Source organism: Nomascus leucogenys, chromosome 14, assembly GCF_006542625.1.
Source record: "Nomascus leucogenys isolate Asia chromosome 14, Asia_NLE_v1, whole genome shotgun sequence".
NCBI lineage: Eukaryota > Metazoa > Chordata > Mammalia > Primates > Hylobatidae > Nomascus > Nomascus leucogenys.
Genome location: NC_044394.1, coordinates 82,542,114 through 82,613,556, shown reverse-complemented (window position 1 = coordinate 82,613,556; position 71,443 = coordinate 82,542,114). Strand labels below are relative to the sequence as shown.

Below are 71,443 nucleotides of genomic sequence, written 5' to 3'. Positions count from 1 at the left end.
GTCCAGTGTCATAAGCAGTCCCATGCTCAGCACAGGACATATTGGTAGCTTTAGTACCTGGAGCCAGCTGAGAAAATTGGCCAACCCTCTAGGCAACCATAATCCAGAGCCAAGCCTGAGATAGCCTGGAAAACTCGTCAGGGTCCTTGACCAATGGAGTGGACTTGACTCAGTACCATCTTTTCTTGAAGAAGGCAATGGTTTTCAACAGAGTTGGGTGTTATTCTTCTTAGCCCCAGGAGTCCACTGGGGCCTAGAAAGGGGACATTGAAAATAAGGAGTTAAGGTTTGTAGTTCAGCTGATAGAAGTTGCTGCAACATGCTTCACTGGAAATCAGCTATGTTGGTGGATTCCAGTGAGCAAAGGTTACAAGTCAGGAAAAATGAGCTGGCTGTTAAGGTATTTAGCTGCAGTATCAGCAACCAGACATGCTTAGCATTGTTTGGACTCACACTCTGAACTGATGTGGCTCCAGTCCCTTTAAGTGGCTGGCTTTTATATCATATTACATATATCTCACAAAGCCCTCTCACAGCGTGGGAGAAAATATTTATAGTACCTATATCTGAAAGAGGAGTTATCCCTAGAATATATAAAGAATTCCTACAAATCAGTAAGAAAGCAAATACAAAAATGGGCAAGAGACTTCAGTGGGAACAAAAGAGAATACCAAATGTCCAATAACATGAAAAAGTGCTCAACTTCATTAGTTATTAGAGAAGTAAAAATTAGAAGCACAATGCTATACCACTACACACCAACCAGAATGCTTAAAAAGTATTAATAGTTAGTGTCTATGTGAATCAATCCATATTCTTATGCACTGCCAGGAGTGGAGAGGAGTATAAGTTGGTACAACCATTTGGGAAAGTCTTTGCCAGTACTTACTTAAGCTGAACATGCAAGTATCCTATGACCTAGCAATTCTACACCCAGCAAGAAAAATGCTTATGTCTACAAAAAAGAGCTTTACTTGAATATTCATAGCTCCTCTATTCATTAGAGCCCCAAATTGAAAATTATCTAAATACCTGTCAATAATAACATGGGTAGAGAAATTCTTGTAGACTCACTCACACAATGGACTACTGAATCTGTTGTGCCACGAACTGGGTGGCTTTAAAAAAAAAATATACTCTCCCACACTTCTGGAGGCTAGAAGTTTGAAATTAAGATGTAGTCAGTGTTGTGCTCTAGGCCTCTAGGGGAAGATCCTTCCTTGCCTTTTCCAGCTTCTTGTAACCCAGGTGTTCCCTGGCTTGTGGCAGCATCACTTCAGTCCCAGCCTCCAACATCATGTGGAGTGTGTAACTTTTGGATATGAGCTGTCTGTTTAGTTGCTTCCTCCTCCTCCTTCTTTTTTTCCTTCCTTCCTTTTTTCTTTCTTTCTTTGGCTTAAGCAAGAGAAATGTATTGTCTCACAGTTCTGGAGGCTGGGAGTCCAAGATCAAGGTGTTGGTAGGGTTGGTTTCTCCTGAGGCCTCTCTCCTTGGCTTGCAGGCCGCCTTCTCACTGTGTCCTCACATGGTCTTCCTTCTGTGCATGCATGACCCTGATGTCTCTCTGTGTGTTCTAATCTGCTCTTCTTATAAGGACACCAGTCAGATAAGAATAGGGCCCACCTCCACCAATGGCCTCATTTTAACTGAAATACCTCTTTGGGTATTTAAGTTGAAGGCCTTATCTTCAAAAACAGTCACATTCAGTGGTATAGGGGGTGAGGGTTCCAATTATAAATGTTGGCAGGGGACATAATTCAGTCCATGACTCTCCATTCTCTAAATCCCCAAAATTCACGTCCTTCTCACATGCAAAGTACATTTACCCCCATCCCAATGCCCCAAAAATCTTAACCTATTCCAGCATCAATTTCAAGTTCAAAGTCTCACCTAAACATAATCTAAATCAGGTATGAGTGAGACTCGAGGTTCAATTGTCTTTTTTACTTTCATTTTGAGCTTCCCAGGATCCTTGCAGCCAATTGAAGGGACAATGAAACACTTCCTTGCCTCATACCAAAGTTATTGCTTAAATATCAAGCTACCTTTGAAAGCGGAATCCCTTGTTAGTAACGGCGAGGAAAGAGAATGTTAGAAGAAAAGCATGAGAATTTCTACAAAACAGTGAAAGCAGAATAACGAAGCAAACATCAGGCAAGATTATAGCTTAGGTACTGAAGTGGTTACGCTGTTTGGGATATATACCCTGGAGTTTGTTGTCACGTGCCAGGAAAATTTAGGACACAAACACACAAACCGAGTTTAGGAGTGGAGGCTTAATAGGTAGAAGAAAAGAGAAAGAGAAACAGCTTCCTCTGTAGAGGAAGGGGTCTTGAAGTGGATAAGACCTGCTGGTAGTGAATGCACTGAGTTTTATTGTCCAGTTTGATGAGGTGGTGTCTGATTTACATAGGGTTCATAGATTGGTTCAATCAGGTATGACATTTACATAGTATGTGGGGAAGGCTGGTCGCCCCACCCTAATCTTCTTATGCAAATGGGCTTTCCAGTTGATCAGTGTCTTGTCTGCCCCTTTACAGTACATGTGGCTGGAAGAGAATGGAAGATGGAGCTGCCATCTTGAAAATATCTAGTCCTGGGCCAGTGCAGTGGTTCATGCCTGTAACCCCACCACTTTGGGAGGCCGAGGCAGGCAGATCACGAGGTCAAGAGATTGAGATCATCCTGGCCAACATGGTGAAACCCTGTCTCTACAAAAAATACAAAAAATTAGCTGGGCATGGTTGCACGTGCCTGTAGTCCCAGCTACTTGGGAAGCTGAGGCAGGAGAATCGCTTGAACCCGGGAGGCGGAGGTTGCAGTGAGCCAACATCATGCCACTGCACTCCTTCTCAAAAGAGAAAAAAAAAAGAGAGAAAAAATGTCTAGTCTTTAGTTCCTGCTGGCATTCGCCTGTGGAAGCTCCCAGCTTGCAGGCTGCTCTTTGTTAGAAAATGATTTGGGACTGCTTGGCCGGGTGTGGTGGCTCATGCCTGTAATCCCAGCACTTTGGGAGGCCGAGGCAGGCAGATCACCTGAGGTTGGGAGTTCAAGACCAGCCTGACCAACATGGTGAAACCCCATCTCTACTAAAATACAAAACATTAGCTGGGCATGGCGGTGCACACCTGTAATCTCAACTACTCTGGAGGCTGAGGTAGGAGAATCACTTGAACCTGGGAGGCGGAGGTTGCAGTCAGCTGACATTGCACCACTGCACTCCAAAAAAGTCTCACTGAGAACTCCCATACCCTTGCTATCTGCCTAAGTGATTTATTCTTAACTCCTATATCAGTACAAACGCCAAATATCCAGTAACCTCAGCTACCTGCAACTCAGGAAGGGATCAACAAATGAGAAGGAAAGTTTCTCAAGCAGCCAAAGGAGTGTCACAAAATTAAGTTTCTATCAACCATGAGTCTTTTCTGACTTCATCACTCTCGTCTGAACAATATCCTAAAAAGTAAGATGCGCAGCCCTCTCAGCTTTGAAGAGCAAACTGCGAGGTTTGCAACAACCTAACAGGAATGAAAGACCTAGAAAAACTATAAAAGGTAGACATAAGAATTCAAAAGGCATAGCAATCCAGAGGTCACTTTTCTATAGCAAAGCTCTCTGTGCTTTACTGGCTTCATTTGTAGCAGGATAAGCCGTGGGCAAAACCCCTCAGACACCGGGTTAAAGAAGGAAGTGGCTTTATTTGGCCAGGAGTGTTGGCAGACTTGCGTCTCAAGAACCAAGCTCCCTGAGGAAGAGTTCCTGGCCCTTTTAAGGGCTTACAACTCTAAGGGGTCCACAAGACAGGGTCGTGATAGACTGAGCAAGCATGGGGTACATGACTAGGTGGGGGTAAGCAAGGCAAGTATTTCTCCATACCATTGTCTGTGATCTATAGATAGCACAAGTGATTAGGGTGGGGGTTAATCTTTAGCCTACAGGCCTGGCCAGTGGCCCCGATCAGTCTGTTATTTTTCAGTTCTTACTTCCTCCTTTTCTTTGGAGACAGGAGACAGTAAGAGAAATGGCCTCTCTCCTCACATTTAGTGGGAGAATAGCATCTCTAAACCATCAAATTAATATCTATCTCCTAAACAGCTTTCAAAAAGCACATGACTTTGCCAGTTGCAGTGTCTGATGTCTGTAATCCTGGCTCTTTGGGCGGCCTAGGCGAGAAGATCACTTGGGCACAGGAGTTGGAAACCAGCCTGGGTAATGTCAGAGGTGTTCAAACCAGAGTGACCCCATCTTGAATAAAGTCTGGGTAAAATGAACCTGACACCTATTGGACTCCATTCCCAGGAGGTTAAGGCATTCTAAGCCACAGGATGAAATAGGTCAGCACAAGATACAGGTCACAAAGACCTTGCTGATAAAACAACATGTGGTAAAGAAGCTGGCCAAAACCCAGCAAAACCAAGAATGAGAGTGACCTCTGATCGTCCTCACTACTCATTTTGAGAGGTGAAGCCAGCTGGACTTATAGCTTTTCTATCAAAAATCCTTAACCCAGCAGGTTTCCTAACAGGGGATCTAAATCTTAATTAATTACCATAAAAAGGTCCGACCAGATCTAGGAGGAATTCCCTTCAGGACGGGACGATAGATGGTTCCTCCCAGGTGATTAAGGGAAAAAGACACAATGAGTATTCAGTAAGTGATAAGGAAATTCTTGTAGAAGCAGCGTTAGGAAAATTGCCTAATAATTGGTGTGCTCAAATGTGCGAGCTGTTTGCACTCAGCTGAACCTTCCAGTATTTACAGAATCATGAAGGAGCCATCTATACCAATTCTAAGTTAATATGGACTGAACGAGGTCTTATAAATAGCAAAGAATAATTGAAATCCCAAACTTACAAGGTTTTCAACAAAAGTAAAGTTTGCTAAAAGTTAACAGTGTAACATGTATTATCCTGACTTCTAATCTTGTGGAAATAAGACCCTATCCATGCCACTTGAAGCTCAAGTACGTCAGCGCAGGGCCATACAACTAATACCCCTACTTATAGGGTTAGGAATGGCTACTGCTAGAGAAACCAGAATAGCAGGTTTATCTATTTCATTATCCTACTACCACACACTCTCAAAGGATTTCTCAGACAGTTTACAAGAAATAACAAAATCTATCCTCACTCTACAATCCCAAGTAGACTCTTTGGCAGCAGTGACTCTCCAAAACTGCCAAGGCCTAGACCTCCTCACTACTGAGAAAGGAGGACTTTGTACCTTCTTAGGGGAGGAGTGTTGCTTTTACACTAACCAGTAAGGGATAGTACGAGATGCTGCCTGGAATTTACAGGAAAAGGCTTCTGAAATCAGACAACACCTTTCAAACTCTTATACCAACCTCTGGAGTTGGGCAACATGGCTTCTCCCCTTTCTAAGTCCCAAAACAGCCATCTTGCTATTACTTGCCTTTGGGCCCTGTGTTTTTAACCTCTTTGTCAAATTTGTTTCCTCCAGGATCAATGCCATCAAGCTACAGATGGTCTTACAAATGGAACCCTAAATGAGCTCAACTAACAACTTCTACTGAGGACCCCTGGACCAACCCACTGACCCTTTGGCTGGCCTAGAGAGTTCCCCTCTGGAGGACACTAGCACTGCAGGGTCCCTTCTTTGCCCCTATCCAGCAGGAAGTAGCTAGAGTGGTCATCACCCAATTCCCAACAGGAGTTGGGGGTGTCCTGTTTAGAGAGGGGATTGAGAGGTGAAGCCAGCTGGACTTCTGGGTTGGGTGGGGACTTGGAGAACTTTTCTGTCTTATAAGAGGATTGTAAAATGCACCAATCAGCACTCTGTAGCTAGGATTGTAAAAAGCACCAATCAGTGCTCTGTGGCTACCTAGAGGTTTGTAAAATGGACCAATCAGCACTCCGTAAAATGGACCAATCAGCAGGACATGGGCAGGGACAAATAAGGGAATAAAAGCTGGCCACCCCAGCCAGCAACAGCAACCTGCTTAGGTTCCCTTCCACGCTGTGGAAGCTTTGTTCTTTCACTCTTCATAATAAATCTTGCTGCTGCTCACTCTTTGGGTCTGTGCAATTTTTAAGAGCTGTAACACTCACCGTGAAGGTCCATGGCTCCATTCTTGGTGTCAGTGAGACCATGAACCCACTGGAAGGAACCAACTCCAGACACAATTATATGCTAATTATAATGTATTAGCATGCTAAAAGACACTTCCACCAGTGCCATGACAGTTTACAGATGCCATGGCAACATCAGGAAGTTACCCTATATGGTCTAAAAAGGGGAGGAACCCTCACTTCTAAGAATTGTCCACCTGTTTTCCTGGAAAACACATGAATAATCCACCCTTTGTTTAGCATATAATCAAGAAATAACCATAAAAATAGTACACCAGCAGCCCTCAGGGCTGATCTGCCTATGGAGTAGCCATTCTTTATCCCTTTACTTTCCTAATAAACTTGCTTTCACTTTATGAATTTGCCTCAAATTCTTTCTTGCAAGAGACTCAAGAACCCTCTTGAGGGGTCTGGATGAGGAAGCCTTTCCAGTAACAGTAACATGGTGAAACCCTGTCTCAACACAAAAGTACAAAAATTAGCCAGTGTGGTGATGCATGTCTATAGTCCCAGGTACTCAGGAGGCAAAGGTGGGAGGATTGCTTGAGCCCAGGAGGTCGAGGCTACAGTGAGCCAAGATTGTGCCACCGTACTCCAGCCTGGGGTGACAAGTAAGACCCTGTCTCAGATTTTAAAAAGGTAGAAATAGGAAAAAGAAGAAGGAAGAAGGAAGGAGAAAGGAGGAAGGAGAAGGAGAAGAAGGAGGGGAAGAAAAATATTTATAAGCCTCCCCCCCGGGCATGCTGGCTCATGCCTATAATCCAAGCACTTTAGGAGGCCAAGGTGGACAGACTGCTTGAGCCTAGGAGTTTGAGAGCAGCCTGGGCAACATGGTGAAACCTCATCTCTATACAAATATATAGATGGGTATAGATATAGACATAGATATAGATATAGATATATAGATTTAGATATATTAGCCAGGCATGGTGGTATGTGCCTGTAGTCTCAGCTATCTGGGAGGCTGAGGTGGGAGTATTGCCTGAGCCTGGGAGATTGAGGCTACAGTGAGCCGTGATTACACTACTGCACTCCAGCTTGGGCGACAGCGGGATACCCTGTCGCACAAATAAATAATAAAAAAGCTGTTTCAGGCCAGGCACACTAGCTCACACCTGTAGTCCCAGTTTGCGAGGTTGAGGTGAGCAGATCACCTGAGATCAGGAGTTCAAGACCAGCCTGGCCAACATGGTGAAACCCTGTCTCTACTAAAAATACAAAAATTAGTTTGGCATGTGGAAGGAGACCCCCTGAAACTATTGCTATGGAATAAAAGATGAAATGCTCCTGATTATTGTAAATACAAAATTGCAGGCAGGATTGTGTAAAGACAATGCCAGGTTGGACTGCCAGAATGAGCCAACAGTGCATGATGTGCTTCCCCCTGCAGAGAGCCTATAAACGGACATGCAGTCAGGGAGGTTTCACATCACCAAGATTCCTATCCCAGAAAAGCAGATGTTCATAGCTCTGGGAATGGAATGCGACCCTTGTGGAGAGACTATAAACGGACGCATAAGGGGCGCCTGTTCATATGGATAAGATAGTGCTATAAATACCTTCATCTTGCCACGGCTCTTCTAGGCCTCTTTAGTGTTAAGACATGCTACCTTCTGAGAATTTCTGGTCTAACCGGTTGTCTAGCTTCACGTCCTGTTTCTATGGATTGTGTGAAATCAGCTTTTACTACAACTGTTACTGCTGATTAATATCTTGCTAGTCACAGGTTATGGAAAGACTGTGTTTCTGTTTTAAGCCTCTGTTAGAAATTACTGATGCACACACTATATTGTAAATTCTTATCTCTGTATACTGTACTTCTACAAACAGATGTTATATTAAAGAATTACTTCATTCCCACGTGACCATCTTACCTCATAATCAAACGACACTAAATCCCTCACTAACCTACCCCTGCCCTCACTAAACTTAATAATAAATGCTGGTATACCCAGTGCATTGGCGGCATCGCAGGACCAGAAGGCAGTGACCCCCCTGGACCCAGCTTTCACTATCTTGTGTGTGTCTATTATTTCTTGACCTGCCAATCCACCTGGGAACAAACAGAGAGCACCACTGCATTGCAAGCTGCTGGCCAGACCCCACAATATCTGACGCCCAATGTGGCTTTCTTTGTTCCTCGACTAAGTGCACTCCAAGTGCGGGATCGTGACGAGTAGTCTTCAGACTCGATAGTAAGGTCTCTGGGCACGCTTTTTTAACTCTCCCCTCTTTTCAGGTTTGTCAACCGGTATTATTCCAGCGTTATTATGGGACAATCGCAGTCTAAACACCAGGCTTATCTGTCTTTTATTAAACTTCTTCTTAAACAGGGTGGAATCAAGGCTGATTACAATAACCTTATTCTCTTATTTCAGACTATTGAAAAATATTGTCCTTGGTTCCCTGACAAAGGTTCTATGGACCTGTTAGACTGGGATAGTGTTGGTGCCACTCTCCGCCAACTCATGAGAGATGGTGTTTTACTTCTTATTTCTGTTTGGGCTGACTAGGTTCTTATTCATGTTGCTTTACTTCCTTTTCAGTCTGGTGATCTTCTTCAACTGCCACAAGTTAACATGGATGGTGAGCTGCTCCCTTTACCTTGGGCAGCTGACCCCCCTACTAGTCTTCCTTCTGATGATGAGGAGGAATTCGATCTCTCCTTGTTTTATCCCCAAGAGGAGGAACCTGGTGATGATCCCCTCCCTCCATCTCCTATCTTGGAACCTGTATATGTTAACTCTTCTTCTACCAAGCCGTTGCCCCCTCTGCCAGAGGAGGATGTGTGGCATTCATCTGAATGGCCTGTTTCTCATTCCTCTCATCCTTTCAGACCTCTCCCCTCTTGTAAGCGTACTGTTTCTTTTGACGCTCTGGGACCCCTTCTTTCAGAGGTTTGGAATCCTGCTTCCTCCCGGTCCATGTCTCAGCACCCTCACTCTCCTTCTCTTCCTCTGCCCATGCACAATGGATGTGTGAGTCACCTGTTTGGGTAGAGCAGTGGCTGATTTCCAAACACAAGTTGGAGGCTTTAATTGAAATTGTTAATGATTTACTACAAGCAAACCCTGTTGAGCCCTCCTTGTCTCCATGGAACTCGCCTGTGTTTGTTGTACAAAAAAAAGTCAGGAAAATGGAGGATGGTAACAGACTTAAGAGTTATTAATGCAGTTATTAAACCTATGGGGGCATTACAACCCGGTATGCCCTCCCCACCGTGATTGCTGAGGAATGGCCTTTAATTATCATTGACCTTAAGGACTGTTTTTTTCATATTCCTTTAGACAAGTCAGACTGTGAAAAATTTGCTTTCACTACACCTTCCATTAACAATTCAGCTTCTGCAGCTAGATATCAATGGAAAGTTTTACCTCAAAGAATAATTAACAGTCCTACTTTTTGTCAGTTGTTTGTCAGTACTATGTTACAACCTATCCGACAGACTTTTAAAAATAATTACATTCTTCATTATATGGATGATATACTGATTGCTGCTCCCACTAAAGATGAATTAATTCAGTGTTTTACCTCTTTAAAATTAGCTGTTGCCAATGCAGGACTCCACATCGCTCCTGATAAAATTCAATAAGCCACTCCTTTTCTGTACTTAGGAATGCAGCTAGAAGCTCCATTAAGCCCCAAAAAGTCCAACTTCATACTGACAATTTAAACACCTTAAATGATTTTCGAAAATTACCAGGTGACATCAATTATCTCAGACTAACCCTAAGCATCCCTACTTATGCATTATCTCACCTATTTGCTACTTTATCGGGAGATACAGATTTAAAGAGTCCTCGCTCCCTATCTGAACCAGCGAAACAAGAGTTGTCTTTTGTAGAACAAAGAGTGACAGAAGTACAAGTCTCTCGTATTGACCTAAATTTGTCTTCACAATTTTTAGTTTTTCCTTCCATCCAGTTTCCTACAGGACTTATAGTACAAAATGATTCTCTAGTTGAATGGGCATTTCTTCCTAATTCAGCCTCTAAAACTCTTTCAATATATCTTGATCAAATGGCCACTTTAATTGGGTTACGACGTCAACATATCACTAAAATTTCCGGCTTCAATCCAAACATTATTGTGGTCCCTTTGTCAAAAAATGAAGTTAAAAATGCCTTTTCTACATCCTTGTGCTGGCAGACTAATCTGGCTGACTTCATTGGCACTATTGATAATCATTTGCCTAAGTCAAAATTCTTTCAATTTCTACTAAATACTTCCTGGAGTCTACCAAAACTTACTCATTCATCACCACTAGAGGCAGCTGTTACCATTTTTACGGATGGATCTAGTAATGGAAAGGCAGGGTATGCAGGATGAAAACATAAAGTCATTTCTACTCCATACACTTCTGCTCAAAAAGCCGAGTTGTTCGCTGTTATCTCTGCATTACAAGATTTTGATCAGCCTCTTAATATTGTCTCTGACTCAGCTTATGTAGTCCATGTCACCAAGGCAATAGAAAGAGCTACCATCAAAAATATTGCTGACACTAATCTGTTTTCCTCGTTCTCTTTGTTTCAAAAAACTGTCAGAAATCAAAAGCACCCTTTTTTCATCACTCACATTCCATCTCATACTAATTTGCCTGGACCTTTATCCAGTGGTAATCATAAAGTTGATACTCTAGTTTCTCTAGCCATTACAGATGCAGAACAATTTCATCAACTCACTCATACTAATGCTTCAGGTCTTAAACACAAATATTCTCTCAGTTGGAAACAAGCTAAACAAATTGTACAACACTGTTCTCAATGTCAGGTTCTTGTCTTACCCACACAATCTCCTGGAGTTAATCCCCGAGGCCTTTCTCCTAGTGCTATCTGGCAAATGGATGTTACTCATGTTCCTTCTTTTGGAAAATTAGCTTATGTGCATGTCATAGTTGACACCTTTTCCAATTTCATCTGGGCTACCTGTAAAAACGGAGAAGCCACTTCTCATGTTAAAAAAAATATCTTTTCGGCCAGGCACGGTGGCTCACGCTTGTAATCCCAGCACTTTGGGAGGCCGAGGCGGGCGGATCACGAGGTCAGGAGATCGAGACCACGGTGAAACCCCATCTCTACTAAAAATACAAAAAATTAGCCAGGCGTGGTGGCGGGCGCCTGTAGTCCCAGCTACTCGGACAGGCTGAGGCAGGAGAATGGCGTGAACCCGGGAGGCGGAGCTTGCAGTGAGCCGAGATCACGCCACTGCACTCCAGCCTGGGCGACAAAGCGAGACTCCGTCTCAAAAAAAAAAAATATCTTTTCATGTTTTGTGGTTATGGGAATTCCCAGTGAGCTCAAAACAGACAATGGTCCAGCCTATTGCAGTAAAGCTTTTAAAAATTTTCTTGATCAGTGGCATATGAAACATATTACTGGTATTCCTTATAACCCACGAGGCCATGCTATTGTAGAAAGAAGTAACAGAACTTTAAAATTACAATTACTTAAACAAAAAGAGGGGGATAAAGAGATGTCTACCCCTCACCTACAACTAAACTTGGAATTGTTCACGTTAAATTTTCTTAATATTCCTAAATCTAGTTATGTTACTGCTGCTGAAAAACATTTCTCTGGTAACTGTCCCATGGTAAACCAAGAAGGGAAGTGTGGTGGAAAGACGTTCAATCTAATATATGGTCAAAAGGTTCTATTTTAACATGGGGAAGAGGCTATGCTTGTGTTTCCCCAGGTGAACATCAATCTCCTGTTTGGATTCCTGCTACACACCTGAAATTGTGTCCTGAAGATGCATGCGACGAGACGGAGAAATTTGCTGAAAAAATGCCACAGCAAAAAACAACTAACACATCCAACTGTCAAAAAGAAAAAAAAAGAAAAGAAAAGAAAATAATCATGCTAACTCCTTTACAACAGACAACCCAGTCAGCCATCCTGAACAACTTGTCTCCAGTGATCCAGGTCTGGCTCAACCTCTGCCTCCTCCTGATGACACTGATCCTTCTACCCTCTGTCACTCCACAGACTGTTAAAAACTATACATATTGGGCCTATATTCCTTTTCCCCCTCTTATTCGAGCCATGACATGGAGGGAATAGGATTCCCTGTTATTTAGCCAATGATCTATTATATTACCCTTTTCCTATAGGTGTGAGTGTTGGTCCAAATGGAGAAGTTCAATAGTTCTGATTGCAGATCCTATGCAGGAGAGATAATAAGTAAAATAATCTTTGTCTCCTGGGTTAAGCTGAGGCTGGCAAAGAGAGAAATGTCCCAAGCCTTCTAACAACCAACGGCATAGTTTATGTTGTCCTGGATGCTGGTCTGGTTGCCAAATATGGGGAAGGAAATGAGGGGCTGTAGGAGGCAAGCCAGAGGCTTATATCCTACGTGGAAATGGTCATGAAGGGAAGAGAAAAAAGCAGCAAAAAGCAGCCCAAGAAATCACTTCTTTTCTAACAAAGAGCAGCCTGAAAGATCGAACTGCAAACATAAATAAGAAAGCTGGAAGCTTGCACAGGGTGATACCAGCAGCCACACAGACAGAGCAACCTGGGGCCATGCATGTCCACCATGGGGATTCCACCTTCCCTTTTTTGTTAGCATGTGCACAGTAGGAAAGAGATCAGTCACAAGAATAGCTACCTGCTTGCATAATAAAAGACTGGGGTGGGGGCTGCCAGAGGTTCACACTCTATGCAGATGGCACACCTAGTCCTAACCAGTTTTCTTTTTGAGACAGAGTCTCTCACTCTATCACCCAGGCTGGAGTGCAGCAGCGCGATCTCGGCTCACTGCAACCTCTGCCTCCAGGGTTTAAGTGATTCTCCTGTCTCAGCCTCCCAATTAGCTGGGATTACAGGCACCCACCACCACGCCTGGCTAATTTTGTATTTTTAGTACAGACGGGGTTTCTCCATGTTGGTTAGTCTGGTCTTGAACCCCCAACCTCGATGATCCACCCGCCTAGGCTTCCCATTTTTTTTTTTAAGATAAAATATAATGGTCAAATATTTTTGAAACATCTTGGAAAAAACCCACACAGTATTAGTATTACTACATTAATAACTGGCAATTGGTATAATTACTACTATTAAATAGTATTAGAACTGCAGGAAAATTACAATAACAAATAGACCCATAGACCACCCAATGTAAAATGGCTTGCACAAAATACAGTTTATTATAATAAAAAAAAATTTTTTTTTTTTTTGAGACAGTCTCGCTCCGTCGCCCAGGCTGGAGTGCAGTGGTGAGATCTCGGCTCACTGCAACCTCCACCTCCCAGGTTCAAGCCATTCTTCTGCCTCATCCTCCCAAGTAGCTGGGATTACAGGCACAAGCCGCCATGCCCAGCCAATTTATATATTTTTAGTAGAGACGGGATTTCACCATGGCCAGGCTGGTCTCAAACTCCTGGCCTCAAGTGATCCACCCACCTCGGTCTCCTAAAGTGCCAGGATTACAGGCGTAAGCCACCGTGCCCAGGCCCTATAATAAAAAATTTATGAGAGTACTTTTGAGCTAATTTGAATCAGTTCCCCGAGTTACCACATTATATCTGCTGCAGTTAGGAACGTTAATTGGCAACATCTTTCTGAAGTGCAATTTAGCAGTAAATTGAAGAAGCCTTTAAAATTCAGTAGGTATCACACCTGTTGACCCAGCAATTTCTCTTCCTTAAATTTTTCTTAAGAATTGAGGTAGCAAACCAAATATTACACTTCTCACTTATAAGTGGGAGCTAAGTTATGAGGATGCAAAGATATAAGAATGATATAACGGACTTTGAGGACTCAGGGGCGGGAGGGGGTATACGTGGGACAGGAGTGAGGGATAAAAGACTATATTTTGGGTACTGTCACACGCGTCTGTGTGAAGAGACCACCAAACAGGCTCTGCGTGAGCAATAAGGCTTTTTAGTCACCTGGGTGCAGGCGGGCTGAGTCTGAAAAGAGTCAGCGAAGGGAGATAGGGGTGTGGCCGTTTTATAGGATTTGGGTGGGTAGTGGAAAATTACAAAGGGGGTTGTTCTCTGGCAGGCCGGGGTGGGGGTCATAAGGTGCTCAGTGGGCGAGCTTCTGAGCCAGGAGAAGGGATTTCACAAGGTAATGTCATCAGTTAAGGCAGGAACCAGCCATTTTCACTTCTTTTGTTATCCTTCAGTTACTTCAGGCCATGTGGATGTATATGTGCAGGCTTGGGCTCAGAGGCCTGACAGGTACAGTGTACACTGCTCTGGTGATGGGTGCACCAAAGTCTCAGAAATCACCACTAAAAACTTATCCATGTGACCAAAAACCAACCACCTGTACCTCCAAAACTACTGAAATACAAGTTTTAAAAAGATGAAAAAAATTTTTTTACCTAAAATATCTTTCTCCCCTCAAAACACATAAAAAATAAAAATATATTTTAAAAAAGAATTGAGGTGGCTCTTAACTAGATAATTAAGAATCGCTGGTGGTAATCACTGGCGAAATACGCGTACGTTTCTGTAGGTTTAGGGACCAGGCAAGTCTGGGAAATGCCACCTGGTGGTTCTCAGCCCAGACTACACCTCAGACTCACCTGAAGAGGTGGGGTTTATTAATATCTCAATCAGCATCTCTGAGGGAGGGATCAGGTATTTGTAACGTCTCCCTGTGAGTTTCTAATGCACAGCTAAGTGCCCAGGATAAGCGCCCTAGGGCAGTCTAAGTAAAACGTGGCACAGCAAACAATTTTGTAAATGAATATTAACTGGAAACATGTTCTCGAAATCGTGTTAAGAGAAAAAACCATGTACAAAAAAGCTCATAGTGCAGTATGATTCCATTTCTGCAATAAGAGTGTAAGACTAGAAATTAACCATGGTTATGAGAAATGCGTGGTATCTTTATTTGCATTTACTATATTAAAAAAAAATGTTTCTGAGACAGAGCGCCTGGGCTGCAGTGCAGTGGTGATCACAGCTCACTGCAGCCTGGGACTCCCGGGCTCAAGCGACCCTCCCGCCTAGGACTCTCAAAGCGCTGGGATTACAGGCAGGCGCCACCACGACCGTCCGGCATTTACAATACTTTTTACGACGAATACTTACGGATGTTATATTAAGAAAATAGTTAATATCTGAGGTGCATTTTTCCAAATAATAACGTAGACAGCATTTACTGGGACCGTCTGGCACCAAGAACTGTCCTGGGAACCGCCAAAGGGCGGCATAAGCTCGCAGCTGCGCAAACGCATGCGAACCCCAGGCTCTCCTGCAGCAAGACCTCCGCAGCCCTAACCCTGAAGGCCGCCGGCCCGACCCCTCCCCTCCCCTCCCCTCCCCTCCCCTCCCGGGCCACGCCCCCGCTTCCTGCCAATTCGCCCCGCCTACCCCGCGTCTCCGCATCCTCTTCCTGGCTTCGCTCCACCAGCCTCCGTTTCGCTGGGCGCTGTCCCTCTCCGCGGCGATCTGGTTTCCCCGACGTGTTTTGTTTGCGACGCTGTCGTGTAACAGCGCGCTTTACGGCCGCGGGGACGGAGCGAGCCGGCGCCAGGGCCCCTCGGGCCGGGAAGAGAGGAAGGGGAGCGACGTTGATGCCCGGCGGAGGGGCGAGCGCGGCGTCTGGCCGGCTTCTCACCGCCGCGGAGCAAAGAGGGTCCCGGGAAGCGGCAGGGTCGGCGTCCAGGAGCGGCTTCGGGGGCTCCGGCGGCGGCAGAGGCGGAGCAAGCGGCCCCGGGTCCGGGAGCAGAGGCCCGGGCGGCCCCGCGGGCAGGATGAGCTTGACCCCGAAGGAGCTCTCGAGCCTGCTGAGTATCATATCGGAGGAAGCGGGCGGCGGCAGCACCTTCGAGGGCCTGTCCACCGCTTTCCACCACTACTTCAGCAAGGCCGACCACTTCCGCCTGGGCTCGGTGCTCGTCATGCTGCTCCAGCAGCCCGACCTGCTGCCCAGCGCGGCGCAGCGCCTCACGGCGCTCTACCTGCTCTGGGAGATGTACCGCACCGAGCCGCTGGCCGCCAACCCCTTCGCCGCCAGCTTCGCGCACCTGCTCAACCCCGCGCCGCCCGCCCGCGGCGGCCAGGAGCCCGACCGCCCTCCGCTCTCAGGTACCTCCTGAAGCCAGCTGTGCCGTGTGGATAGCGTTAGATTCCGCAGCTTTCCACCTGCGCTGCTGGGAACTCACCTGAAAGGGAAATTATTCCTGTGAAATGATCATCCTCTTTTTCCGCCTCCCTCTGCGTTCCCACGCCCCTCACTCCCTCCCCGCCTTAACTCTAAAGAATGGAGAGGTGGTAGCTTAATTGCAAGTTCCTGACGCCGAAAATGATTTCTCTGTACACCCCATCACATCATACAGCTCAGTGTAGGTCTTGACATGTTTAGTGTCTCAAATACGGTTCGTTATTCGAAAACCCGTCTGTGGTGTGTGAAGTTAAAACCAATGATGAGACTGGATCTGTCCCCGGTTTTTAGTCTCAAAGGAGTACATGGAAATCAGTATTAAGAAGCTGAAGAAGTTGGTGGGCGGAAATACACATGAAACACCATTAAAGACTTTGCAGCCGCCTTCCTTAGCCTGTTTGGGATGGGGACAGAGGATAGAAAGTCTCAAATTGATGATCTCGCGGTTAGAAACACATGACTTACTGGACATTATGTAAAGTGCATGCGTGGTATACATTATGTAAAATGTATTTACCATTGTGTGGCATTGCTGAGATCAAACGAGTAGGTTAGGTGCGAGGCTGCATTTTTTGTTTGTTTGTTTTTAAGCTCAAGCAGAGGACGCTTTATGTGGATTTGCTTTGGAAGAAGACTTGCAGTCAGAAAACAAGAAAAATGGCATGGTGACAAGGGGACCTGAAGGATTTAGGGACCAGTGTAGTGGAGGAAGCACATAGAGATAGGAAACAGCTTGATCTTACATTCCTTAACCAGTATAGGTAGGGCCTGCTATACAGTGAGTCAAGGCTAAGGCAGTAGATTTTGAAGTAACACCAGGAGTTTGTTTTTATGGTACAGGAGGGCCGCATTTCTAGTTAGTGTTCCTGCCGGGCACCCCATCAGGATCTTCTGATAGGTATCCTGTAGTGCCGTTATCTAAGAAGGGCAACCCTTTGTATTGGCCTGAGATGCCTTTAGGGTACAGGTACTTAACCTGCTTCTAAGAAGCTTGTGACTGCCCAGAAAGTGAATGTAACACAGGTTTGTGGTCAAAACTCACCACCTAGGCCTGGCTAGGTGGCTCACGCCTATGATCCCAGCACTTTTGGAGGCCGAAGTGGTGGAGTTGGGGGGTGGGCATTGCTTGAGGCCAGGAGTTTGAAACCATCCTGGGCAACGTAGTAAGACCCTGTTTTTACAAAAAATTAAATAAATTGCTGGGCATGGGGTGGCTCACACCTGTAGTCCCAGCTGCTCAGGAGGTTGAGGCAGGAGGATCACTTGAGCCTAGGAGTTTGAGGCTGCAGTGAGTTAGGGTGACAGCTGCTAAACACACACACACATACACAGACAACCACCCTAGGGTGCTTGTATTAGAGGATTGGGACACTGTGGGATTTAGGTCAGAGGGCCCTTTGAATTCTGAAGAACAAGTGAGGCAAAGGAACCGTGACTTATATAATGTCATTTTCAGGTACAGTGAATCTAAACCCACACCTAGTCCATAGACCGCATTGTACACACAGATTTGCCATGGGTGGGATGGCAGTCGCCAGAGAAGGAATCCCTGGATGGATTATATTTAACTGTTTTGTGCCTCAGATTCCTCATCTGTAAAATGCAAATAGTAACAATTCCCAGCTGGTAGAGTTGTTCCAAAGAATAAGAGTACCTGTGAGTGTTATCCACTATTATACCATTATTAAAGTAGGGATGGTGTGTAGATAACATAGAAGAGAAAATACCAGTGTCAACACTCCACTCCCAGAGCTGCTGATACTGTATGTTTAGGGTAAGACATTTAGTGGGTATGTCTTCAGAATGCTTTTCAGATGACTCTGAACAGAGGCAGGGCTGCGATTGTGTAATGCTGGGTAGTTCAGAGGAAGGAACGACCACCTGTGGAGCCGGAGAAATTCTCAGGAGTGGTATTTTTTGCTGGATATTGACTACGGATGCAGGTGGGAGGGCAGGAGTGGCTCTGCCAGGTATTATTAAAAAACTGGGTGTAAGGCCAGGTGCGGTAGCTCATGCCTGCAATCCCAGCACTTTGGGAGGCCAGGTCAGGCAGATCACTTGAGGCCAGGAGTTCGAAGCCAGCCTGGCCAACATGACCAAACCCCATCTCTACCCAAAATACAAAAATTAGTCCGGCATGATGGTGCACTCCTGTAATCCCAGCACTCAGGAGTCTGAGGCAGGAGAATTGCTTGAACCTGGGAGGCGGAGGCTGTAGTGAGCTGAGATCGTGCCACTGCATTCCAGCCTGGGCAACAGAGTAAGACTGCCTCAAAAAAAAAGGGGGGGAGGTGTAGAAGTTGAGGGATTTTGTGCAACTGGGGTGTAGGGTACATGGATGAGAGAGAAGGTCAAGAAGTGAGATTAGGAAGGTGCGGTGGGAGCAGATTATGAAGGGTCTTGTCATGGTGTAGAAATCTGGGTTTAATTCTGTGTAAACAGGTTAAGTAATGTGATCAGATTTGTACTCTAGAGATATAACTAAATGGTAAGAGGAAGTGTGGACTATGGGTGGTGGGTGAGCAGGGGTCAAAACTGGGAGCTGGGGAAGTCAGTAGAGGGGGCAAGAGTAGTCCCAGCAAGAGAGGAGTGGGGACTAGAGCTGAGGGAATGCAGCCTGGTGACATTGCTGCAGTGGGAGAGATGAGGCTTCATGAGCAATTGGACATGGGACAAAAGGGAAGGAACATTCAGCCTTGTGGGAATTTGTAGCTGCATCATGTGTTGAATCAGGATTGCTGCTGGTTGCTCTTCTATTTATTCAATTTCTACACAGTGGAAACAGAGAAGAAAGAAAAGCATTTCCGAGCACTATAGTGTTGTCTGTTTTTGCTTGCATATATAAGCTTTAGCCTTTGCAGGAATTGAGGCACTTTAGAAAATGAAGTTATTGGGCCAGGCGCGGTGACTCACACCTGTAATCCCAGCACTTTGGGAGGCCGAGGCGGGTGGATCACAAGGTCAGGAGATCGAGACCATCCTGTCTAACACGGTGAAACCCCGTCTCTACTAAAAAGTACAAAAAATTAGCTGGGCGTGGTGGCAGGCGCCTGTAGTCCCAGCTACTCGGGAGCCAGAGGCAGGAGAATGGCGTGAACCCAGAAGGCACAGCTTGCAGTGAGCGGAGATTGCACCACTGCACTCCAGCCTGGGCAACAGAGTGAGATTCCATCTCAAAAGAAAAAAAAAAAAAAGAAAATGAAGTTACTAATGTAAGAGTTAAAGAGGAAACAAACACCAGGTGGGGCACGGTGGCTCACGCCTATAATCCCAGCACTTTGGGAGGCTGAGGCGAGCGGATCACCTGAGGTCAGGAGTTCAAGACCAGCCTGGCCAACATGGTGAAACCCTGACTCTACTAAAAATACAAACATTAGCTGGGCATGGTGGCAGGTGCCTGTAATCCCAGATACTTGGGAGGCTGAGGCAGGAGAATCTCTTGAGCCTGGGAGGCGGAGGTTGCAGTGAGCCAAGATCATGCCATCATACTCCAGCCTGGGAGACAAGAGTGAGACTTAATCTCAAAAACAAACAAACAAAAAACCACAAAACGCAGCTTGGCAGTCAAAGACAGATTTTCTTTAATTAAAACCTGAGAGGCACTCCTGGCCGATGTTTTAACTAAAGAAAACCTGTCTTTGACTGCCAGGCTGTGTTTTGTGTTTCTTTCCTCTTTCTTTAACTCTTACAATTAACAGGTACAAAAACCTTAAGTTTCATTGATAGGGCCACAGATCATAGAATTTCAAATGACATATTTAATTACATAGTTTGTAAATGTATATATTTGGTTGACTGAAACTTAATCATAATTTAGTTCTTAAAACTATGTGGCTTGAAGTGGCAAGTAGCAAGTACTGATTTTACCAGATTCAAGTTGATTTTTAAAAGTAACCATTGGAGAAATCGTTATACATTTTTGTTTGCAGGATTTTTACCTCCTATAACTCCACCAGAAAAGTTTTTTCTTTCCCAGCTGATGCTGGCACCCCCACGGGAACTCTTCAAAAAGACGCCTCGCCAGATTGCACTGATGGATGTTGGAAACATGGGCCAGTCTGTGGACATTAGTGGGCTTCAGTTAGCCTTGGCCGGTAAGGAGGAATCAGTGGTTTGGGCATTTCTGTGTGGTAATATTAGGCCTGTCTTGTTGAGGACTCTACTAAAATGATGTTTTTTCTAACTGCTAAAAGGTTAGTATCATCCATTTTAAAAAGTAGTTTTAGTACTGGATCTTAAATGGAAGTCTTGGCTGGGCACGGTGGCTCACACCTGTAATCCCAGCACTTTGGGAGGTTGAGGTGGGCAGATCATTTGAGGTCAGGAGTTTGAGACTAGCCTGGCCAGCATGGTGAAACCCTGTCTCTACTAAATATACAAAAAATTAGCCAGACATGGTGGTGCACGCCTGTAATCCCAGCTACTCAGGAGGCTGAGACAGGAGAATATCTTGAACCCGGGAGGTGGAGGTTGCAGTGAGCTGAGAACGCACCACTGCACTCCAGTCTGGGCTACAGCGAGACTCCATCTCAATAAATAAATAAATAAATAAATGGAACTCTTTATTTTTGGATGCTAATAGCATGTAAATTCATTTGGAGTTTTCAATTGAATTGATTGCTTTTTCTGTTTTAGAAGAAAGCTGGATAAAATTTAGTGGGTTTTTTTTTTTTTAAAGTTCTGATTGGAAGACTTAATATTTGTTAAAGTGTCAATACTACCCAAAACAATCAACAGATTTGGCACAATTCCTGTCAAAATTCCAACAGTGCTTTTTGCAGAAATAGAAAAATCCGGCCAGTCACGGTGGCTCACACCTGTAATTGGGAGGCTGAGGCACGAGAATCACTTGAACCTGGGAGGCGGAGGTTGCAGTGAGCTGAGATTATGCAACTGCACTTCAGCCTGGGTGACAGGGCAAGAGTCTGTCTCAAAAAAAGAAAAATCCACCTTTAAACTGAAGAAAGGCTGGCGTAGTAGCTCATGCCTGTGATCTTTGGGAGAGGCCAAAGTGGGAGGATCGTTTGAGGGCAGGAGTTCAAGACTAGCCTGAGCAACATAAGGAAACTTTGTCTCTACAAATAATTAAAAACGTAGCCGGGCGTGGTGGTGCATGCCTGTGGTCTCAACTACTTGGGAGGCTTAAGTGGGAGAATCAGTTGAGCCTGGGAGATCGAGGCTGCAGTGAGCTGTGATTGCGCCACTGCACTCCAGCCTGCACGATATCGTGAGACCTGTCTCAGGTGACGCTGAATAGCCAAAACCCAATGTTCTGTTGGCATCCTTGTTGAAAATCATTTGCCCATATATGCAAGGGCTTTCTATTTCTGGGCTTTCTGTTCCATTCGTCTATATGTCTGTCTTTCTGCCAGTACCACACTGTTTTGATTACTATAGCTTTGTACTAAGTTTTGAAATCAGGAGGTATGAGACTTTCAACTTTGTTCTTGTTCAGGATTGTTCTGGCACATTCTGTGTTAAACATGTAAGCAAATGAATGAGTGCTCTTGAAGTAAACAGTGTGTCCTGACAGAAAATAATAGGAGAAGGAGAACTGGTGGTCAGAGAGAGGTTCTCTGAGTTCTGAAGGAGTAGAGGAGGCACTTTGGGCTTGCCTGCTGTGAGCATTCATTTTCTCACTTGAGAGCAACTCAACAGGGAAATTGTAATATGTAGCTGGGTTTGTGAACCCTTGACTTTGTAATTAAGTAAGCTGAAGTATTAATTTTGACAATGCCCCATCCTTCTTAGACTTCATAAACCTGTGACATTTGGCTTCTGATATAAGGTGACATGTTGCAGTAAACAGCTTTTCCTTTGCAACATTGTGAACCTTTAAACTATTGGGTATTAACAATATAACAATGGGGCCAGGCACAATGGCGCATACCTGTAATCCCAGCAGTTTGGGAGGCTGAGGCATGAGAATCACTTGAGCCCAGGAGTTTAAAACCAGCCTGGGCAACATAGGGAGACTCTGTCTCTACAAAAGTAACTTAAAAAAAAAAATTAGCTGGGTGTGGTGGTGTGTGCACTTGTGGTTCCAGCTACCCAGGAGGCTGATATAAGAGGATCGCTTGATCCTGGGAGGTCAAGGCTGCAATGAGCCATGATTGCACCACTGCACTCCAGCCTGGGCAACAGAGTAAGACCCTGTTACAAAAGCAGAGACAAGAACAATGTAACAATGGTTATGTTCTGAAACCGAAAGAAATCTTTTTACGACTTTTTAAGGTTGTACTAATCAGTACAAAAGTCCTAGCCACTAGTGCCAGATATAATTTAATAGAAATAAAATGATTACTTTTATTCCTGACAAACACCAAAGATACTTTGAAAACTGGATACAGAAGTGATGTATTCTGATGGTTCTAGCTTAGTATTTATTATAATATTTATTTATAGTATTTAGTTTTTTTTATCATAATAAAGTGAGAATCACATCTGACCTTCCTTTTAACTTGGGATGCCTTGAGTCAGCCGTAAGAAAGTTGTGAAGTTTATCACGTGGAGGAAGGATCACATGTCTAGAGTAAGGGCTGAGAAGCCTGGCCGAGTGGCTAAGCTTGCTGCCTGCCGTCCTCTACCCAGATTGCAGATGTCCGGATCAATTCCTCTTCACACGTGTAAAGAAAAAGCAAGCATGCCTCTCCACTCTGGAGCTAGCCACCCAGATCTTCTCTCTGGAGGCCTAAAATTCAGATGTCTTACAGTGGCATCCGTGGACCAAAGGTGTATTTTTGGGTGATGCAGTTTGTGTTTTCTTAACTTTAAAAAAACAAGCACACAAGTTAAACGTAAGTGACTGCAAGGGGTGAAGTTTTACCCTAACAATGAGTTTTCATTTCAGAGGTTTTGTTTTTCTTTATGATTTATTCCTGACAAACACCTGCCACTTACTAGTTTACCATGCAACTGGCCAATTTATCTTTTTTTTTTCCACATTTCGGTTGATAGTATGTTATCTAACTTTTTGTACTTCAACAATCTGAGATTTTTTTAAATGGCGTTGCAGGACAATTTTAGTGAGCATTTCTCTTAATAAGTGAATGAGAAAAGATGCTATATGTCTAAGGCGTCTTTTCATGTATCTCTGGCCATTTTTCCATTGGGTTGATGGTCTTTTATTGATTTGTATAGTTCTTTAATCAGGAATTTAGCCCCGTGTTTTTAAAATTACACAATCTGAAGTAAAACATGCATTCACTTTTTAAAGGAATTTAAGTGAACCTGGAGCAACCTGCCATCCAAGTTAAGAAAGAATTCTTTCAGAGCCTACAGGCTCCCTGTTTCTCCCAGTGGCTGCCTCATCACTAACCTGATCTTTGTGATAATCATCCTCAATTTGCTTCCCTCCTGTGCCTGCCTATAGTTTCACTTTGCATGCCCTTGAACTTTATACATGTGGAATCGTACTGCATTTATTCTCTTGTGCCTGCCTTCTGTTGAGGGTTGACAGATGAGTCCATGCTGATGGCGTGTAACTGCAGTGGCTGCCCTTCATTGCTGCTGTGGTACCTTTACACTGTGGAGTACCAAGTTCTGTGTCCATTCTGCTGTTGATGGACATAATACTGCTGTGAACATTCTTGCACATTATTCTGGGGCGCGTGTGAAAGTGTGTCTCCTAGATGGAAAGAAATGCACATGTAAACATTATAAGGAAATGTCAAGTTATTTTCCAAAGTTGCTTTGCCATTTTTCATTCCTGTAGCACCGTGCAAGTTACCTTACATCCTCTTCCGCATTTGATAATGTCAAGTTTATACATTTTTGCCAATCTGATGGGTATGTTATAGTATCTTTTGTTTTAACTGGATTTTCCCTAGTTCCTAATGGGATTAAACATCTTTTCAGATTTTTTTTGGCCATTCAAGCTTTTTAAATAAAATCCTTATTAAAGTTACTAGTCCATTTTTTCCTGTTGGGTTCGTTCCTTTTTTTTTTTTTTGAGATGGAGTCTCGCTCTGTCACCCAGGCTGGAGTGCAGTGGCACGATCTTGGCTCACTGCAAGCTCCGCCTCCTGGGTTCATGCCATTCTCCTGCCTCAGCCTCCCGAGTAGCTGGGACTACAGGCGCCTGCTACCACGCCCGGCTAATTTTTTGTATTTTTTTAGTAGAGACAGGGTTTCACCGTGTTAGCCAGGATGGTCTTGATCTCCTGACCTCGTGATCCACCCGCCTCGGCCTCCCAAAGTGCTGGGATTACAGGCATGAGCCACCGCGCCTGGCGGGTTCTTTCTTTTTTTAAAACATTGATTTAAAAATATATGTACGGTAAGTCCTCACTTAACATCACTGACAGGTTGTTGGAAACTGCAGATTTAAGTGAAGTGATGTACAGCAGGTCCTTGAATAACACTGTTTCATCAACATTGTTTTATTATAACATTGATAAAAATAATTGTTTTGTTATACATTATTTCACTTAGTGGCAGATTCCAAGAACCTTTCAACAACGTTAAGTGAGGACCTGCTGTACGTATAGACACACACACATTCTCTCTCTCTTACTGTCTCTCTGAATCTGGCCCTTTGTTTTTTCTCTGTTACAGATAGCTTGCCTCAGTTAGTAGCTTGTCTTTTCACTCTCCTCATGATGTCCATAATTTTAAAATGTCTCCTACTTCCAGAACGCCAATCTGAATTGCCAACGCAAAGCAAAGCGAGCTTCCCCAGTATTCTCAGTGACCCAGACCCGGATTCTTCTAATTCTGGATTTGACAGCTCAGTTGCCTCTCAGATCACAGAAGCTTTAGTCAGTGGACCAAAGCCACCTATTGAAAGTAGGTATATATAAATTAATTTATACTTTTGGTTTTATTCTGTCAGCAGGATCCTCTAGGACTTTTCAGTTTTTGAGACATCATCTTATTTTTATTATGACTTAAATTGTAATTTAGTGTGAATCTTTCTAGTGTAGTGAGTGTCTGGAACATAGTAGAGATGTTCAGTGACAGTTCTTTAAGAAAAATGCATGCCAAGTTGTTTGTTGCACGTCTATCCTGTGCATACCTAAAGATACAGGCTGGGCGTGGTGGCTCACACCTGTAATCCCAGCATTTTGGGAGGCTGAGGCAGGTGGATCACTTGAGGTCAGGAGTTGAAAGGAGACGAAACCCCATCTCTATTAAAAATACAAAAATTAGCCGAGTGTAGTGGTAAGCGCCTGTAGTCCCAGCTATTCGGGAGGCTGAGTCAGGAGAATTGCTGGAACCTGGGAGGCAGAAGTTGCAGTGAGCCGAGATCGAACCACTGCACTCCAGCCTGGGTGACAGAGTGAGATTCTGTCTCAAAAAGGAAAAAAACTAAAAAATTTAAAAAAAAAATACAGATTCTGATTTTACTGAAATGAGTCTTTTCGTCGCAGCTCACTATCTTTTTGTTTTATACCTCTTAAGTAATCTTATCGCTATCATTTCCTTTTCCATTTTAAAGTTTTTCTTATAAGCTCCTAATTTAATTCGAAGAAAACACTTGTAGCTGCATTTTTGGGGGGGTTTCTTTAAGAGATGGAGTCTTGCTATAATGTCCAGGTTGGACTCGATCCCTTGAGCCTCAGGGGATCCTCCTACCTCAGACTCCCATGTAGTTGGAATTACAGGCATGCACCACTCTACCTGGCATCTATTTTATAGGCTTCTGTGTGCTTTGAATTATGAAGGCAAGCTTTCTGCTTTGGAATGAGAACTTGTTTACCAGATGATAGTGTAGTATCACCATGAGTTTGAAGTTCACACAGTGACTTTTGTACCATTTGGTTTACAGTAGATCTTTGGCGTACATAGGTTTAATATTTGAAGTATCCACTAGTCACAAGTGTGACTGAAATGTCCATGGCATGTAATGGCTTCTTTCTTATATTTGCTTGGGCACAACTCTAAATTGCATAGGTCACCAGGAAGATATGTGAAAAGCAGATCAGTCATAATAAGTGGGTCTAGCCAAACACCAGGTGTCCCCACCTCGCAAGAACTCTCTCTTTATCACATAAGTAGTACTTCTCATAAATTGTTGAAAACTTTATTTTTGTAAGTGGTTGAAGGGAGATTCAGATGCTAGTCCTGGTGAGGTGAGTGAAGAGGCAGTGGAGATGTTTAAGATAAAGTGATGATTTTTAACTAAAAAATAGATATTTTCTATAAACTCAACAGTAGACTCTCAAATTTGGCAGGGCTAGGATCCATGACAGGAATGAGCCACTCCTGCCCTATGTGGAAACCATGTGAGATGTGAAATTGGTTCAGCAGAAGTCGTAGCCAGCGTTTATTTCAGTGGGTTTGTAACTCAGGGATGAATCTTTTTTTTTTTTTTTTTTGAGACGGAGTCTCACTCTCTCACCCAGGCTGGAGTGCAGTGGCGCAATCTCGGCTCACTGCAAGCTCCGCCTCCCGGGTTCATGCCATTCTCCTGCCTCAGCCTCTCCGAGTAGCTGGGACTACAGGCGCCTGCCACCACGCCCAGCTAATTTTTTGTATTTTTAGTAGAGACAGGGTTTCACCGTGGTCTCGATCTCCTGACCTCGTGATCCGCCCGCCTCGGCCTCCCAAAGTGCTGGGATTACAAGCGTGAGCCACCGCGCCCGGCCTAACTCAGGGATGAATCTTGTTTTATAAAATAGTTGAGTTGAACCACTTCATTTTCCTTTTGTACTTTTGTTTTCTGGAAATGAATATAGTATTTGTGAATTTAGGGATTCGTGACGGTTTCCACATTCCTTTCGAAATATCAAAAGGCAACCATACTTTTCCTCCTGCTGTTTCATCGCCACGTAATTTGTTACTTCAGTTATAAGATGCAAAGATAAAACTAGTACAAATCGTAGTGGCAGCTGAACAAATAGTGGTAACTAAGAATAGGATGTGTGAGGACACAGTATTTAATTTTTTCATCAAAAGACTTCACCCGTTTAGCAGTCGTGCCCTTTTGCTGTTGAGTGGTCATGCTCAAGTGCAGCATGGGCAGACCACGGCCAGGCTTTCCTCACTTCTCCGAAAGTGAATAGATTGTTCTCTGGCGTCATGCTGGTATAGTGTTCTTTCATTGTCTTGTTTGCTTTCTGACTGAAACCCTGACTTCCTATGTCATTCCTGCTTCTGATTTTGAAGTATGAGAGTTTTAGTCATGTCATCAAGAGATTTCTTTGCGTACTTTATTAAGTGAAATGTGTGAGATGTGTAGAGATGTTAGCTTCCTGATAGGAGCAACTGTCACTGCTCTCATTACAGGCCATTTTCGACCCGAGTTTATTCGTCCACCGCCTCCACTCCACATTTGTGAGGATGAACTGGCTTGGCTAAATCCCACGGAGCCTGACCACGCGATCCAGTGGGATAAATCGATGTGTGTTAAGAATAGCACTGGTGTGGAGATCAAGCGAATAATGGCCAAAGCCTTCAAAAGCCCCTTATCCTCTCCCCAACAAACACAGGTGTGTATTGATTGTAAGCATTTTATCTTTTTATTTTTAATTAAAAAAATTCGTTTTTGAGACAGAGTCTCACTCGGTTGCCCAGGGTGGAGTGCAGTGGCACGATCTCGGCTCCCTGCAGCCTCTGCCTCCCGAGTTTAAGTGATTCTCGTGCCTCAGCGCCCCCAGCAGCTGAGACTACAGACATGCACCACCATACCCGGCTAATTTTTGTATTTTTATTAGAGATGGGGTTTTGCCATTGTTGGCCAGGCTGGTCTGGCTTCAAGTGATCTGCCAGCCTTGGCCTCCCAAAGTGCTGGGATTACAGGTGTGAGCCACTGCACCTGGCCATTGTGAGCGTTTTCTTATCTTTAATCCAACAAGAGTTTATTTTTGTTTTTTGGAAAGTGGTAAGCAATAAACTAATCCTGTCACTGTGAGTCAGCAGTAGGAAGTTGCAAAGGTTTTTGGGTCTCTGAAGCTTTGTTCTACTCTTTGGTAATTTTGCTGTCGTGAGGCAAGAAGTCTGATGGCAAAAATGTTCTAACTTCTTTGTGATCAGTGTGTCCCTGGGAGAGGTGGGGTAGTGGGGGTGTCACTGCTGTGTACAGTGGGACACTTTACACAATGGTTATGTTTGAGCTGACGGTAATGCTTGTGATGGAAAGTGGAGTTACTGACAGGCTGTAGGGAGGAAAACAAGACTGGGAAGGGGAACGTGCCCCCATCACACAGCTGGATCGTGGTGGATTTGAGATTAAAGTAGCCCCCACTGCCCGAGTGCGAGACTGGATGACTCTCTTCAGGAAAGGCAAGGCCACTCTTGTACTGGTTGGTGAATTTTATCCAGTTGGCACACTTTTGAGTTAGAACTTTTTAGGAGATGATCTCTCCTATCAAGTTTGCCACCAAAAATACCATTTTCAAAATGAAATAATAGCGATGTCTGTAGTTCACTTTGCTCGCGAGACCATCCTGAAAACACAGTCCACTGTGGAACACAGAAGTAGACGGAAAAAAAAAGCATAGGACATTTAAAGAGGAAGTGCTTATTTGGTAGAAAAAGTCTTTTGAGGATACCTGTTTGAATTACAAAGTGTGGGTGTGACTTGAACTGTAAAGTTCTGCAAACTGATGTAGCAGGTCAGCTGTCCTGCTTCCCACTCCGGCTTCCCACTCCGCCCCCTTCTCAGGTATTTCTGGTCTCCACCTGGGTGGGGTGGGGCAGGACTGTTTCTTGGGAGAACTAGTTGGTCATTAAGATTATTTTTAGTTACAACAGATGACAGAAAAAAAACCTGCAAAGGACTTGACATTGTTACAACCAGACAGTATTTTATCTGACCAGACAGTATGGAGTCTGGTTTGATGTCCAGGAATAGGAATCACTAGCATTATTTATAAACTGTCTTAGATGTGTTTGCATCTTAGTTTGTTCAAAATTAAAATGTAAATTTAGAAATGTCAAGACATCATGGGTTTGAAGGAAGAAATTTATGAAGTTGGTTCAATGCAGATAGTTTTGTAGCTTTTTGTATAAAATGCTTATTTCATATACATGGGAAAAATAATTGACTCAAGACCCTCTTTCTCTCTCTCTCTCTTTAAAAATCTGGTGTATTTAGCTCCTTGGTGAGTTGGAAAAAGACCCCAAACTTGTCTACCATATCGGCCTCACCCCAGCCAAACTTCCTGACCTTGTGGAAAACAACCCTTTAGTCGCTATAGAAATGTTGCTGAAATTAATGCAGTCAAGCCAGATCACTGAGTATTTCTCTGTCCTGGTCAATATGGACATGTCTTTACATTCAATGGAAGTTGTAAATCGGTAAGTTTCTAGATTTGATCAAATGTGTGGGGATAGATACAGATTAGATGGCCAGGAAAGAAAAATTGTAACAGATTTTTGTCTTGGTATTATTGGCGTAAGATTAACTATTAAAGAAATAATCTAACCCTTAGCATTCACTACATGTAAATTTAGCATGCATTAATAAGAACTGAGGGTAGGATTTCAAACATATTTAGTGTTAGTAGAAGCATAAATGAAACTTAATTGCTGAAATTTATTTTATTTATTTTTTTGAGAGGGAGTTTCACTCTGTTGTCCGGGCTAGAGTGCAGTGGCACGATCTCAGCTCACTGCAACCTCCACCCCCTGGGTTCAAGCAATTCTCCTGTCTTAGCCTCCCTAGTAGCTGGGATTACAGGTGTGTGCTACCACACCCGACTAATTTTTGTATTTTTAGTAGAGACAGGGTTTCACTATGTTGGTCAGGTGGGTCTCGAACTCCTGACCTCAAGTAATCTGCCCACCTCAGCCTCCCAAAGTGCAAGGATTACAGGCGTGAGCCACTGTGCCAGCCAATTGCTGAAATTTATTTCCCTATACATAGTCATATCTTCTTTATCCCTGTACAAATATAGATACTATTTTTTCTTAGTGACCAACAGCTGTTAAGTGTGGAAAAATATGGACCTTAAGAGCTGAGAATCCTAGGAATGCCGTCCTAGCTTCCTTGTGCTCTTCTCCCGGCCTTTCTGACCCCGTCTCCTGACCCTGCCATCCTTGTCAGGAAAACAGAACGTCTTCCCTTCTTGATGTGTGCTGTACAGTGTTTGCATTTTATAGTATTTTCCTTACAAATATCTTTTAGGTAAATTGTGAATTAGATGGGCTGGAGGGCTTAAGTTGTTTATGTGCAGGGTGGCCAGAGGTTCAGGTGTGCCTGAGAGTCCTGGTGGAGGCTTTGCATCCTGAGCTCCCTTTCACATGGTATCCTGTTTTGGATGATAAATTATATGGTCCTCCTATATGGGGAAATCCATTCTGAGTGCCAAGCAACTAAACTTCAGTGAGAGCATAGTTTTTGAACACCTGTTTGTAAGTTGGGGATTTTTGAAAAATCTATGTGAAACTGAACTACAGAATGTGTCCTTTTTTCATCAACTATTGGGGGAGAAAAAGCCCAGCTGGAAGCCGAGGGAGTGGAAATATGTACATACAAGGAGAGTGTGTTCTTTTAGCGGTAGGAGAGGGAGAAGTGTGAGGTTTCCAAATTAATTTTTAACTTTAACCTTGGTCACTGGCAAAACCGGCTAGCTGCTTGTTGAAAATGTGCTGCTGCACATCCCCCCCTCCTTGTTCCAGTCTTTCCCCTACTGAGTGAAGACTTACTCTTTTCAGTGGCCCAGTTCTGTGCAGGTCCTCCGGATTAACCACGCTGAATGTTCACTTCCCTTTCACCATATTCTTAAAGCTGTTCTTGTCCCTACCAGACATTTGGCCCTGAGTCCAAGATGCAGAATCACCACATCTTTTTATCAATGTGATTCTATCTGCTCAGTATCATGGAATTCAAACAAGGTCCTGTTTGTTTTCTCCCGATACCTATCGTAGTGCATCGTCCTTAAGTGTGAAACACGTTTGTTGGCGACACACAAATCTCGAGACTGCAGCAGCTCATGACAGTGTCCTTGGAGCACTACCTCCTCATGCCTTACTGAAAAAAGTGTTGAGGTCTGATAAGTTTAGAAAAGGCAGCATATATTAATCTTCTTTTGGAAATTTATACTTTTTGAGTATAGAATTCCTGTTCCCACCCCACTCGTTTTTCTCCATAAAACATTCCATGTAATCCTTTGGAAAATACTGGCTTTGGCTTTTATTATGACTCTAAATTCCAATAACAGACCATGACTTATGATTTAACCAAGAATACTCAGGGACAGGGCTCAAAAAAATAATTGCGATATGTAAATGCTAAGTAGAGACATTTTAAAAAGTGTTATTTATGAGTAAGTAGGTATGGCTCTTAGGTTAACTTGCCCAAGTATATTTAAAACTAGGGAATTGGATATGTCAGAAAATTCCACCAGATGACCAAAGCAAATTTTGTTATTTTATGGCTAACAGTGTTTTTCAATGTTAGCAAATGAAATTAATGGCCCAAATTTTCTTTTATGAAACAGACTAACTACAGCTGTTGATCTACCTCCTGAATTTATTCACCTTTATATATCAAATTGCATCTCTACTTGTGAACAGATTAAGGATAAATATATGCAGGTAATATAAATTTTTGTAAATTTTATAAATGCCTGCCAGGAAAATGAGCACACTAACATTCGTTTTTTTTTCCTTTTTCAGAATCGGTTGGTGCGTCTTGTGTGTGTGTTTCTCCAATCCTTGATCCGTAACAAAATTATTAATGTACAGGATTTGTTTATAGAAGTGCAGGCATTCTGTATTGAATTCAGTAGGATACGAGAAGCTGCTGGTCTTTTCCGGTTGTTGAAGACATTGGATACTGGGGAAACACCTTCTGAGACCAAAATGTCAAAATAATACCTCATCAGAACCATCCCATCCATTCACTGTTCAGCTGTACTGTGATTTAGTTTTTACACCGTTAAAACCCTGAGTGGGTTGCTTGGTCTAATGCATATAAACAGTACTTTATCTACTTAAAGCAAAGTTTTGTTTTCTTGGATGACTTTTTCCGTGAGATGAATTTTTTATAAGAACTGGGGAAAACATGTCTTTTAGGTGTCTTGCTGATGACTATCCATAGGAGGAATGGCTATCCCAAAAAAAGTTCTGCAAAAAAGTAGATGAGTTTTTTTTTTTAAGCACTAAAGAACAAAATCCATTTTTCATTAATACAGGCTTCTGATGAACCAGGAATCCTGTTTTCGTGAAGTTCCAATGTTGATGACAGTAAATTCTTAAGCATTTGTCCTAGAGGTGAAAGCAGCTGAATGTTTCTGAACCATCAAGAGGCAAACAGGAGTTTGGTTCTTTAACCTGCTTATGCACACAGCTCTTAACGCCTCATGAGGCACATAGCTGTTAACTCCTGATAAACCAAGGATTTACTTATAACTTTCTCCTTGTCATGGAGGCTTAATAGACAACAGAATAAGTGCATTTCTTGGGCCTCTTATAAACTTGGGAACTCTTAGAAAGCTGCTTCTATTACCAGGCTGTAATAGCTGGTATCGTTGTTTTTTTTTTTTCTCTTAAGATGATGTTCTGTTACTAGTCTGAGACAGCCATTTTTTTGTTTTAAGGAAAAATATCAGTCAGTGCTCTGGGAGGTAATTTCCTGTGGGGTCTGCACCCTCCTGTCTGGGCGGTGGATGTGGGTTTGAGAAGTAGGAGAGCAAGGTGGTACCGCGTGGGCTCTTACCCTTTATGTGATTTTGGACAACAGTGCCTTCCATTAAAGTTCTTTTTATCAACTGTTATCTGATGTATTTTTTACTTTAAGAAATCATGAGAAATTCCTTTTACTGAGGTATTTTCAAAGCATATTTACAGGGAGATAATCTGTTCAACAGGAATTACTCTCTAACACTTTGAAAAAGTTAAAGGAAACCAAGCCTGTGATTTTAAGATAAGTACAAGTTCCAGTCTTAAAACCCTGGAGAAAGAGCAGTACTAAAGATTTATAATAAATTGTCTTAGTTTTTCTTACAAAAGAAATGTTTAACAATGTTTGCTTAGAGGAAGTAATGAACTAAGCCCATCTATCAGAGGAATGCCTTCAGACAATTAAAATGATGGCAACAGAGATTTCTTTTTACACCTAAAAGCGAGCATCCCCGCTTTGCACGTTAGCATTGGGAAAAGAACAGCTTATTACTGAAGTACTTTAGGAGTGGCAGTTTCAACAACCCAGCTTTAGGTTCCAGGACCTACAGGACCTACTGATTCTCTGGCATAGTAAAACACTGAACTCACAGCCAACACCATCACTCATGCCTGAGTGAAGCTGATCTAACAGACACTTAGTCCATGAGGCACATCACAGCCTTGCCCTTAGAGCAGTAGGCAATATTTTGCCACACCTGAGGGCCATTTTAAATAGTGAAATTGCCAACAAAAAGTGCAGAAATGCAAAGAACATGGTACTGAAGAGACTATGAAAGGACACTTGCTTGTAGTGGGAGAGGAAACAAGGCAGGGCATCCCGTCCTTCAGCCTCCATCAGGAACGTGCGGGTCAGGCAACTTAGCTCATTCACTACTCTGTGCATGTCTGAAAATGACCGCATGTGATGATTTTGGGGTTACAAATACATTTTAGTAGGGAGGTTCTCAAATAGGGACTTCGTAAGTGAGGATCAAAATCACAATATTGGTGTTTACTTGAAAGACTTTAAAATTTATTTTAAATAGCTTACAAGGAATAGTGGTTATAGAACATTTTATAAAACAGAGATTTACACTTGTAACATCAACAAAAGCTTGAAAATAAAAGTTTACCTAAAGTAAAATTGGTGGCTGGGTTTGGTGGCTCACGCCTGTAATCCAGCACTTTGGGAGGCCAAGGTGGGAGGATCACTTGAGTTCAAGACCAGACTGGACGACACAGCAAGACCTCGTTTATATTAAAAAAAAAATTATCAGGGTGTGGCATGCACCCGTAGTCCCAGCTACTCTGGAAGCTGAGGTGGGAGGATTTCTTGAGCCTGGAAGATTGAGGCTGCAGTGAGCAACAATGGCACCACTGCACTCAAAAAAAAAAAAAAAAAAAAAAAAGAGAGTCAATAACTGCAATAAACCTTTTAAAGTATAATCAAATGAGTTCAACTGTCACGTTAAGATGCCTTGAATTCTTTTGATTTTCTAGTTCCAATTTCTAGCTTTAATATCTTCAAATCACCTGTTAAAACGAAGACAGCAATAAGTAACATCTTAGGGTAGAAAGCAGTTATTTCAAAAGAAAAATAGTTTGAGAGCCTAAAATGTAACTATTAGAAATAATTGTTTTAGCTTTAAAGAAATGGTATCGATTTTTATTCTTATAGTGTACATACACATTTACACCTAATTTTAAGTAGCACACTAAATGATTCACATTCTCTTGGAGAATGATGGTCACATGTCTCTTTTAAACAGTATTTTGAATTACACTCCTTAAACATTTTAAGGGTATCTGGAAAATTAATGCATGGGAAGAACTTTTTACACATTTGTTAAAATTTCAGCACCCTCTGTCTACTAAGATATTTTGCTGATTTCACTTTACATCCTGTCTGTTCTTTTATGCAATCACTACTGTTCTTATCAGGAAAATCCCCAAGACACTTCCAAGAGTACCTGTATAATCCCTGATCTGATACTGGCAATCAGCCCACACAAAGTCCTAGTGTTCCCAGGCTTCTCACTAGCCAATAATACAGCCCTACATCTCAGCAAAGAAAAGCATGGGTTAGCCTTTTTTTTCCTAATGTTTAAATAAATGTAGTGCAAATACCTTTTTTTCACAACTTCGCTGTACAAAGAGGGCAAGTCTCCAGCTGCATGGCTGATTATGACACAGTAGAAATTACACTTTTATAACTAGTAATCCAAATGTTAGTATTTTTCAAAATATGGTGACAAGTGTTTTAAAAAAAAACTTTTAAAACTTAAGTAGCTGGGAATGTTGTAGGTGGCTTTCCTAGTTGATTAAGTCACAGAAACACAACACATATTAACTACAAAACTAGTTTTGGTTTGAGTCAACATCCTGTGCTTTAGCAAATCACAAAGGAGGGTTTATACCAAGCCCACAGAAACTGCTTTTGACTAAGACATATAATTACCTCAAGTTCTACTTAGTAATACATATATACTGACTTATAATTTCAGCCTTCATTGAGCAAATAAACTTCAACGTGCTCAAAAGAAAAGACTATTGCCAAACAAAAGACTATTGCCAAACTAAGTGATCTTACTGGGGAATTTGGTTACACTGGGTATTTCATCCCCAGTATATGGGGACAATCACCTATTCCTGAAGGTCTATTATTATTTTTAAATTTCAGTTCTCTTTGGGATGCCTTTCTTGACAGCTCCCATGGCATGAGGCTTCCAATCCTGCTACTGAGGTCAGACTAGTGGTTCGCTTCAGGATATTTTGTCATCGTGTGCCCATAGAGAGCAAACTGCTGATGGAGACACTGCAATTCGGCCTTTTCTTGTCATCATTTCTCAGTAGCTGGAGAGAGCAGTCTTTTGGGAAAGGCTGCGTGTTCAGGATCCCTAAAAAGATAGCATATGGGGAAATTATTACCTGCCAAGTGGTGTGTGGTTTTACACCTCTCTGGCCCATCAGTTTTTCTGCTGGGAAACTCAGAACGCCAGTCCAGACACCGAGGAGCCCAGGAAGCAGAACAGCAGGCAGGGGGCTGCGGAGAGCGGCACGGTCATGGACACTGCCTCCTCCATGACACCCGCGGTTTCCACAGTTAAATAGTGGTCCACATGACATGCGAACACATGGCTCCTACGACAACGGTTAGGAGGAAAGTGATTCATGTGATAATATAACTAAATGAAATCTGATTATACATTCCCCCAATTCTCTGCATCTTATCAACTTAAAACTTTTAGCAAAAACTCTTGTAATATTTGTCCCTTTTTTTTTTTTTGACAGGGTCTCACTCTTGCCCAGGCTGGAGTACAGTGGTTGTAATCACAGCTCACTGCAGCCTCAACCTCGTAGGCTCAAGCGATCCTCCCACCTCAGCTTCCCAGGCAGCTGGGACTACAGGCAGGTGCCACCACACCTGGCTAATTTTTAAAATTTTTAGTAGAGATGAGTTTTGCCTTGTTGCCTAGGCTAGTCTTGAATTCCTGGGCTCAAAAGATCCTCCCATCTTGGCCTCCCAAATTGTTGGTGTTAAAAGTGTCAACCACCACACCTGGCCTGTCACTTCTTTATCATGTTAATTTTCATCTAAAAAAACTTCTGTCAATGAAAACTTTTTCCTTTCAAAGTACTGAACAGTCTTCTTCTCTTGCTAATTTCTTTTTTGCTACTAAAGACTTGTGTACTAGAGATATAACCATAATTATTCCAACCTCTCCAATTTATAATTTAGTGTTCAAGCTTTTAAATTAAGGAACACTATGTTTGACAGCTGCTAAGAAATCACACTTCTGTAATTATCAAAAACAATTTACCTTGGTCTGTCACAGTACTTTTTTTTTTTTAAGAGAAACACCAGTCAAATTTATTGCAGTTGTCCAGTCAGCAATGGTGATCTTCTTGCTGATTGCTACTCTTGCCATTCCTGGACCCCAAGTGCTCCATGACCTCCACAATATTCATGCCATCTTTCACCTTGCCAAAGACCACATGCTTGCCATCCAACCACTCAGTCTTGGCATCTTGGCAGTGCAGATAAAAAACTGGGAAACGTTCATGCTGGGTCCAGCATTTGCCATGGACAAGATGCCAGGACCTGTATGCTTCAGGATGAAGGTCTTGTCATCAAATTTCTCCATGCAGATGGACTTGCCACCAAAGCTGTATGGCGTGCGAAGTCACCACTCTGACACGTAAACCCTGGAATAATTCTGGGAAAGCAGGAACCCTTATAACCAAATCCTTTTTCTCCAGTGCTCAGAGCACAGAAATTTTCTGCTGTCTTTGGAACCTTGTCTGCAAACAGCTCCAATCTGTTAACATAGTTTTATGGATTAGATGAGCAGTCACTTCTTGCTTTCCAGGCCCCTTACCTTGAAGGAGACACAGCCCAAGGGCTCGCCATTGACAGCAATGTGGAAAAACATGGTGGGGTTGACCATGGCTGGAAGCAGGGGGCTCTGGGCAGCAGCAGCATCTGCAAAGCTCACAGCCTTCTTTTTAAAAGTCAGCTTCATTAGCTACTGGGAAGAATGACTAGTTAAAACATTTTCCCCTAGTGTTTCTTTCTTTTTCTTTTCTTTTCTTTTCCCTCCCTCCCTCCCTCACTTCCTTCCTTTTTTTTTTTTTTGAGATGGAGTTTTGCTCTTATTGCCCAGGCTGGAGTGCAATGGCACGATCTCGGCTTACCGCAACCTCTGCCTCCCAGGTTCAAGAGAATCTCCTGCCTCAGCCTCCCGAGTAGCTGGGATTACAGGTGCCTGCCACCAAGCCCAGCTAATTTTGTATTTTTTTTTTTTTTTTTTTTTTTTTTTTTTTTTTTAGTAGAGATGGGGTTTCTCCATGTTGGTCAGGCTGGTCTTGAACTCTTGACCTCAGGTGATCCTCCCACCTTGGCCTCTCAAAGTGCTGGGTTTACAGGCGTGAGCCACCATAACCGGACCTCCCCTAGTATTTCTTGTTTTTTTTTTTTTGTTGTTGTTGTTGTTTTTGTTTTTTTTGAGACAGAGTCTTGCTCTGTCACCCAGGCTGCAGTGCAGTAGCGCAATCTTGGCTCACTGCAACCTCTGCCTCCCGGGTTCAAGCGATTCTCCTGCCTCAGCCTCCTGAGTAGCTGGGACTACAGATGCATGCCACCACGTCCGGCTAATTTTTTGTATTTTTAATGGAGACAGGGTTTCACGGTGTTAGCCAGGATGGTCTCGATCTCCTGATCTCGTGATCTGCCTGCCTTGGCCTCCCAAAGTGCTGGGATTACAGGCGTGAGCCACCACGCCCGGCCCTCCCCTAGTATTTCTTAAAGACAAAGAGCAAACAGTCTACTTGGTACAGAATCAGGATGTATTTTCCTATTTATAATAAACTACAGAAAGTAGATTTCAAAGGTAGTGGCTGTTATGGAAACCTACTTGGGGCTGTCTGCTAAAACAAACTCAGTGTGCAAAGCAAAATACATTTTCTACTTCAATAGCTCCTCATACTGCATCTGTCTGTAGAGTTTATTTCAGTAAAACTGTTTACTATTTCATGATGAGTATCTAGAATTAAAGCATTAAGTAGCTTGAGAAAATAATCTATATAAATCTTTATATCCTACATATGGCTATAAAAATAAATTTATAATTTTAAAAATTGTTTTCAATAAACATTTATTTTTACCTACAAAGTAAAGATATACAGAATAACTACAAGCAACAAAAGACTGTAATTCCACACTCTAAAAAATAACTGCCTCACACTCCTTGACTTCTACCTCCAAGAAGTGAGAAAACAGCAGAGTGTGTATTTAATCACTTTCTAACACTTAGCAGTCTCCAAAAGCTTTGCATTAGCCTGCTCCTTTGACCCAAAAGAACAGCAAGCAAGTAAAAAAGAAGAAATGGTTAAGCAAGGTCATGGTATTAAATCTGCTTAAACTCTAATCAAGAAAACTAGTTATTTCACGTCAACAACAAAAATTAAAATTCTACATCTTTCACCCTTTTAATTGTAAAGATTAAATTGTAACCAAAATCAATAAAACAGATTATCAGTCTGCCTACTCATTTTCCTTAACAAGGCAATGAAGAACTTAATGCTCATGTGCAATATAGAATCTTAGCTTTTTATTTGTAGGAAAAAATAAACAGATTTCCCTCCCCATCAAGGCATCACAAGAAATGAGGCAATAAAGGGAAAAATGCAAATCCTAAAGTCATCTAGTGCCTTTCTCATAATTCTAAACAAAGAAAAAGTGCTCTCAGGTTTTGAAATCTCCACATACACTACAGATGGGCAAAAAGGCTACACACATCTCAGTTTACAAGTTTCAAGTTCTTAAAAAAAAACAACAAAAAAAACCTTTCCTCCAGGGAAAGCCCATGAGATCAATTATCGAATTGAATTATACAATTCCACTTCAACTGGTCTAAAATTGATGTGCTTTGCCAAAAACCTTGAAAAATAGAATTAACCGGTTTTTTACAGAACCGTAGCAGCCAGTCTATTATTTAGAAACACCACCTGTCCTTTACATTAGAGTACCTGCCCCAGTTGTCTTTGTAATAGTCTGAAGCAACACACTGTTCATGGTAAACACTCTATTTTAGTAGATAAATATATGAGGACTAATCAAAAAGTCTCTTTAAGAAGAAAATATCTTAGTCCTTTGTATATCAAATCAGAGTCTAATAGGTAAAATAATATACATTATTTTCAAATATACAAATTATGTGCTAAAGTAAAAAAAATAAAATGTCCTTTAGTTCAAGCCAAACTTCTGTTGGTGCCACTTCAGCGGGCACGTGTGCTAGGAGATGGGTCCTCCATGCCGAGAGTCACTCCTGCCGGCTTCTGCAAGAGACCAACACAAGCTACTCCATCAGAAGAGGACAGCATATTCCGAGCTTCAACTATGCAAACACACTTATTCACTTGGAGATAATTCAAGAAGGTAAACAGAAAATTTTTTTTCTTTTTTTTTGAGATGGAGTCTTGCTCTTGTTGCCCAGGCTGGAATGCAATGGCACCATCTTGGCTCACTGCAACCTCCACCTCCCGGGTTCAAGCGATTCTCCTGCCTCAGCCTCCTGGGTAGCTGGAATTACAGGCACCCACCACCACATTCAGCTACTTTTTGCATTTTTAGTAGAGATGAGGTTTCACCACGTTGGCCAGGCTAGTCTCGAACTCCTGACCTCAGGTGATCCACCTACCTCAGCCTCCCAAAGTGCTGGGATTACAGGCATGAGCCACCGTGCCCGGCTAACAGAAAATTTTAAATAAAACATACATGGAAAACTGATAACCCATTCCACTGATAGCCAACAGGAAAAATCGGTAAACATCTTCATCACATGAGGAGCTTTCTAGCATTAGCCTAGCCAACATTAATCTCATCAGCAGATCAGTCTTTAAAGACAGTCAGAGGCGGTGGTAACCAGAAGATGTTCCCAAAAGTTGAACAAATAGCTAAGGTGATGGTGACGCTGCCACCAATGAAAACAATAGCCAGTATTTATATTGACCCTAAGAGGTAGAGATTAACACATCACCAGCCCCGGTTTATAGATGTCAAGGAAGAGGAGAAGCTGGTACTGAAATCCAGACAGTTGCTATTACTAAGTATACAAAATCACTTCACACAAAAGGCTCTTAGAATAGAATACCTCCTTAAAGATAGCAGCAGATCCCACTACTTTTTATTTTGCCAATTTAAAGTTTCTTTTTTCTTTTCTTTTTTAATATAGGGTCTCACTCTCTCACCCAGGCTGGAGTGCAGTGACATGATCATGGCCATGGCTCACTGCATCCTCGACTTCCTGGGTTCAAGTGATCCTCCCACCTCAGCTTCCCAGAGAGCTGGGACTACAGTAGGCACCTGCCACCATGCCCCACTAATTTTTTGTAGAGACAGAGTTTCTGCATGTTCTCCAGGCTGGCCTCATGCAATGCAATCTGCTCCCCGCCACCCTACCTCCAAAAGTGCTAGGATTACAAGTGTGAGCCACCATGTCCAGCCTAAAGTTTCTATTAAATGGTGAAATAACATAAGTAATCTCATAAAATGCTTCCTCTTGTTTTATAAATATAAGTGTATATTTATAAATACAAAATTTGTATTTACTGTTTAAATTGACAAAAACTGTATATATTTATGGTATACAACATGATGTTCTGAAACATGTATACATTGTGGAATGGCTAAATCACACTAATTCATGTGCATTACTTGACATTTATTTGAAGTGAGAACATCTAAAATCTACTCTTTTGGCATCTTTCAAGAATACTATACACTGTCATGAACTGTAGTCACCAGGCTGTACAATGGAGCTCTTCAATTTACTCCTAACTGAAACTTTGTACCTTTTGACCAGTATCTCTCCAATCCCCCCCACACCCAACCAAATATTTTGCACTCCCCTTCAAGGAGGTGAAGTAGGCGGAGAGTGATGTAACTGGAGAGTGGAAGGTGCACTTCCCCAGGGAAACACCTTCTCCAGGGTCTACCATGAGTAACCACATTCATTTCCTAGTTGCTCCTGAGAGTCTAGTAAATGTTTTCTCAACTATAAGTGAAACTACATTTTTTTCTGGAAGTATTAATGCCTGATTTTTCTAATTTAGTGTTTTTCAATTTATATTGTTACCGTTATAAGGCCGAAAGAACATTAACAGATAAAGTCAACTTGCTGTTGCATAATACTTGAGAATTTAAAAAAAGGACAAAGAGAGAAAAATAGAATGTGAGCCCCATATGGGGTGGGGTGGGGACATTGGGGAAACTGGCTGCTTCAGAATGTACCTGACATTTTGCTGCTCTGGAAACCTAGCTGCTTCTTCCACCTTCTTTATTTCTACCCATGATTTCAAATTGTATTATCTTAGTTCTAAGAGGGTATTTCAGGACAGCCAATGGTAAACTGTAAGGCACTGCAAGTTAACAAGGTAGCAAGAATGCAGAAAAATCTGGAGGCTGCTCTGGAAAGACATTTAGTCAGAATAAGAGTCTTAGTATCTCCAGGGTGCTCATGTGCTAGAGAAGGCAAAGTTAGTTTCCTTTCTGGAGTTGGAAGGCAATGGCAAAATCACACTGGTATGCACTCTGGCTCTATATAAAGACATTCTTAAAAATAAGAGCCATTTACCAAGGGAACATGCTGCTTTGCAAGGTGGCCCAGTCTTAGCTGGAGAGCTGTTAGGAGAATGCCTACACAGATCAATCGCTACAATTGTATAATTCTCTGAAATCTATTCTCCTTTTTTTGTTCCACAATGCATCCTTTTCTTCCTCTGGTGCTGGTTAACACTTACATTCTAATATTTCTACCTATTTTTGCCTCACAGATCCTAAATGTGCTACAAAAAAACTGACTTAGTTTCAATCTTACTGCTTTGGAAAAATATGCTTCCTCTTCTAGGATGACAAAATTCAAAATCTGAAGCATCGATTCTTCCCACTTAAAATAACCTTTAAGTGAATCCAATTCCAATAAAAATTCTGATGAGATTTTCTTTCACTTGGCAAAATGATTTTAGAATTAATCTTTAAAAAATGTAGAATAGGCTGGGTGTGGTGGCTCATGCCTGTAATCCCAGCACTTTGGGAGGCCCAGGAGGGTGGATCACCTGAGGTGGGCAAATCACTTGAACCCAGGAGGTGGAGGCTGCAGTGAGCTGAGATCGTGTCACTGCACTCCAGACTGGCCGACAGAGCAAGACTCCATCTCAAATAATAATAATAATAATAATGTAGAATAGCCCAGAAATTTTTTAAAAGAAGAATAAAGATGAAGGAATTTGCCTTGCAAATATCAAAACATATTATTTGCAATTATTATTCACTAAAAAATATTAGGACAACTGATTAAACATTTGGGTTTAATAAGTGGAATAAATGGAAAAAAACAGATTAGTTAAATCTCCCCTCACACCTTAAACTATGTATATTAAGATTTAAATGTAAAATACAAAACCCACAAATACTGGCAAAGTACAGGTCAATATCTTTACAATCCCAACATAAGAAAGACCTTCTTAAGTCAGCATGCAATCAAAGGCCGAATCATGAGAGAACGGGAAACTAAACTATATAATTTCTATCTGGAAAGTACAATGAAAAGCCAAAGGATACAGAAATTGGGAGAGAAACACATAAAATATATGACAAAGCCCTAGTATTTTCAGTGTATAAAAAGCTCTAAGAATCAATATGAAAAAATTACTATCTCCATAAAAAAAATAAGCTAGGGATAAAATAAGCAGTTCATCAAAGAATAAAGATGACCAACAATGTGAAAAGAGGACAAAAATGTAATTAAAAAAATGCAATTAGTCTAGACAACATGGTGAACATGGTGAGACTTCATCACTTCAAAAAAATTTAAAAAGTTAGCTAGATATGGTGGCACACGCCTGTGGTCCCAGCTACTTGGGAGGCAGAGGTGGCAGGACAGGTTATGCCCGGGAGTTTGAGGCTGCAGTGAGCTGTGTTCTCATCACTACACTCCAGCCAGGGTGACAGAGCAGGACCCTGTCTCAAAAAACAAAACAAAACACAAAAAAACAAAACAAAAAAAAGCCATGCAGTTCACTACATTTTACCTATCAGAGTGACAGAAAACAATTAGACAAGGGATAGGTATATATACATAATGATTTCAAAGTGCTACTGATAATACAAACACTCATTAGTTTTAAGAAATTATAGAAAATTCAAAATGTAATACTATGTAGCTGTAAAAAATTATCTATTCATCAACATAGAAAGAGCTTTATAAACTAAGTAAAAAGTAGGTTACCTAACAGCCCATAAGTGATATTCTCTGACCCTTCAACACCTTTCAATTTCCAGAAAAACATCTGGAAAGGTAATTATCAAAGTGTTAAGATGACATCTCTACGTGAGGGATGACTACTTTCATTTTTTCCTTATGCTTTTCTGCACTTTATATATTTCTTTATTTTCTTTCACAGCTACTAATAAATTTTTTTTTTTTTTTTTTAAAGAGACAGGGGTCTTGCTCTGTCACCCAGGCTCAGGCTGGAGTACAGTGACAGGATCATAGCTCACTGCAGCCTGGAACTCTTGGTCATAAGCCACTCTCCTGCCTCAGCATTCTGAGTAGCTGGGACTGCAGGAGCATGCCACCATAACTGGCTAATTTGTAAAGTTTTTGTAGAGATGGGGTCTCACTATGCTGCCCAGGCTGTTCTCAAATTCCTGGTTACTTATTCTTCGATAGCTCGAACTCAAGCAATCCTCCCACCTTAACCTCCCAAAGCACTGAGATTACAGGTGTGAGCCACCACACCTGGCCACATTCTATTGTTTTATAATTTGCACACTGCTCACCTAGCAATGCCGTATTTTCTCCTGCATCTCCTTTAAAGCTGGGATCACACTGTGGCTCAGATTCAGCAGGGGAGGCTGATGGTGGACTGCTCTCATCACTTCCATCATCATCTGGTAAAGTTAGACTCAAATTTGCAGCTGGATCCCTTCCAGGAGGAGATTCTGGAGCAGGCATCTCCTGTACATCCCCAGGCTCTCTCTTGAGAATTAGAACAGAAGAAAAAACATGATCAAAGCTTATGTATCATCTGGCTCGTAATTCACATACAATATTATGTACTTCTGTACAATGAATCTGGCAAAAAGCACATCAATGTCTCCCTTATCTAGTATCACAAGAAAATGAATTCCTTCTCGACAACCAATCTCCTAAGGCCTACATGTTTTTTATTCTAAAAAACATTTCCCCTCCTTGATACAAGCAATGCCACCTTTTAAACTATTGACAGAAAGTGAAGCTTTCTTCCACTTCCTTGCCTTCCCGGACACAGGATATGAAGCCATAGCCATGAACTCTGATTACTGCCCTGTGCTGGTTTACAGTGAGGCACTAGGGTTTCAGAGATAAACAAGGCTTTTGAACAATAGATGCCTTCAGACTGTATTATTTTCTTGAAAAAGTTACTCTGGCTCCTTCCATATGGACAGGGTGCTGATCGGCTGTAGTTTGCCTCCACCTTCCCTCCTCCTTCCATTTGCTGCTTTAAAGAAAGGAAGACAGTCAAAGTGGAGGGCTGGAGACACCAGCAGCATCACTACGTTAAGTCTCGACATTTGGGGGACAGCTAGAAACCTTACTTGATTAATACCAGAGTCAAAGCTGTGTTGTAAGTGGATGGAACTCCTGGTAAAGTGACTTATTAGATGAGGGGTTACTGCAGGTTGACTATGACCTTCTGGCTCAGCATCTCACCATCGCTTCAAGTAAAAACACCACTCACGGGCACTCCACCTCCCTCCACCGGGCTGCGCCCCCCACAGCCCTGCTCCACCTGTGTTCTAGAACCTGCTCCTCCTGCCTCACCAGTAACGTAAAGCCCTCCCATCCCTGCTCCTGACACACCAAGCAACAAATCCTGTGGCTGTGACATCACCACAATACCCAAACTCCTGCCCAGCCTAGCCCCAACCTTTTTACCTAAATATCTGCCAACTTAACTACCTGCCAACCTCCAACCCTGTCTGTTCACTCCACAGACACAGCATTAGCCTCAACACTTTGGTGTGTCTTGACGGATAATGCAACACCCAGCTCAACGGCCCTCTCAAATGCACTTGCCCCACCTTCCAACTTCTACCTGGCAGCAGGGCCCGTGACCCCTCCTCTGTGCTCCCACAGGCAGCACTTCAAACAGGCCTCTTTGGCCATGTCGTGTCTGTGTGCGTGCCCTGACCCCCCACCAGTCCAGAAAGTGAAATCCTCAAGAGCCCATGAGGGGAGGGGCTGTGTCTTACTCATCTTTGTCTCCCTAGAGCCAAGTGCAGATCTAGCACCTTAGATGGCATTTCTTTGACCCACCCTTGCCAAATGAATGAAAACAAGTGACATGGACACACTGAAATGGTTACAGCTGTAAACCTTTAAAGCCTGTGTGGTTGACTGAGGGTGACTCTCACTACAGTTATGGGGAAATAGAGAACTAGTTACTATAAGAGGGCACAGCATGGCTAACTAAAGCATACACTGCAGGAGGGGGTCAACAGGTCCACAGAAAAGGGGGTACTGTCTAAAGATTCAAAAGTCAAAGGCAAGACAGTAAGTTTCTGAGGTTTAATGTTACTACAGGTTCTGTTCTTCAAAAAATAAATCAGGCATTCTGGGGATATATATTCTAGCTTTCTGAAATTAACATTCTAAGAAAGCAACTCAATCTTATGTGAGATGAAGAGTCTTAATTTTTAATATATGAAATATATATATATATAGCTTATTTCCAAAAACAAAACTCATGAGGATTAAAGTCCCTCTGCTATGGTCAGTGAAATTCCTTTCATACAAACATCCAGAAATGAAAAGCAAGTTTAAAACTACTGACTAATGAAGAAAACAACTTAGAATACGCTTTAGAGTATATCTAATGAAGGAAAAGAGTTCTAAAACCTTGCCAAGAAAGAAATCCATCACGCTCCCTGTATGCTATTATTTAAAATGCTGTCCCACAAAGGCTCATCCTCTCCTCTAAGCTACAGTTTCTGGAGTAAAGAGGGGATGAGCCAGGTTCATTAAGAAAGCATGTTATGCCATGCTAATCATAGCTAAAATTACTGAAAACCATGAATACGTGAAGAAATTCTAGAAGAGAGACAAATTTTCTGGACATCAAAACAGTCTCAGTTTCTAGTAAGACAGTTCTTGAACACTGACCTCCACCTTCCTGTAAGCAAACAGTGAAGGCGTTCTGGAACTCACATTTAAAAAACATAATTCAGTGGCCAGGTGCGATGGCTCATGCCTGTAATCTCAGCACTTTGGGAGGCTGAGGCGGGTGGATCACCTGAAGCCAGGAGTTTGAGATGGGCCTGGCCAATGTGGTAAAACCCTATCTCTACAAAAAATATGAAAAATTAGCTGGGTATAGTGGAGTACACGTGTAATCTCAGCTACTTGGGAGGCTGAGGCAGGAGAATCACTTGAACCCATGAGGCAGAGGTTGAAGTGAGCCAAGATCACGCCATTGAACTCCAGCCTGGGCGACAGAGTGAGGCTGTCTCAAAAAAAAAACAAAAACAAATCATTAATTCATAGAGAATGACAGTAGTTGTTAAGGAAGTAGTCTCTTAAGCTAGAAGATGAGGGGGCATTTTAAGCAGACTGCAGTCTAGGAAATAAGTCTTGTTTAACGGGTCAGTTCTTTAATGATGCCACTATAGAAGCTTACACGACCATAATGGCTTAAAGCTGCATAAAGTGATCATCATTTAAAAAACTCCAAATTGTAGTTTCTAATTCTACAATAAACTCTATGAAAAACTCTAAAAATATGTTTAGCAACAAGACTATATTTGATACATTATTTTCCCCAAAGATCTTTATTTAAAAACTTTTTTTTAATTGATTGATTGATTGATTGAAACAAGGTTTCACTCTCGTTGCCCAGGCTGGAGTGCAGTGGCACGCTCTCAGTTCACTAAAACCTCTGCCTCCCAGACCCAAGCGATCCTCCTGCCTCAGTCTCTCGAGTAAATGGGACTACAGGAGCGTGTCATCACATCCGGCTAATTTTTTTGTATTTTTAGGAGAGACAGGGTTTCACCATGTTGGCCAGGCTGGTCTTGAACTCCTGACCTCAAGTGATCCGCCCTCCTCAGCCTCCCTAAGTGCCGGGATTACAGGTGTTAGCCACCAAGTCCAGCCTAAAATTGTTTATCTTTTAAATGAGAATATGTTGAGACATTAATAGATTGTATGAAGACTCTAAAAACAATAAAAAAATATAACCTAAACAAATACATTTTTTCCCTCTATGTTCCCCTCTTTGGGTAGGGTAATAATTAAGTGCTTGGACCCTGGAATTAAGCAAACTTTATTTGAAAGATGATTCCCCATTAACTAACTGTATGACCTCAGGTGAGTTATTTAGCTTCTCTAAGCTCAAGTTTCTAATTAGTAAGATAGGAATAGTGACAGCACTTATACAGCAGCTGTGAGGATTAGACATATCAAGATATGGAAGGCATTTGTTCAGCACGTGGCTAGCTACTACTATGATTTCCTTTTCATTTCACCCCCATGTCTTCTGTGTAAGGTCCTGTGACCATCGGTGATGAACCAAAGTCAATGCAGGACAAACTGCCCCAGGTCTATTTGATTCTGAAATCTAGGAACAGGGAATATTTGATGTTAAGAAGTATTGGCTTTGTTTTCTTCACATGTAAAATGAGCATATTAAGCCAGACAACCTATGGGGCTCCTTCCTTTTCAAATATTTTATGATTCTTGTTTATACAAAACTAGCATATATACATTCTGTGGTGCAGCATGCCAAAACACATTACTCTCTAAGTAATTACAAACTCTCTGGGAAACATCTGAGCATATTATTCTACCACCATAAATTTATTTCACTGATTTTTTTACACTGCCTTAATAACTCATTTTTAATAATGAAGAAAATTTCTTCAGAGAACTACAAGGATATTAGCAGCATTTCGCCTGTTCCTCTTGTTTCTAGTCAATAATGAATCACTCAGGAAGAACTGGGGCAGAGATTGAATATAAACAAAAACGTAACAAACCCAATATCCTAGGGCTTTGATGACATCAAGTTTACACATTGGACATGTTCGGTGATCCAAAAGCCATGGGTCAATGCATATTCTATGAAAAATATGCCTAAAAAGATTAAATATGTGTTAATGCTTTAAAATCGATGTTTATATAACTTACAAAAGAAATAAGACATTCTACCAACTCATCCTCTCATTACAAGTTAGCTGACGTCAAATCAACATTCTAGTCTACTTACTTATCATGTCATCATTCTGTCTTCCATGTGAAACAGAATCTGGCACTTCTAGGGAAATTTTCCCTTCACTCTACAAAAACCATGGCTTATTTATGCCCTCATGCTAGGTTGTACATTTTTATGTGCCTTTGTAAGTTATTTGAAAGCTTTTTGGGAAAAAATGTGGCATAAATCAACTAGTAGTAATAAGTAAACTAATACTAAACTGGCAGTACCTTATGTAAGTCCATAAAATGACTCAAATGGAAATACAACAAAAATATTAACAGATCATCTTGCGATGGTAGGCTTACGCAACCCTTATTTTCTCTCTTACACAGTTTTGTATACACTCTATTTTTCTATAATGAACACCTCTCACTTTCAGAATAAAAAAAAAAAGGCATACGTATTTTCTTCTTTTGCTGATTTGTCTCAGTTGGCTAACTTTTCCTCCTGTGTGATAAATCTATTTTCTGCAAGTGATGAAGAAAAGGAGTTATCAGTATAGTATGGGTTTCAGAGCCAGACAGGCTGGACTCAGATACGAGCTGTGCGACTCAACGGCTGGGACTCTGAACTAGGTTCCTACACTCTGCCCCACACCAGGGTTAGAGGGGCACATGCAATGTGCATACAACTGTGCCAGGCACAGAGCATACTTGGTAACTGTTTGGTATTATTACTGTTGTTTGAAGACTTTTTTTTACAAACAGAAATCTGCTAGTGGAGTTAAAAGTAACAGTACTCGCGGCCGGGCATGGTGGCTCATGCCTGTAATCCCAACATCTTGGGAGGCCGAGGTGGGTGGATCACCTGAGGTCAGGAGTTCGAGACCAGCCTGGCCAACATGGTGAAACCTGCTCTACACTAAAAATACAAAAATTAGCTGGGTGTGTTGGTGGACACCTGTAATCCCAGCTACTCAGGAGGCTGAGGCAGGAGAATCGCTTGAACCCAGAAGATGGAGGTTATAGTGAGCCAAGATCACACCCCTTGTACTCCAGTCTGGGCAACAAGAATGAAACTCTGTCTCAAAAAAATAAAAAAAAACAATACTTAAGAAATAATTTTTACAAAAACATAAAAGGAACATGTTGGTTTTATTGGGAAATTTGTTACAGAAATAAAGCACAGGAGAAAATAAGGGAAAAGTCAAAAGCCCAGTCAGGAGACCAGGAAATGTGCACATGCACCTGCGTTTGAGGGTTAGGTCCAAACTCCAGCTCAGCCACCAGCATGACCTAGTACTGCTCATCTGGGCAGCTTCCTGGACACTGTTTTTAAATCAGAAAGACCTGCCCTAAACCAGTCTAGAGTAAAAACTCTTTTCTCTACTTTAATAACTTTCTGCATGACATGATCAACTTATACTGATCCAACCCAATTCATTCAGTACCCATCATACCAATCACATGTAAATGTTTGTAGGTTTAAACCAGCTACCTTTAGTTAGGAAACTTTCATTTGGTTACCCTGATACTCATGCCTTCATTTCCTTCACAGAATTATCAATCTACTATAAAGTACTTGGATATATACTAACATACTTTGTAAACAAAGCAAAATATAATTATATACTGACTTGTGACTTGCTTCTAATAGGTGTGAAGTATAATTAAAATTCATCAGACTTAAAACATACAATTTCTGTACACAAAATGAACCCTTTTAACAAAGCAATTCTTTTAAAAAAGTTATCAATTAGAGTATCCCATTACTTTTCTTGGAGACAGAGTCTTGCCATGTCACCCAGGCTGGAGTGCAGTGGCATGATCTCAGCTCACTGCAACCTTTACCTCCCAGGTTCAAGCAATTCTCATGCCTCAGCCTCCTGAGTAGCTGGGATTACAGGCATGCGCCACCATGTCTGGCTAATTTTTGTATTTTTATTGTAATAGAGATGGGGTTTCGCCATGTTGGCCAGGCTGGTCTCAAACTCCTGGCCTTAAGTAATCTGCCTGCCTTGGCCTCCCAAAATGCTGGGATTACAGTCATGAGCCACCATGCCCTGCCTTCCTTCCTTCCTTCCTTAAAGCAACTTCCTGCTACTAAAACAAAACCCTTAGTATAACCAGAATAAAGGAAAAAAAAACTTTTTTTTTTTTTTTTTTTTTTGAGACGGAGTCTCACTCTGTCACCCAGGCTGGAGTGCAGTGGCACAATCTCGGCTCACTGTAACCTGTGCCTCCTGGGTTCAAGTAATTCTCCTGCCTCAGCTACCTGAGTAGCTGGGATTACAGGTGTACGCTACCACACCCGGCTAATTTTTGTTTTTTCAGTAGAGATGGGGTTTCACCATGTTGACCAGGCTGGTCTTGAACACCTGCATCAGCCTCCCAAAGTGCAGGGATTACAGGTGCGAGCCACAGCACCCAGCTAGGAATATTGATTCTAAACAACTTTAGAAGGAACGCAAGCCCAGGGTGCAAATAACAGCAGATTACTGCCCTCCCCAACCCATTTCCCTTAGGCTGTTTCAGGCTCTTCTCACTGGTCCCTCATTTTTCTTGCTCCCAACACAGCTTACTTTTTGCACTGCTAAATGTATAATGGAATTCCTAGGATTCTGATAAAGCCTTGCTTAGAAGACTAAAAGTCAATCTATGACAAAGATACTTAACGAGTCTTAATGTCACCTAATAAATCTCCTAGGCAAAGCAATCTTAAAGAGCAGGGAAGACATTACATTTAAAATCCAAGCTGCTTTTCTAAAAAGAAGAGATGATCACAAATTACAAGATCTTCATACCATAAAAAACAAATAACTATTTTGTCAGACACCTAAAACATGTCAAGTAATTTTTAACATCTCAATAGGTAAAAAGAACATACTTGCATGGCAGAATTCTAATAATATCCTTTACTTTGAAATTTTCAATACACACTGCACAATTTTCAGCATCAACATCAATTCCCTGTAAAAAGAAAAGGCAAGTGTTACTACTTGGTACATAGTATATCCCTTGGTAAACTCACTACATCCGGACTAAAACAATGACGAATTCCCTTCTATGGTGGTACAACCAGTGAAACTAAAACACAAATAACTGTACTTGGTGTTTACCAATATTAGGGGATTATCTAAATCATATGGTTGAAAAGGAAAAAATTTCATTGCCTAATCAGATATGAACAGTGTTTAAATACAAATACACTGTTCACATGTATTACTGTATTTAATATATTTAGCCACATGCACCACCTGTCAATATGGAAGCAGTAAACATTTTATTTATTATTGTTTTATTTATTTATTTATTTTTAAGAGACAGGGTTTCGGCCAGGCGCGGTGGCTCACGCCTGTAATCCCAGCCCTTTGGGAGGCCAAGGAGGGTGGATCATGAGGTCAGGAGATTGAGACCATCCTGGCCAACATGGTGAAACCTCATCTTTACTAAAAATACAAAAATTAGCTGGGCGTGGTGGCACGTGCCTCTAGTCCCAGCTACTCGGGAGGCTGAGGCAGGAGAATGGCTTGAACCAGGGAGTCGGAGGTTGCAGTGAGCCAAGATGGCGCCACTGCACTCCAGCCTGGGCAACTGTTGAGCGAGACTCTGTCTCAAAAAAAAAAAAAAAAAAAAAAAGAGACAGGGTCTCATTGTGTTGCCCAGGCTGGTCTTGAACTCTTGGACTCAAGCGATCCTCCTGCCTCAGCCTCCCAAGGTGCTGGGATTACAGGCATGAGCCACTGCACCAGACCACGTTTGATTTTATATATAGATATTGTTATCAAAGACTGTATTAAAATGAACTTTCACAGCCAGACACGGTGGCTCATGCCTGTAATCCCATCACTTTGGGAGGCCAAGGCAGGTGGATCACGAGGTCAAGAGGATCGAAACCATCCTGGCCAACATGGTGAAACCCCGTCTCCACTAAAAATACAAAAATTAGTTGGGCTTGGTGGCGTGCGCCTGTAGTCCCAGCTACTCGGGAGGCTGAGGCAGGAGAATCACTTGAACCCAGGAGGCCAAGATCGCGCCACTGCACTCTAGCCTGGTGACAGAGCGAGACTCCGTCTCAAAAAACAAAACAAAAAAAGGAACTTTCAGCAACATTTAAAATTATATGTTTCAATGAAAGTAAATACTATCATTTATTATATGCAGGGCAAGAATGATGAAATAATTTTTAAAGTCTCTAATAATGGTTTGCAAGTTTATCCATTACTGTGAATGAGTCTACAAGAAAATAAAAATTAGACAACACTAGTCTCTCTAGAATGGAATATGATGTAGACTGAAGAAAACACTTTTGTACAGTTTAAAATGTTTAAATACTAAGCAAGTGTTCACGGGTTGTTAAAAAGTATTCATGTTTTAAGTGCTGTAGAAATGCAAATGTCTGCTATATTATAAAATAAATTATTTTTCAAACATAAAACTTACAATAAAAAGAGAATAAATATAAATAAGCTACTAGTTTTCTGGAATCATATAAACTAACACATTTACATTTGCTAAAGAATGGAATTACAACTCACAAATGAGAAAATGTAAATGGCTAAATATTTGAAAAGTTACCTCACTAGTGATTTAAAAGAATGACAAATTAGAGTAAGTTACCATTTTTCATCTAACTACTTAATAAAGGTACAAAGAAACAAAAATTGCTGGGGAAAAAGTAGTCTTGTGACAAAATTTCCACTTCTAAGAATCTATGGGTCATGGACCTCTTTGGTGGTAATCAGCCCTCCCTACTTCTCTGGCTAACCCCTTAACACACCTGGTCTCATCCATCAACCAAGGCAGCCAGGGCCACAGTGGCCATCTGACACAAGACAGGCCAACAGGATTCTCTTTCCCAGGATGCTGGGGTAGGGACTCAGGGACTACCAATCAGTATCAGCATGTGGCTGCAAATTTAGCCAGTTCATTTTATGGAACACAGTTATACTGTTCTTATGTAATTACTGTATTTAAAAATATATTTAGCCATGTGCACCACCTGTCAATATGGAAGCAGTAAACATTTTATTATTAATTAATTAATTTATTTATTTTTTGAGACAGAGTCTCACTCCGTCACCAGGCTGAAGGGCAGCGGCGCGATCTTGGCTCACTGCAACCTCCACCTGCTGGGTTCAAGCGAATCTCCTGCCTCAGCCTCCTGAGTAGCTAGGACTACAGGCTTGCGCCACCATGCCTGGCTAATTTTTGTATTTTTAGTACAGATGGGGTTTCACCATGTTGGCCAAGCTGGTCTCGAACTCCTGACCTCGTGACCCACCTGCCTCGGCCTCCCAAAGTGCTGGGATTACAGGCATGAGCCACCACGCCCAACCTATGTTTTTTTTTTAAGACACAGGGTTTCGCCACATTGCCCAGCCTGGTTTCGAACTCCTGGACTCAAGAGATCCTCCTGCCTCAGTCTCCCAAAGTGCTAGGATGACAGGTGCGAGCCACCGTGCCAGACCACATTTGATTTTATGTGTAGATACTGTTATCAAAGACTGTATTAAAATGAACTTTTAACAACATTTAAAATTATATGTTTCAATGAAAGTAAATAGTATCATTTATCATATGCAGGGCAAGAATGATTAATTTTTAAAGTCTCTAATAATGGTTTGCAAGTTTATACATTACTGTGAATGAATCTACAAGAAAATAAAAATTAGACAACACTAGTCTCTCTAGAATGGAATACAATGTAGACTGAAGAAAACACATTTTTTTGTACAGTTTAAAATGTAAAATTGCAAGAAAATCCATGTACAGCTGCTCTTCAACTTACCATGGGGTCACATCTCACTGAATCCATTGTAAGAATAGATGAAGAAAAAAAAAAGAACTGCAATTTCCTGCTAAGGAGGCTAAGAAGGCATGTTCCAAGAGGAACATAAACCACATGTTTGTCAAGTAACTGACTATGCTGAATGTGTGCAGAGTTTGTCACAGGCATTAACTGGAAACTCTATCCCCAAGGACCTTCTGAGTGATCTGCAAATCAGACACTAATCTTAAGCCATGAGATGTGATCTTTTTTTTTTTTTTACTTTTTCTGTTCAACACATTTGTATGGAAAGAAAATAATACCTTGCACAAACTATCAAAATTGAACTGTAGTACAAAAGCAATCAGCAAAGGAATGGTAGCCACCAACACAATTCTCAAAGCCTCATTAGTATCAATTCCAAATTTAAAAAAAAAAAATCAAAGATCTGTAAGCTAATGTGTTATTTTTGCTTTAATCCTTTAAGGTCAAATAAAGAGATATATACCATAAGTGCATGTACTCTTTCTTTCTGAAAGGGAGTAGAGATTGGAGGGTGGAACAGATTTTTGATAACTTAGTGAGATAACATGAAAATCAAAACAGCTGAACCAAGTCATAGCTGCAAGTCAACATAATTATCAACATTTCAGAGTGCACCAGAAGAACTATGAAAAGAATAAATACTATGCATTAGCAACAGTTTTCCTTTTAAGGCATCTATCCTCCAAGAAGCTGAGCTTCTAGATTCAGGATTTGTCCTATTTCAAAAATGCTTTAAAATTCTGGTATGCTTTTGAACTTTTAAGTGTCAGATTGGCCATGTCAAAATGTTTCTTTTTCCAAAAGTAGTTTTAAAAACATCTTTTCTCTCCTTCTCCACAAATGCCAACATCTTCTCCCTGTAACTAAAGGACTCCAAGGGAGTGGACACATAGTCTCAGATTTAACAGAAATGAACTGAAGCTATCAAGGGTCTGTGAAGACTGTATGCTCCTCCATGTCTTTATAGCTATCTGGTTCTAACCAGTACCACTTTCGTCACTGCTGGGAATGTCAGAGCTGCCCAGGAGGGCAGCAACCAGCCACTGTGGCTCCCAAAGTGCTTGAAGTGTCACCAGTGAGGGGCTCAATTTTAAATTAAATTCATTTAAATGCAAATTGCTGTATGTGACTACTGGCTACCATATTAATATAGGTCTAGAAGGCCCTTCTCAATGGCAAAATATTTCTGCCAATCCTTCTTTAAAATAAACATGTACAGCATATTCTCTACTCTAAGCCACAAAAGTAAAACCATGAAAACATTACCTTTTCTCCATGCTTTACAGTATGAAGTAGAAGCTGGCCAATAACTTTCTTAGTTTCTTTCCTATGGCTCTTGGGTAGGAAAATATTAATACAGTTATTGAAAAATTTAAATTAAATCACTATTTTTCTTAAAAGTCACAAATATACACATAAGCATAAAGAAAACATTTCATTTGAAAGGCAAAGTCAAATGACCATACTGAAAATAACTTTTAGTGGCAAAACTGCAATTACTTTTGCACCAACTTCATAAAAAAGCCCCTGAACAACAAAAGCCATTCAAGTCTTAATATGCAGAACAGCCATATGTAACTTTAAGAGGTGTTTCACCAATAGTACTGATTTTAATTTCTTGTCTGAAGAAGAAACCACTTCTTATGCTTAAATATTGTCAAGAAAGTAAGAAGCTGAGGATAGGGGTACCATATGCTCATCTATTCAAGTACCTAAAAGGTAAAGGCCTCTTCCTAGTCCTCAAGACAGAACAGTCAACTTTCCACGATGACAGAAATAAGTGGATGTTCAAAAGGCCTGCCTTAGGAAGCCACTGGCTCTCTGATGGCCCTTCTCTTTGCTGTCACTGAGAGAGATAAATGGCTTTATTACGGCTCCATGATGGAGACAGAGAGGCCCCCCTTCCTCTCTGCTCCTCACCTTTAGGCCTCGTCAGAGAATGAGGGCTACCTAAGGACAGGTCCACCCTTAACTCAGGCCTTTTCATCACTCCTTTGTGTCTGGCAATGGACTAAGAGGGTTCCTGCAGGAAACAAATGTGCAAAAGGTAACCCAGACTTAAAGGTATCTAATTTCCCACAAAATAAAAAATTTAATAGTCCAATTAAAAAGTTATTTCCAAAAAGTCATGTTGAATCCTTAAATAATATAAGCGAAAATCAAGAATATGGTCAAATGTAACTTCTAGGAATATATATGCGGCATATCTATGAATTATCTTTTAAAAAGCAAAATTCAGAGTTATCCATTATTACCTGACTTCCAATCTGAGAGCCAGTATATAGGAAACGCTGTATATAGTAAAATATTAGCCAGGCTAACGAGATAATCATCATGGTGATGAAGGCGATGGCCACAAACACCACAGACTGACCGCTGATGAACTCCTGTACATGCCGGGTGCCAACCCCTATGGTCATCTTTACTGGAATTCCTTTTTGCACCAGCTCCAAAATTTCTCTTCCTTTTGGATAGCTAATCATAATGACCACTGTATTTCCTGTTCCTGTGGGAAAGAACAAAGAAATCAATGTGAAGAACACAAAATAAGACACAGAGAATATTAAATTAAATATAAAGGTACTATGTTCATCTACATATATAAATACATTAGAAAAATTCCATGGGAAATATAAGTTACCAAACCTGGTTCCAAAAGAAACTGATTACATTAGAAGTAATAGAATAAATCACTAAGAGCTATTCCCCCGGCCGGGCACGTTGGTTCATGCCTGTAATAGCACTTTGGGAGGCCTAGGCGGGCGGATCACTAGGTGAGGAGTTCGAGAACAGTCTGGCCAACATAGTGAAACCCTGCCTCTACTAAAAATACAAAAAATTAGCCAGGTGTGGTGGTGTGCGCCTGTAATACCAGCTACTCGGGAGGCTGCGGCAGGAGAATCGCGTGAACCCGGGAAGTGGAGGTTGCAGTGAGCTGAGATCATGCCACTGCACTCCAGCCCAGGTGACAGTGCGAGAGACCTCATCTCAAAAAAACAAAACAAAACAAAAAAACAAGAACTATTCCCCCAAAAGCTAGAGCACTGTTCAGTTTCACAGGTGAAATCTACCACCAAACCTTTAAGGCACAAGTAATACCAACGATATTTAAGTTGTTCCACAGTAGATTAAAAAAAAAAAGTTTAAAAATTGCTTCTAAGATAATAAAACCAAACATGGTAATAAACAACCAACAAAAGAACCATACAAGCCAGGTGTAGTAGTTCACACCTGTAATCCCAGCACTTTGAGACACTGAGATGGGAGGATCGCTTGAAGCCAGGAGTTGGAGACCAGCCTGTGTAAGCGAGACCTTGTCGCTACAAATAATTTAAAGAAAAAATGAGTTGGGAGGCTGAGGCAGAAGAATTGCTTGAGCCCAGATGGTCAAGGCTGCAGTGAGCTGAGATCACGCTACTGCATTCCAGCTTGGGCGACAAAGTGTGACTGTATCTCAACGAAAAACAAACAAAAAACTATACAGACCAGTTCCACTTATGAGTACTAATACATAATGCCTAAAGCATGTTCATTAAAATCGGGGAGACAATATGAGAATTTCTACTATGATCACTATTATTTAGCATTGCTCTGAAGGCATAAGCAGACATGAGACAAAAATTAAGAGACAGAAAAGAAGGGCTAAAATAAAAAATTTTACATGTATTTAGCTACAAATTAATGCAATAATCACAAAATATCGATAAGATTAAAAAAGAACTAAAAATATTGTTTCTAAGTTCACTTAGAAGGAAAATAAGACGATCAGAACAACATTTTAAACAGTGAAACCTGGACTGGTCTTTAGAGTTAAAGTAATTAAAACATTGTGGCTGTAGCATATGGAGACACCCACAGAATGAGACAGAATAAAAGTCCAGAAATAGACCCAAATACATGAAAGAATTTAGTGCATAAAAGCAGAATTCCAAATGCATGAGGCAAAATGAATTATTTAAAAAATCACGTGGGGCAACTGGGTATCATCGGTGGGGTGGGCCGGGGGAAGCTGCATCCATTTCTCACAACTTACGCCAAAATAAATTCCAAATTAAAGACTTAAGTGTATATATAAAAAAAGAGGAAACATATAATGGCCAGAAGAAACATGGGAATTAAAAAATACATATTGAAGAAAAACTTCTCCAAGTATAAAAACTACCTCAGAGGTTCTTAAAAAATTTTTTTTAATTACATAAAAATGAAAATTTTCACCATGAGTAAAAGCAAAACCAAGTTCAAAAGAGTAAATGGTCAACCAGGCGCGGTGCCTCACGCCTGTAATCCCAGCACTTTGGGAGGCTGAGGCGGGCGGATCACCTGAAGTCAGGAGTTTGAGACCAGCCTGGCCAAAATGGCGAAACCCCGTCTCTACTGAAGTTACAAAAATTAGCCAGGTGTGGTGGTGGGCGTCTGTAATCCTAGCTACTCAGGAGGCTGAGATAGGAGAATCGCTTGAACCCAGAAGGCAGAGGCTGCAGTGAGCCAAGATTGTGCCACTGCACTCCAGCCTGGGCGACAAGAGCAAGACTCCGTCTCAAACAAAACACAAAAAGAGCAAATGGTCAACTTGGAAAAAATAGATGTAACATAACAAAGACAAAAAACTAATTTCCTATAGGAGTAATAGAAAAACAAAGAAAATGAAGTTGATTTGCAGAAAAGAAAAGAAAAAGGGTTTTTTGATTTGTTTTTATTTTTAAAGACATGGGGTCTCTCTCTGTCACCCAGGATGGAGTACAGCGGTGGGATCCTAGCTCAATGAAGCCTCAAACTCCTGGGCTCAAGTGATCCTCCCACCTCAGCCTCCTGAGTAGCTGGGACCACAGGCACATACCACTACACCTGGCTAATTTTTTTCATTTTTTTTTTTTTTAAGCGATGGGGCCTCACTATGTTGCCCAGGCTAGCCTTGAACTCCTGGCCTCAAGCAATTCTCCCACCTCAACCTCTCACAGTGTTGGGATTCTGGCATGAGCCACTCTATGCCTGACCAAATGGATATTTTAAATAGCAGCTTTATTGAGATATAATCCACATACCACAAAATTCACCCTTTCTAAGTGTACAAGTCAGTGGCTTTTAGTAGATTCGCAAGGTTGTACAACCATCATCACTATCTAATTTCATAACGTTTTCATTACCCTAAAAAGAAACCCTGTGTCCACTAGCAGTCACTCTCTCCCTGCAAAAGGGATTTTAAACACGTGAAAAGTCTTCCTTGGTAACAAATGAAAACATTTCCTGTAAGATTGGCAAAGATCAAAAAGTCTGACACACTATAATGGCAAAAATAGGCACGAGTCAGCACTCTCGCACACTGCTGGATGAGGGGGTGAATAAATTACTACACTCTTCTACGAAAGGCAATGGCATTCAAAAAATTCTAAAAGTCCGTGTCTCTTTGGCCCAGCAATTCTGTGCCCAGGAACTTAATTGCACAGATGTAACCAACGAATTATCTATAAAGATTTATTGTTGGCCGGGCACAGTGGCTCACACCTGCAATCCCAACACTTTGGGGGGCCAAGGCGGATGGATCAGGAGTTTGAGACCAGCTTGGCCATCATGGCAAAACCCTGTCTCTACTTAAAAGAAATGCAAAAATTAGCTGGGTGTGGTGGTGCATGTCTGTAGTCCCAGCTACTAGGGAGGCTGAGGCAGGAGGATCACCTGAGCCTAGGAGGCAGAGGTTGCAGTGAGCCGAGATTGCGCCACTGCACTCCAGCCTGGGCAACAGAGCAAGACACTGTCTCAAAAATAATAATAATAAAATTAAATAAATAAAAAAGATTTATTGCCAATGTTTTTTCCTAAGTTTTTGCTATCACAATCTAAACGTCTATCGAAAGGAAAAAAGCTATATAAATTACAGTATCTGTATGAAGGCTGAAGTAGCAGCTCTGTAAGTACTGACAGTACTCAAGATAGAAAACACACAACATGTAAACTGTGTGGACAGCATGCAGTCCTTAAAAACAAACAAACAAAAAAACCCAAAAAACAAAAAACAACGAAAACCCAAAGACCTATATGCTCCTATCAACACATACTACCCTCTGGAAGGCTACCCCAGAGACCAGAGACCATGACTGTTTCTGGGGAGAGGCGCTTTGGGATGCAGGACAGGGTGGGGGGTCTTATTTGCACGGTAAGAATTCTGTACCACGTGCACATATTAGCTATTCAAAAAATAACTTTTAGGCATGGTGGCTCACGCCTATAATCCCAGCACTTTGTGAGGCCAAGGCAGGTAGATCACTTGAGGTTAGGAATTCGAGACCAGCCTGGCCAACATGGTGAAACCTCGTCTCTACTAATATTACACATGCAAAAAATTAGCTGGGCATGGTAGCTCATGCCTGTAATCCTGGCTACTCTGGAGGCTGAGGCAGAAGAATTGCTTGAACCCAGAGTCGGAGGTTGCAGTGAGCCAAAATCGCGCCACTGCACTCCAGTCTGGGTGACAGGGCGAGACTCTGTCTCAAAACAAAACAAAAAATAACTTGAAAGGGTATATAAAGAATGTTCCCTGACATTACACTAAAACCACACTCTAACACTATTTTACTGTGGAGAGAAATTTCATCTGTAGCAAATCCACTGTGGATCTCAAGCTTTGGGATTTAGTTACTGAAACACCAGAAGGGCACCCTTCTAAGGTAGCCCCTGTGTGGAAGCTGATCCTATCATCTGATGACCTGCCTGTCTAAAAGGGTCCCTTGGCAAGAACTGTAGTTTCCGAGGCACCCACACAACCAACCATGTCATCACAAGGGGACACAACAAAGGAGGAAGGCATTTTCTGCCATCAGGAAAATAAACATCTAGTAGTTAAGAAAGATGTATATAGAAAGAATTATGATGGTTATATCTGATATAACTATATGGCACTTTGCAAGCTAAAAGTCTTTTTTGTAAACTCGCTTTTGTGGAAAATTTCAAGCACATACAAAGTAGAAAGAATAGTACAACGAACTCTCATGTTCCCATCTCAGTTAAAAGCTTTTACACAGAAAACCAAACTATGCTATGATGATAGCTGAATCAATTTCTGATACTGATACCACGTTCTTTGTGTGTGGTAATGGGGAAGAACACGTTCACATTTATATCTCACTTGAAGCAGGAAAAGGCCACAATATCATTCTACAGCCGAGTGTTCAGAAATCCTAGGGAGTTGCTCAACGTCACACACCACCTGAAAAAGCCAGTTCTAAAGTCTGAAGACTCAGCTCCGAGGTAGCGTCCCTTCCCCGGCCCCTTCATAGGATCACAGGGTTCACAGCCAGACAGACCTGGGTGCAAAAATCACTGTTATCCACTGCCTGGGAGGTTGGACCAATCTATGGTCACTGAGAATGCTTCTGCAGCTAGAAAATGGGAATGAGAATGACTCTATTTTGGACTACCACTTTTTCAATAAGAAAGCACAGTAACAAAGAGCTACAGAAGTAAGGAGACAATTTTGCTTGGGGTGGAGGGAAATCTCCCCAGGCACACTGGAGCCACATCTCAAAGGAGACAGAAAAGTTTACAAAGCAAAGGAAGAGGGTGTCTAGACTGCAGACCACAACAAAATATATTTGGGATGGTGACCAGCCCAGTTTGGCTGGTGACTAAGATACATGTAAAGGTACCTTGTCGAATAAATGAACAGATGAGTGGGAGACAGAAGATTAACTGAGATTGAAAAGGTTCTTTAACACCTACAATCTCAAGGCTGGGAGTGGGGGAAGTGATACTGCTGCAACAAGTATCAGGACACCCTGCGCAGAAAACACTTGCAATATCAATCTGAAATTTCTCACCTAGGAAATTAATCTTAGTTTGCTGAGTTAAATTATTATTTTTTAAAAACTTCCTAGCATTAGCTGGGTGCAGTGGGTCATGCCTGTAATCCCAGCACTTTGGGAGGCCAAAGCAGGTAGATCGCTTGACCCCAGGGAGTTTCACACCAGCCTGGGCAATACGGCAAAACCCTGTCTCTATTAAAGCAAACCAAAAAAACCTGCCTAGCATGAGGGCTAAACAGTTTGCTATATTATAATCATAGCAGCAAGATTGCTTCTGGGAATTATTTTAAATTAACAAAACCCAGAACGAAGACTCTTTATACTCTGAGATTTGCTTTTCCAGAACATTTCAGGGGATGAACTAGAGGCAGGGCAGTTGGGTAAAAACATGCTAGTTCAGGGGTCAGTATGTGCACAACCGCAAGGGGTGCCAGGCACGGGCACCTTGTAGGCCCTACTCTTGCCTCCGATGCATCGCCGCCTCTCTGGCCAACACTAAGGAGCTAAGCTGCTCAAGTTATTGTGCACGACCCTTCCTTAATTGGCACATGAGATCAAATCACAGCTTATTTCCAAACTAAATGGCTGCATTTCTTCACAGAAACTCAAAAGACCTGGGATGACAGAGAAAAAGCCCTTAGAGGTTATCTCTTCCTTCCTTAGGCCTTAACGTTGTTACCAATATTGCTTGACTAAAAAATGTCACCTTACACAATTCTTCCCCAAAAGAACCTATACACCTTGGCGTTAAGACAGGAAAATTTCTTGAAGGCAATTTCTGTTTTATTTTTGTTTTATACTTAGCACAATATCTTTGCACATAGTACATAATCATAAATCTACCTGCTAAACAATACTATAATACCAAATATAGATTTTTTTTTTTTGAGACACGGTCTCACTCTGTTGCCCAGGCTGGAGTACAGCTGCACGATTATAGCTCACTGCAGCCTTGACCTCCCAGGCTCAGGCAAACCTCCCATCTCAGCCTCTCTAATAGCTGGGACTGCGCCACCACACCCAGCTAATTTTTATTTTTATATTTTTTGTAGAGACAGGGTTTCACCATGTTGCCCAGGCTAGTCTCAAGCAATCCGCCTGCCTCATCCTCCCAAAGTGCTAGGATTACAGGTATGCATCACGACGTCCCACCTCAAAGATAGTATTTTTAACAAACCAAATTACCTGTAACATAATTTAACATTCTTCTGTGCCAAAAAGTAAAGTTGTGTTTACGTCTGTTTTTTTTTTTTCAAATTTCTGTGTTCCTCTTATCACCTTGTCAAAATAATAATAAAAAGGAAAAAAGTTCTGAATTGGTCAACAGCTTTAAAATTCTTCTGGATGACATGAGTCTAGTGTACTATTTCTCCTCCCAAGACAACTATCTAAAGTAGATTTCAACATTCTCTTTAAAGTAGTGGATAAGATTTCTGTTCTAGGAAACTAATTTAGGCAGCAAGAAATCATTTTAAAGTTCCAGAAAGAGAATACTATAAACTCTCAGGTTTTCTTTTCCCCAATAACTAACTGCAACACTCTCTCTACTTTTTTTCCCCTCCTCTCTGGAGAATTTCTGGTCAAATCTTTAAGGTTCAGCATAAGCTCAACTTCAGGCTTTTCAGCACCATCTGCCTCTTAGATACCTCTTTTTGCACACCTACTATAATTTACTTATAGGTCTCCCTCACTAGACAAGTATTACCTGTTCTTATTTATTAATTTTTGTAGCCCTAGCATCAAGCAGTGATGGCCCATAAAAAGGCTTCTACATGAATGAATCAATCTGAAAAACTGGCTCATCTTTTAGTGCTATAGTTAAAATGACCCAATAAGGAGAATTCCCAATAAAGAGATTCCCTAGCAGGTGAATTTGGTGAATTCATCAATATGAATGTAAATATCATGGAAATCTGAAGCCATTATGCAAAACAAACGTTTTTATGGTTGGTTAGGGTGAGTTAGGAGGACCCCCAACAAAAGTGCAATTCTCTTCTTGGCATAGAATTTTAAATTATGTTTTGGACAATTTGTCTTGCTCAAAAATATTTTGTATTTTTGAATGTAATACTATATTCAATGTTAATGTAACTTGACAATGTTAAGAACTCTTTTGCAATTTTCCCAAATGCATTGCTTTATCTCAGACCTTCTGCCACCCAGAATGTACCATAGCCCACTCACCTCTACCGCACACAACACACCTTCCCCATCGACTTTAACTTGTCCTTCAAAACTCAACCTCGGCCAGGTGTGGTGGCTCACACCTGCAATCCCAGCACTCTGGGAGGCTGGGGCAGAAGGACAGCTTGAGTCCAGGAATTCGGAAGCAGCCGAGCAACACAGGGAGACCCCATCTCTACAAAACATTTAAAAAATTAGCCAGGTGTGGCAGCATGCACCTGTAGTCCCAGCTACGCAGAAGGCTAAGGTGGGAGGATTGCTTGATCCCTAAAAGGCAAAGCTACAGTGAGCTATGATTGTGCCACTGCACTCCAGCCTGGGCAACAGACTGAGACACTTGTCTCTAAAAAAAAAAAAACAAAAACAAAACCCCAAAACCAACCAAAAAAACCTCAACCTTTCTGGGTAGTGTCCTAGCTAATCCCACCCTCTGTGAGGCTATGAGGTGCCATTTCTGTCTTCCTATAGCACCAAAATACATTTTATTTTATTTTTGAGAGAAAGTCTTGCTCTGTCGCCCAGGCTGTAGTGCAGGGGTACAATCTTGGCTCACTGCAACCTTTGCCTCCCAGGTTCAAACAATTCTCATTCTCAGCCTCCCAAGTAGCTGAGACTACAGACACTTGCCTCGACGCTGGCTAATTTTATTTTATTTTTTTTTGTATTTTTAGTAGAGATGGAGTTTTTGCCATGTTGGCCAGGCCAGTCTTGAACTCCTGACCTCAGGTGATCCAGCCGCCTCAGCCTACCAAAGTGCTGGGATTACAGGTGTGAGCTACTGCGCCCGACCCCAAAATACACTTTAAATTCAAATCTAAATTTTTCGATCATTTGTGAGAGTGTAGCATTACAGAGCATCAAGAATTTATTATCCATTCATAAAAGACTATTTAACCTGCTCTGCAAATACAACCTGCACACCCATCTCAACATGTGAACTCTCTAGAGGTCAGGGATTTTTTTTTTAATTTTATTTTTATACCTCAAATCAATAGGAGGGACTTCTTATACCTCTTTGTAACCTCCCCTGCCACCCAACTCTGGCAGATTCCCAAATATAGCTCCAAGCCTTGCCAGTACTTGGCACTCAGTAAATAACTGTTAAAAAATGAAAGTGCCATTCTTAAAAGACCACGCTAAGATTTCAGTTAAAGGATCAGCCTATTTGTTAACAAACATATGTATGTTAATTTAAGGCCAATATCCTGTAAAAGCTTTTGTTGTAGTGCTTTGATGTTTACTAATTTCCACCTACCTTGGTCAAGCTTACTTTGATACTTTTGCAATACCTGCATTAAATCCCTTTCCTTAGCCAGGTGTGGTGGCTTACACTCCCAGCACTGTGAGAGGCCAAGACAGGCAGATCACTTGAGCTGAGGGGTTCGAGAACAGCCTGACCAACATGGCAAAACCCCATCTTTACAAAAAATACAAAAATTAGCCAGACATGGTGGCGTGCGCTTGTAGTCCCAGCTACTTGGGAGGCTGATGTGAGAGGATCACTTGAGTCCAGGATGCAGAGGTTGCAATGAGTCAAGATCATGCCACTGCACTCCAGCCTGGGTGACAGAGCAAGAGCTTGCCTCAAAAAAAAAAAACAAAAAAACAAAACCCTTTCCTTTATGCTTCCTAAGCACCTGTGCATACTGGAATTATATGAGGTCCAAACCATATTGTCTGGAAAGTTCTGTGTATCACTTCTACTAGACCTCTCAAGGCCTACACCTCTCAAGGGCAGGCCTGTGTCCTACGCATTTCTATCCCTCAGGAGGTATAACACTTAACCCAAAGTGGCTGCTGAATATATGTCTGCTGAAGTAAACGGAATTGACTTTGGGCAACAGCAACAGTCCTTACAGTTGTTCGGACAAAAAAATTCAAGTCACATTTTTTTTTAGAGCCACAATACTGATTTAAATCCCAAAAGCATCTTGTACTGGATTCTAGTAGAGACGAGCAATAGGTTTCAGAAAAACTGGAGAAATTCTCCTGAGGCTCGGGAAAAGACTACCAGTATTTTTTTTTTTTTTTTTTTTGAGACAGGGTCTCACTCTGTCACCCAGGCTAGAGTACAGTGGTGCAATCTCGGCTCACTGCAACCTCTGCCTCTCGGGTTCAAGCGATTCTCCCGCCTCAGCCTCCTGAGTGACTGGGACTACAGGCACACACCATCACGCCCGGATAATTTTTGCATTTTTAGTAGAGACAGGGTTTCACCATGTTGGCCAGGCTGGTCTCGATTTCTTGACCTCATGATCCACCAGCCTCGGCCTCCCGATGTGCTGGGATTACAGGCATGAGCCAACGCACTCGGCCTAGTATTCAATTTTACAGGCAGGCCACCTCTACCTATTTCATAGAAAACCAGTGTTACATAGAACAGTGAGAACCACTGAATCAGTGGTCTTTCCTGGCTCTAGTCACACTCTGACTAAATACAGAAACCTAAGTCTGAGCTGTCTTCAAGGCTGTCTGTACACAGTCACCTTGTGAATTAATTCCATTCTCAAAAAGTTATACCCAATGTGGCCACATTCTGTAAGGGTCTTTTCATTTCTGCAGTCACGACTATAGTACTGGCCCTTATATTTCTACTTAGACTAGCCCCACAGTCTAAGTGGATTCTGTTTCCAGCTTTTGCTCTGTTTAATCCATGTGTCACACTGCTACCAAACTAATTTCTCTTTAATCAGTGCTTCAAAATGTTGGATAATTTTGTCAGCCTCTCCCCCACTCTCTAAACATTTGGCAATATCTGGAGACATCTTTGATTGTCAGAAGTCGAATTTAGTGGGTGAAGGCCAGGGATGCAGCTAAGATATCCTAAATGCACAGGGCAACCCCCGCCCCAACACACACAGAGACATACATGGGGTGAGGGGGGTAGGAACAGGGAGGGAGAGGGAGAGGAGGGGGAGAGGGAGAGAGAGCAAAGAATTATCTGGCCCTAGATTACTAGATTACTGTGTTGTCTCTGGCTAATCTTTTAAACTCCTTGAGCATCAGTTTCCTCGTGTACTCCGTGGTCAAATACCTACCTTAAAGGCTCTTGGGAAGAGTGAGTCACTCTATGCAGAACACTGAGCTGTGTGAGCTGTGTCTGCAGACTGGACACTTCACACATCTTTAAATTGTTTTGTTGGTCTTTTCTCTCAAACAGAATTATTCTCTCACTAAAAAGGCTAGAATGGACACCGATAATGGGAAGAGAAGCTCCCAAGAAGTGGATTTCTCATGAACATCATGGTTGTTTTTCTGGCCCTGGATAAATTACATGTCAATAACACAAGCAGGCAAGGTTGCTGAACCGTGGTTACAACAAGTGCTATTAGCCCAAAAAGGTGTTTCTTAATGCTATTATCAAAAAATGCAGTAAGTAGATTTGGAAAACTGTAGGCTGATGAACCTGCTATTTGAAAAAAAGTCTACATTAAGATGGGTGTATAAGAACCCAGCATCAGAGAATCATGGCACACTAACCTCTTTTCTTTGACGAACTACTAAAGCAGGGAACACTGTTGATAGTATGTATGTGGAGTGCTATGTCAAATCTGACAGGACCTTTCATGACATTCTTGTGGAAACGCAGCCTGGGTACCGTGACAATTAAGTAGATTTGTAATCACTGGAATAACTGCACCGAACGTGGTGCCTAGCCCAGTGCCACTACGTGGACATCTGCTCTCATTCCCATGCCCTCCTTTCAGCTGCAACTGAGAAAATGTCCTTGGACTGCCTGTGACCAAGCCTCCAGTGTTCTGGACTCAGCCTTCTTGCCTTCTGGAAGACTCTAGCAGATCACTCCCACCCAATTTCAAACACACCGTACCAACTCTGTCCCACCATCCCGTACTCCCACAGTTTCTGCCCATTCCTCTGCATCTCCCTCAGTCTTCAATCTTCTTGAAAGAGTTGTCCTAACAGTCCTTACTTCTTCTCAACAGTCTCTCAACTGGCTACCTTTCCCATCACTTCACAAAATAGGCAAATCCAAGGTTATTTTTCTGTCCTCACTTTACTGTTAGGACCTGAACCTGCATTCAGGAAACCAAAACAGAGCAAAAAACAGAAGTATAGGAAAAAGAATGTCTGACTTACTAGCAGTGGAAACTGAAAACAAAAACCAAAACTAACCACATTAAGCTGAGAATGAGTCAACCAGTTGTGTGATGCATAAAGTGATGTTATCTTACATAACAGAGTATGTTCACTCTCTGTTGTACTGGTCGTTATTTTACCCGGAACTTAGTTTCAAGGATATTTTGCAAAATAAGACTTAAACTATGACTACTGCCTGAAGATACAACCTGCTGCCCTAGAGCATGGTATGTGTAGGAAGGGTTGCCTGGCAAATAGCAAGGTCTTTTTTGTCTTTTTTCCTTGAGGTCTTGCTCTGTCGCCCAGGCTGGAGTGCAGTGGCACAATCACAGCTCACTACAGTCTCGACCTCCTGGGCTCAAGTGATTCTCCCATCTCAGCTCCTGAGTGCCTGGGACTACAGGCGGGCGCCACCACGCCCACGCGATTTTTAAAAATTTTTGTAGAGATGGGGTCTATGTTGGCCAGGCTGGTCTCACACTCCTGGCCTCAAGCGATCCTCCCACCTCGGCCTCCCAAAGTGCTGGGATTACAGGCGTGAGCCACTGTGCCCGGCCCCAAGGTCTTTTCTTGAATGAATACAGTAATTTTAAAATTTTGATCGTAACTCGAGTCAGTGAATCTGACTGGCAGTACAGCCAGTGTTATAACCCTAAATTTAGCAAGTCAGAAAGCATAGGTCAAGGCTTACTGACTCAGATCAAATGCAGGTTTTCTGACTCAGAGTTTAGAATATTCAGACATGATTCAAGAAAGTGAAGAAACAAGAGTGCCAACGAGCCATCACTTTATGTTGGTGAAGGGACAACCGATCGTGGGGCGCGCTGGGGGAAGAATTTGGATTCCTATTCACCCCTCCGACTTTGGGAAGCGGTGAATGGAAAAGGGGCCCATGATTAGGAATCATGAGATTTCCCCACCTGTTAGAACCACAAGCCCCTTCTGTGGATTTTAACGTCTTTAGTATTCCCTTCACCTCATCGATCAAAGGCGAAGATTACATCTTGTCTGCACTTACCTCCCTCCCAACAGCGCTCGGGGAGCCGCACCGAGCAAACGAGGGCTTCCCTGAAAGTTCCAACAGCCAGAGGCCTGAGAGTAGTGCCAGGCCCGCTTTGCGGCCTGCGGTTCAGGGCCAACCCTGAAGACCCCAGCCTCGGCTGCGGCGCAGAAGTCCCCCTCCCGTCCTCGCGCCCCGGCCTGCTCACCCGCGTGAGACATGGGCAAGGTGATGTTCCCGTAGCGCTCCTCATTGTAGAGGACGACGGCCGAGGCGTTCCTCCGCGCCGCCACCAGCACCTTGTCCTTGAAGGTGCAGCCTCCGCGAGCCACCAGGGCGACCCAGGGCGCGGCCCCTCGGCCGCCGGGCTCGGGCACGAAGAAGCGCGTGTCGGGCGCGCAGCCCTCGAGGTCTCCGCCGGGCGCCCACGGGACGCCCACCAGGCCCTGCGCGCCCTCCTTGGGCGAGCTGTCGCCGAAGCGGCCACTCTCCGAGACGCTCCACACCGTCAGGTTGGTCTGCGGGTCCACGTACTCGATGTTTACCACGGCCGAGAACCACTCGAGAGCCCGGCCCCGGGCCCCGGGCACGCACAGGGCCAGGGCGAGCAACGCCAGAGCCAGCACGCCGCGGGCCCCGACGCCGGCTTCGGGCCGCCGCCACGCCATGGCAGCACCGCTGAGCTGACTAGGGGGAGTCAGGGTCACGCGCGAGTGCGGTGCGGTCGAAGAGCAGAGAGAAGCAGACACCCACCGCCGCCCAGGAAGACTGAGGCGGGGTCGGGGCCGCTGCGCACGCGCACCTGGCGGAGTGGACGAAGGGCGTGATCGGCCCTGGCTCCGCCCCCGCCCGACCGGCCGCGTTGTGCGCAGGCGTAAGCTCCGCGGAACCTCGGACCGCGTTCTGTACCGGGATCTCGGGCGCCTGTGGGCCGAGGCGGGGCGGGAAGCCTATACCACAGCTTGCGCCACGGCGGACCTCTTGGCCAGGGGCCAAGTTTGCGCAATAGGACGTCTAGCACCCCCCAGAGTGAGGGGAAGTAACTCCATGGAAACGGGAAGCTTCCCTGAAAGCAGGCGTGGGACCGCAGTTCTGTAAAATCGCTGAACAATGTTTGTGGAGAGTTTATTGTGCAAGGCACATGGCAGAGGCCTTGTCTAAGTCGTTTCAAAGTTAATTAGCCAAGCCTACTGGCGCCCAACTAGAGTTCCCACTAGGGAGGCCGAGTGGGAGGATCACCTGAGCCCCGGAGCTCGAGGCTGCAGTGAGCTGAGATCACCACTCCACTCCAGCCTGGGCGACTAAGCGAAACCCTGTCAATTAAGAAAAAAAAAAATCCAAATATATTTTGTAAAAAAAAAAAAAAAATCCAAAGCTACGCACACATTATCCAACTGCTTTTTGCTACTAATATTATTATGCTAATTGATTCCTTACAGCTTAAGTATATTTACAACAGCCCTTTTTGTTATAGTATTTTATGTATAATCTGTAATTTTGAAATAATCAGGCATGAGCATACAACATAAGTGCTCATTTAAGTAGTCTGATGCCTACTACTGATGACATACAATGTAAGTGCTCATTTAGGCATCAGACTACCTAAATGAGCACTTACGTTTTATGTCAATAAAAAAGGGAAAAGGATTTATTGTTTGGACATCAATACCCAGTGATACAGAATCCATATAAAACTACTATTGAGTACAAAGCCTACTGCTTTCGGAAAGGAAATTCAGAACACTGATTTTCTGATAGACTCATCTTCCTGCGTTAAGGGTCTATAACTGTGGGAATTAGGTTGTTGCTGCCTGCATCACGTGTTTTTTGTTTTGTTTTGTTTTGTTTTGACGGAGTCTCGCCCTGTTGCCCAGGCTGGAGTGCAGTGGCGCGATCTTGGCTCACAGCAACTTCTGCCTCCCAGGTTCAAGTGATTCTCCTGCCTCAAGCTCCGGAGTGGCTGGGATAACAGGCGTGCACCACCCAGCTAATATTTGTATTTTTAGTAGAAACAGGGTTTCGCCATGTTGGCCAGGCTGGTCTTGAACTCCTGACCAC

At 42.4% G+C, this 71,443-nt stretch overlaps 2 protein-coding genes and 1 non-coding gene across 6 annotated transcripts; 1 reads left to right on the top strand and 2 right to left on the bottom strand.

Moving 5' to 3' along the window:
- Positions 1-15,437: 15,437 nt before the first annotated feature.
- CNOT11 (CCR4-NOT transcription complex subunit 11) lies at positions 15,438-32,871 on the top strand. 2 transcript variants are annotated; one of them, XM_003274865.4, is made up of 7 exons: positions 15,438-16,131; positions 20,137-20,301; positions 24,842-24,994; positions 27,437-27,639; positions 29,247-29,449; positions 31,594-31,690; positions 31,772-32,871. In XM_003274865.4, the coding sequence occupies exons 1-7, from the start codon at positions 15,618-15,620 to the stop codon at positions 31,967-31,969; spliced, it is 1,533 nt and encodes a 510-aa protein (XP_003274913.1). In that variant the 5' UTR covers positions 15,438-15,617; the 3' UTR covers positions 31,970-32,871. The 2 variants fall into 2 exon arrangements, with proteins under 2 accessions (XP_003274913.1, XP_030683452.1); XM_030827592.1 differs by lacking the exon at positions 20,137-20,301.
- Positions 32,872-34,115: 1,244 nt separating this feature from the next.
- On the bottom strand, positions 34,116-70,195 carry RNF149 (ring finger protein 149). 3 transcript variants are annotated; one of them, XR_004033283.1, is made up of 8 exons: positions 69,594-70,195; positions 56,563-56,813; positions 55,574-55,642; positions 51,380-51,462; positions 48,336-48,432; positions 44,100-44,298; positions 35,687-35,899; positions 34,116-34,291 (listed from the first exon to the last, which is right to left on the bottom strand). XR_004033283.1 is itself a non-coding variant. In XM_030827355.1 (7 exons), exons 1-7 carry the CDS (start codon positions 70,051-70,053, stop codon positions 35,862-35,864), a joined length of 1,197 nt encoding a protein of 398 aa, XP_030683215.1. In that variant the 5' UTR covers positions 70,054-70,195; the 3' UTR covers positions 34,293-35,861. The 3 variants fall into 3 exon arrangements, 2 of the variants coding, with proteins under 2 accessions (XP_030683215.1, XP_003274914.1); XM_030827355.1 differs by lacking the exon at positions 34,116-34,291 and having other exon boundaries at positions 34,293-35,899; XM_003274866.3 differs by lacking the exons at positions 34,116-34,291; positions 35,687-35,899 and adding an exon at positions 38,847-39,595.
- LOC115838466 lies at positions 35,496-35,609 on the bottom strand. The gene has a single exon (XR_004033491.1). It is a non-coding gene; the product is annotated as a small nucleolar RNA SNORD89 (small nucleolar RNA).
- Positions 70,196-71,443: the final 1,248 nt, after the last annotated feature.

What these genes read in the sequence shown, in the direction of transcription:
- CNOT11 (XM_003274865.4), top strand. Translation starts at nt 15,618, where the DNA reads ATGCCCGGCGGAGGGGCGAGCGCGGCGTCTGGCCGGCTTCTCACCGCC. An exon ending in GCTTCAGTTAGCCTTGGCCG is followed by an intron (nt 20,302 to 24,841) that starts GTAAGGAGGAAT and finishes TCCTACTTCCAG; the next exon opens with AACGCCAATCTGAATTGCCA. An exon ending in TCAATGGAAGTTGTAAATCG is followed by an intron (nt 29,450 to 31,593) that starts GTAAGTTTCTAG and finishes TTTATGAAACAG; the next exon opens with ACTAACTACAGCTGTTGATC.
- RNF149 (XM_003274866.3), bottom strand. Translation starts at nt 70,053, where the DNA reads ATGGCGTGGCGGCGGCCCGAAGCCGGCGTCGGGGCCCGCGGCGTGCTG. An exon ending in GCTCTCAGATTGGAAGTCAG is followed by an intron (nt 55,643 to 56,562) that starts GTAATAATGGAT and finishes TTCCTACCCAAG; the next exon opens with AGCCATAGGAAAGAAACTAA. An exon ending in CTGTAAAGCATGGAGAAAAG is followed by an intron (nt 51,463 to 55,573) that starts GTAATGTTTTCA and finishes TTCTTTTTACAG; the next exon opens with GGAATTGATGTTGATGCTGA.